This window comes from Peromyscus maniculatus, chromosome 9, assembly GCF_049852395.1.
Source record: "Peromyscus maniculatus bairdii isolate BWxNUB_F1_BW_parent chromosome 9, HU_Pman_BW_mat_3.1, whole genome shotgun sequence".
NCBI classification, from domain to species: domain Eukaryota; kingdom Metazoa; phylum Chordata; class Mammalia; order Rodentia; family Cricetidae; genus Peromyscus; species Peromyscus maniculatus.
In genome coordinates this window covers 68,599,074-68,667,835 of record NC_134860.1, presented here as the reverse complement: position 1 = coordinate 68,667,835, position 68,762 = coordinate 68,599,074, and the positions used below count along the sequence as shown (strand labels likewise).

General features: G+C 51.1%; 3 protein-coding genes across 12 annotated transcripts; all 3 read left to right on the top strand.

Annotated features, from left to right (window-relative positions):
• The first annotated feature begins 8,200 nt into the window (after positions 1-8,200).
• Positions 8,201-12,621, top strand: Npm2 (nucleophosmin/nucleoplasmin 2). Its single transcript, XM_006989125.4, has 5 exons — positions 8,201-8,377; positions 8,494-8,579; positions 8,673-8,795; positions 11,201-11,294; positions 12,271-12,621. The coding sequence occupies exons 1-5, from the start codon at positions 8,320-8,322 to the stop codon at positions 12,471-12,473; spliced, it is 564 nt and encodes a 187-aa protein (XP_006989187.2). The 5' UTR covers positions 8,201-8,319; the 3' UTR covers positions 12,474-12,621.
• An 11,799-nt stretch (positions 12,622-24,420) lies between these two features.
• On the top strand, positions 24,421-27,348 carry Fgf17 (fibroblast growth factor 17). Its single transcript, XM_006989113.3, has 3 exons — positions 24,421-24,735; positions 24,984-25,090; positions 26,515-27,348. The coding sequence occupies exons 1-3, from the start codon at positions 24,495-24,497 to the stop codon at positions 26,806-26,808; spliced, it is 642 nt and encodes a 213-aa protein (XP_006989175.2). The 5' UTR covers positions 24,421-24,494; the 3' UTR covers positions 26,809-27,348.
• Positions 27,349-27,724: 376 nt separating this feature from the next.
• On the top strand, positions 27,725-66,614 carry Dmtn (dematin actin binding protein). Of its 10 annotated transcripts, none has more exons than XM_076545333.1 (16): positions 33,195-33,359; positions 34,301-34,501; positions 36,598-36,728; positions 38,925-39,010; positions 46,699-46,868; positions 47,083-47,157; positions 47,706-47,861; positions 49,152-49,196; positions 49,566-49,665; positions 50,003-50,059; positions 50,331-50,483; positions 52,515-52,639; positions 53,130-53,235; positions 64,278-64,342; positions 64,506-64,554; positions 64,707-64,954. In XM_076545333.1, the coding sequence occupies exons 5-16, from the start codon at positions 46,851-46,853 to the stop codon at positions 64,814-64,816; spliced, it is 1,059 nt and encodes a 352-aa protein (XP_076401448.1). In that variant the 5' UTR covers positions 33,195-33,359; positions 34,301-34,501; positions 36,598-36,728; positions 38,925-39,010; positions 46,699-46,850; the 3' UTR covers positions 64,817-64,954. The 10 variants fall into 10 exon arrangements, 9 of the variants coding, with proteins under 9 accessions (XP_076401450.1, XP_076401448.1, XP_076401445.1 ...); XR_013042511.1 differs by lacking the exons at positions 33,195-33,359; positions 34,301-34,501; positions 38,925-39,010 and adding exons at positions 35,457-36,465; positions 65,213-65,293; positions 65,402-66,614 and having other exon boundaries at positions 64,506-64,561; positions 64,895-64,960; XM_016007486.3 differs by lacking the exons at positions 33,195-33,359; positions 34,301-34,501; positions 38,925-39,010 and adding exons at positions 65,213-65,293; positions 65,402-66,614 and having other exon boundaries at positions 36,592-36,728; positions 64,707-64,714; positions 64,895-64,960.
• Positions 66,615-68,762: the final 2,148 nt, after the last annotated feature.

The window sequence follows — 68,762 nt, the reverse complement described above, 5'->3', positions numbered from 1 at the left end:
GTCCTGGATCTCGCTCTGTAGACCAGGCTGGCCTCAAACTCACAGAGCTCCACCTGGCTCTGCCTCTGGAGTGCTGGGTTTAAGGGCGAGCACCACCACTGCCCAGCAATGTTTATTTTTTTAAAGTTTAATCAATTTAAGTTTTGTTTTGGTTTTTTTTTTTTTTATGTGAGTGCTCTATCTGCATGTACAACTGTATATCAGAAGAGGCATCAGACCCACTATAGATGGTCATGAGCCACCATGTGGTTGCTGGGAATCAGGACCTGTGGGAAAGCAGCCAGTTTTCTTAACTGTTGAGCTATCTCTCCAGCCCCCACATTATGCTTTCAATTAAAGACTTCATAAAGCACTCAGCACACGGAAGTACCTATTACCCTAACCCCTCTCATCACTGGGTTACAAAGGCGTGCAATCTGGGCATTGGAGAATCACCTAATTGCTGCTACCGAACCACAAGTTATACCGGTCAAACATTGGGATTCATGGAGAACAAGCTCACAGGAAAAACAGGAAAAAGCCAGACACGGTGGCTCATGCCTGTAATGGCAGCACTTGAGAGACTAGAGCAGGAGGGTTGCCATGAACGCCAAACCAGCCTGTCTTGGGGACACAAAGGGAGAGACTGCTGGAGACATGGTCAAGAGCGGCTGCTGCTTTTGCTGACGGTCTGAGTTAGCTCCAATCGTCTACATCCGGCAGTTCCAACTACCTGTAACTCCAGTTCCACAGGCTCCAACAGCTGCTCTGGCCCTGCACCCAAAGGCACATATGCGTAATTTTGGTAGTTAAAAAAGCTCAGATCTGCCTGCCTCTGCCTCCCAAGTTCTGGGCTTAAAGGCGTGCAACACCACGCTGGCTGTAGTTCAGTTTTCTTTAAATAAATGGATAGTAGACATAGCCTTATGAAAAGCTCAGAGGAGGTGCGCATGGTGCGCACCTGTAATAGCAGCAGGGGAACAGTGGAAGAATCAGATCAAGAACAGATAACATGACTGCCCTCTTCCCCACCCCCGAACCCCCACCAAAAAACCAAAAAGGCTCAGAAGAACCACTTACACAATAGTTACTCCCCACAACTAGTAAAGGGTGGAGAACATAGTCTTCAAGTCAGAAAATACATGCCTCTCCCCAGCTCTCAAGGGCACTTAGTAAAACATCTGAAGCCCAATTCAACTGGAAAGTGAAAATAACGAGAGCTGAAATGTAAACACTTAAAATGAGTACAGCCGGTCATTACTTCATATGATTCAACACCTCTTAAATCCAGTCTGGGGCGCGAGTCACAAAGAATATCGAGTTACAAACTTTATTGACAAGCTATAAACACTGCAGCAGAACCCTTCCGCTTAACTAGACAGGTGCAACAGCAGCTCCCGCAGCCACACCATCCACGTGCCATTTACATCTGCAAAACCCACTTTTGTCAAATGTATAAACTATGCTCTTTGCTTATCTGCAGGCCCAGAGACCCAAAGGTCTTCTTTCCCTTCTGTCTACATCCCTAAAGTTTTAGAACCTGCTTGTTTGTTTGAGATGATCCTAATCTTGTCCCTTATCTGTCCCAGCAACCAAAATGTGCTCCTTCCAAGCCAGGACCAAAGGATCAGGTCACGTCGTGATGGATGACAAGGATGTGGCTTATGTGCCGCAGATACGTTTGCTGAAGGCAGGAGGCTGAGGGTGGAAAGAGGTACTGAAGTGAGTGAAATCCCTGCGGAGATCCCAGCTTGACCAGCCGCACCTGACATCAAGCAGAGCAGCTGGAACCAAAACCTGCGAATGCGCGGCCCCCGGAAGTGATTCCGCGCGTTCCTTGCGGCGGAAGGGGACGCCGCGCCTAGGTTGCATCTGTGCTGTGCAGAATCCCCAGATCAGAGCCCGCCCCTGTTCTGCGCATGCGCAGTAAGGATTCGTGCGCCGGGTGCTTTCCGGCCGTAACTGCAGGGCTAATCTAAAGCGGGAAGACTTTTTCTCTGGGCCCTGTGCTTGCAGAAATTTGAGTTTATTTGCGTCGCGTTCTCACACTGGTATCCGCCGCGGTTGTCACAGAGTCCCTGTCCCAAAGTTGGAGTGATAAACCAGTGGGGGAAGTCGCAGACGCAAAGGGTGCTCTTCGTAGTACTGCTCCCAGCGAAGCCCTGCCCTGACCAAGAAGGCTCGCAGAGATAATATGGCCCGAGAGATAGTGTAGCCTTCTTTGTGCCTGAGTGAAGAATGGGCCTGCAAGAGGTTGGGGTTTGATCCAAAAAACGGCTTCTAAAATTCCAAAGGCCCCTTAGCAAAGCAGCCCAGTAACCAGTCTGCTTAATCGACCAGCCTAATGGAGCGGACACTGAACCAAGGCTAGGGCTGTGAGAAGGAAGTGGAGGAATATTGAGAGGCGGGTCAACGCAACTTTTTACCAGCTGAATTTGAATGGTCTCCTGCGATTCCCTAGTTCCAGAATGGAGTCAGTCACCTGACAGAGAAAGAGGACGCACTGGGCAAGACTAAGGGCGGGTTGTAAAGAAGACAGTGCACTGGGTGAACCTGAGTGAAGGCCCCGCTCCGCTCCTGGAGATGTCAAAAACATTTCTGTAAAATCAATACCAGTCACACAGAAACTCAGAAGAGGGGAAACACTTCATTTTACTAAGCAAATATACTTTGAATACAAAAACCAAAGACATTAAGGAATAAAAGAGTGTTTAGGGGGCTGGAGAGACGGTTCCACAATTTAAAAACACTGGGTGCTCTTCTAGAGGACCTAGGTTCAATCCTCAGCACCCATATGGCAGCTCACAATGGTCCATACCTTCAGTTTCAGGGACTAAACACCATCTGGCCTCCTCAAGCCAAGGCATGCACATGGTGCGGTCTTACATGCACAGACATACAGAACACCCATACACATAAAATATTTTTTAATTTAAAGCTTTTAGACGAATGTCTCATGAATTTAGAGACATTCTTACCAAAATGTAAACGTGTCAAAATCAATAATATATAAAAAGGAATAATATGCCGGGCAGTGGTGGCACACACCTTTAATCCCAGCACTCAGGAGACAAAGGCAGGCAGGTCTCTGTGAGTTCGAGGCCAGCCTGGACTACAGAATGAGTTCCAGGAAAGGCGCAAAGCTACACAGAGAAACCCTGTCTGGGGGGAGGGGGGGGGATAATACAACATGATTAAGTGTGGCTGAGTCTAGAATGCAAGGTTGATTTAACTTTCGAGAATACGAGACTGGAGTGGTGGTTCAGCAGTTAGGAGCACTTGCTGCTCTGCCAGAGAGCACTGGGTTCGATTCCCAGCACCCACAGGGTTGCTCACAACCGTCTGTAACTCCAGCTTCAGGGGCTCTAACTACCTCTCCTGGCCTCTACGGACACCAGGCACTCAAGTGCTCAGATATACCATACAGACAAAACACCCACACACATAAAAAAAATTTTAAATGTTCTACAAAAAACATAAATGTAACACCACGTAAACTAAGGAAAAATTAGAGATCATCTCAGTAGATATAGAAAATATGATGAAATTCTAAACTCATGATATTAAGTTTGAAACCCAAAAACAGTCTCCTGGGGGTGCAGCTCAGTTGGCAGAGTGATAGCCTAGCCTGCAGGAAGTCCTGGGTTCAGTCTACAGTACAACACAAAGCCCAACACCGTGATGAATGCTTTTCATCCCAGCACATTGGAAATGGAGGCAAAAAGATCAGAAGTTCCAGGTCATCCTCAGTTACTTAGTGAGTTCAAGGCCAACTTGGAATATATGAGGCCTTATCTCAAAAATAACAGCAAAGAAGGAATAGAAAGTAACTTTCATTTTTTTAAGATTTATTTATTGTGTATACAGTGTTCTGCTTGCATGTATGTCTGCAGGCCAGAAGAGGGCACCAGATCTCATTACAGATGGCTGTGAGCTACCATGTGGTTGCTGGGAATTGAACTCAGGACCTCTGGAAGAGTAGTCAGTGCTCTTAACTTTAGCTGAGCCATCTCTCCAGCCCAAGAAACTTTTTGTGAGTGATGGTATTAGGGAACAAACCTGGGGTCTTGTACGTGGTATTGAATGTAATCCCAACAGACATTCTTAACCTTATAATCTACAAAACTTGCCAACAGCATACTTGAAGGTGAAAATGGGATCTTTCCCCTTAAAGCAAAAGGTTATCTGTAGTAACACAGACCTGCAATCCTGGCACTTGGAAGGCTGAGACAGAAAGGCTCAAACTTCAAGGCCAGTCTGGGAATATATAAATGTATGTAGGTGTGTGTGTGTGTGTGTGTGTGTGTGTGTGTGTGTGTGTATGAAGACTGTGTCTTGGACAGAAAGGGGGAGAAGGGGAGGAAGGAGGCAGGCCAAGGGTAGCAGTACACAACTTTAATCCCAGCATTCAAGAAGCAAAGGGAGGTGGATCTCTGTGAGTTTGAGCCAGCCTGATCTACATAGCAAGTTCCAGGCTGGCCAGGACTACATAGTCAAACCCTCTTTCAAAAAGGGGGTGGATGTTTTACCAAAGGTCCTAACCAAATGAATGCAGCTCAAAGAGAAAAGGCACATAATCTCAAAGGAAGAAGTGAACCTTGTCTTATTCTCAGTGTCCTAATTTGGAGTACAAAAAGAGCCACTGGAACTGGGAAAACAGGGCCAATGTATGAAAGTCTATTGTTTGTTCATGGGTTTTCATTTTCAGGTTATCATACAATGGGTTTCACATTATGGCACTTCATACAAATGTGCAGTACTTTGTTGTCATTTGGTCTTCTTCCACATGTCCTCTCCATGTCACCTAGGTAACTAGAATCACTAGTTCTCTTTCTTCCCTACAAAAACCAGTCTTGTGACATGCTTGTTTAACCTGTCCAAGACCCTGGATTTGCCTAAATTTGTTCTCTACTACTGATGGGGGAAATAAAGGTTATTTGTATGTACTAAAAACAATTAGATTAAAATTTAAAATATACACCATTTTCCATGGTGTCCAAGACCATGAAATACATATGAATAATTTTAGATCTGTGCTAAAAGCTATAGGATAATGCCAAGGAAAAAATAGACTGTAATGTGTTCATAAATGGCTGGCTCCAAAAGCACTGTGATGTCCATTATCTTCGTAGTGGGTTTTTTTGGTGGTTTGTTGTTAAAGAGACAGAACACAGGGCTTCCCACATGCTAGGCAAGCACTTTACCAGGGAATTACATCGCCAGCCCCTAACATTGATCTCTGTGTTCAATAAAATCTGAAATTTTTTCAGTAAGTGCTTTACATTTTTATTGGTGTATATTCGTTGTATATAGTGATGGGTTGCATAAAGACTATTTTGGTTTTTTGGGTTTTTTTTTTTTTTTAAGATTTATTTATTTATTATGTATACAGTGTTCTGTCTGCACATATCCCTGCAGGCCAGAAGAGGGCACCAGATCTCATTACAGATGGTTGTGAGCCACCATGTGGTTGCTGGGAATTGAACTCAGGACCTTTGGAAGAGCAGCCAGTGCTCTTAACCTCTGAGCCATCTCTCCAGCCCCAAAGACTATTTTGTTTTGTTTCTGAATCAGACTCTTGCTGTATAGCTCTGGCTGCCCTGGACTTTCACTCGATAAACTTGGCTGGCCTCAAACTCACAGAGATCTGCCTGCCTCTGCCTCCCGAGTGCTGGGGTTAAAGTTGTGCTCCACTTCATCCAGCTACATAAAGTTATTTTCATGTAAGTACTTTGTTCAATAGAAATTTCAAAAGGCCTTTTTGTAGAAACTGGTGTGTTGATTAAGTATCTGTGAAAATGCAAAGAACCTGAAATAGTTAAAAGTCTTGCTTTTAGCTTCTTTAGATTTATTTTATGTGTGTGAGTGTTTTGCCTGTACATACATGTGTGCACAAAATACTTGCCTTGGAGGTCAGAGGAGGGCATCAGATTCCTGAAACTGGAGGTACAGACGGTTGTGAACCACCCTTTGGGTCTTCTGCAGCAGCAGCCAGTGCTCTTAACCACTGACTGAGCCATCTCTCCAGCCCCTAAAATCTTTTCTTTTGGTGCTCAGGATGGAGCCGAGGGCCTTTCCCATAATAGCCAAGTGCTCTACCACTAAACTATACCCTCAGGCTTAAAATATTTTTTTAAAATAAAAAGACTGGCTGGGTCACTCATGTGACCTGATCTCAAGATCTGCTATCAAGCCCGTGTGGCTCTAGCTTGAGGGCAGACAAGCAGACCAATGAAACAGAAGACAGTCCAGAAAGATCACTTGACAGCGAAGATGCCAAGGTCAGTGTACCAGGAAAGGATAGTCTTTTTCAGAATTGGTGTTAGAGGAACTGGATATGCATTTGAGGGAAAGGCAGGAGGTGAGGGACCAACATTGAACTTTTCCTACTACATAAATAAAAATGAACTCAAACTAATGTAATAGCACATGCCTGGAATCCCACGTCCTCAGGAAGCAGAGACAGATGCTCACAAGTTCAAGGCCCTCCTTTGCAACATGAGATACTGTTACGGAGTTCATGATACCTTGAGAAATCAATCTGGATTATAATTAGTTACATTTATTAAAGTAGCTAGCAGGACAACAGTCTCTGAGCCAACGCTGAGATTGCTTCATGAAAGAGGGGTGAGGGGAGGGTTTTTAAAGGTGAAAACCACAGAAGACTTTGAACATCTACACAAGCAAGGCAAGAGCTGTTCTGCTCTGTCAAGATCAGGTGACCTCAGATTAGTCCTTGAATGCCTACAGAAGCAGGTTACAGAAGCCAAAAAGCAGTTGTTTTGTTTTGTGGGAGACAGGGTTTCTCTGTGTTACCCTGGCCATCCTGGAACTGACTCTGTAGGCTGGCCTTGAACTCACAGAGATCCACCTGCCTCTGCCTCCCGAGTGCTGGCTGGGATCAAAGGCATGCACCACCAGGCCGGGCCAAGGTTGTATATTTTTGCATGGGGGTTGACTAAGTCAGGGTTCCTGGGAAGTTATCGTCCAGGAACTGGAGTCAGAGACAAACAGCTAGTGGGCACCAGGATGTATGCCTAGCATAAAAGGGAGTTTCTTTAGCAATCACAACACCATCTCAGAAAAGTGAACTCAAAATATATCATACACCTAAGAGTCAAAGCTAAAATCAGAGTCAGGTGTGGTGGTGCCCGCCTATAATCCCAACACTTGGGAGGGAAAGGCAAAAGAACCTTGGGTTCAAGAACAGCCTTGCTGCATAACAAGACCTTGTCTCAAAAAGGAAGGAAGGAGAGAGAGAGAGAGAAGGAGGTAGGTATGAAGGGAGGGAGGGAGGGAGGGAGGGAGGGAGAGAGAGAGAGAGAGAGAGAGAGAGAGAGAGAGAGAGAGAGAGAGAGAGAGAAGGGACAATACAAAATTTGGAGTGAAAAAAATCTTTGGAATACATATATTTGACGCAAGACAAATACCCAGTATATATAAAGAACCTCTATAACTTAATAAGGAAATAATCTCAAATAACTCAACTTTAATAACTGGACAGGCACTTTGAAAATGCCATAGTCATTACCGGTGCTTCCTGCCAGATGGCAAAGCATCTCTAAGTAGCAAAGACACCCTCTCTTGTGGTAAGTCCCCACTGCCTGGGCACAGTGGTTCTCCAGTAGGGCTTCTTTCTGGGCCAGCAGCAGCAGCTTCACCTGGAAACTGGTAGGAAATGCAAATTCTCTTGGCCCCACCTAGACCTGCTCAATGGGAAACAGTGGCGGTGATACTCAACAGTCAAGTGCCAGGTGATCCCAGGCAGGAGGGGAGGAAGGAAGGAAGAAGGGCTACTTCTTTAAGGCTAATTGGGTACCTCCCCTCCTCTTCCCCAGGCTTCTTAAGCCTGGTGTGGGAAGCTGGCCCTTGGGTGAAGTTCTGAAGCCAGATGAGAACCTGCAGGTGGTGGTAAGACTCATGGCTGGCAGCACAGTAAGCCTGAGCAGGGCTGTGAGTGGGATGTGGATCCAACCGCACACATCCAGGCGTCTCCTCCCTCTCCACACTGGGATTCTGGGAGGGGCCCCAAGGGCAGCCACATCATCTCAGCAAGCTTCCAAACTTGGGTTACACAAAATCACCATTCTCTCCACTGCTGTTTTGAGTGTTTCTGTCTCAGGCCTAGGGATGCTCTGATCTGTTGGGGGGGTGAGGGGAGGCAGGGAATGACTTGGCCTTGGCCTCCAGGAGTTTTCAATGGCTATTACTACAGCCACAATTCCCCAGGCCTCAAAGTAAGCTTTCCTTACATTACTCAGGAGACAGTGATAACAGCTGAGCTCCAAACCAGGGACCCAAGACCCTACCTCCCACCACAAAGCCACCCGGCAAAGCAGCATGAGTCGCCAGAGCACCAGCAGTGGGACAGAAAACACAGCAAAGCTCATACTCTGGGGTAAGGGCGAAGGCTGTCCCCAGCAAAAGTGGAATGGGCTTGCTGGGGTGCTGTGCCCCTAACGTGGGGGGAACCCATGAGCCTCCCAGCCCCACGCTGCCATCTTCTCGATGCAGGCGGTGAGCTCAATCACGAAAGGCTGACTTGCACCTTTAAACCCCAAGGGGAAAAGAAGGACAGCTGTAGACTGTTGCTCAACACGGTAGGTGCCTCCCAAAAAAAGGAGAAGGCGGCTGGGACAAGCGTGCTTCTCTGGCCTCAACAGGTAACAGCTTTCTCCCATCACCCTCCTCAGGTCTGCTTAGGGGAGAAAGCCAAAGAGGAGGTGAATCGTGTGGAAGTCCTGCCCTCAGCCAACCAGGAAGACAGAAAATTACCAGTCACCATTGCCTCACTGAGGGCCTCCGTCCTACCTATGGTGAGTCTCTTCCTTTAGGCCCAAGGAAGCGATCACTGCCTAGCTTCATCCTCCAATGGGCCTGGACGTAAATGTGGGTGCCTTCATGCCCTGGGCTTATAGCCATGCTAGAAAGGCAGTATGAACAGTGTCGTGTTCAAGCCATTCACTACTAGTCACCAAGACATGGTTGGTGGCTTATATTTGGGTTATGTGTCTAGAAATTCTCTTCCTTCTGGTATCTCATACTGTCCACAATTCATCGCTGTTTGTGAATAATAACAGGTTTGTAGTTCGGAGGTCTTTAAAAATGTGCTGGGGATGGGGAGTGTGTGTGTGTGTGTGTGTGTGTGTGTGTGTGTGTGTGTGTGTGTGTGTGTGTGTGTGTGTGTGTTTAGTCACATGTGCCATAGCATAAGTGGAGATCAGAGGACAATTTTCAAGAAGTTGTCTCTCCTGTTGTGGGTTCCAGGAATCGAACTCGGGACAGCAAATGCTTTTACCTGCTGGGCCATCTCTCCTGCCGTTCGTTGTCTGTTTGAGACAGGCTCTCATATTGTATCACAGGATAGCCTTAACCCTACAATTTCCCTGCCTCCCCCTCCTCGGGGCTGGGATGATAGGTGTGTGCCACCATCCTGGGCCCTTTTCCCTCTTCCCATAGCCTCACTGTGTTGCTCCATGGCCTAGGACTTTTGGTATAATACAAATTCTGCCTGACTTAAAACTGAGCTTGTGAGTTGAAAATGTTGTAACTGGGAAATGCTTTTACTATGCTTATCCCACGGAGCGCCATCCTAGTCCAGCGCCATGCCTTGGATGTAGAAGCATCATTCGTTTGCCTTTGAGAAAGCAGGGTGGGGAGAGCGTCATGGTGCTCGTTGCCATGGCCCTGGCTAGACAGGCCTAGGAAAAGATCAAAGTTCAGAATGCAGGTGTGTTTCCTACTAAACAAGCTTAACTTCTGCATCGCTGTCAAGTCAAAACTCCAGAGTAATTGGGAACTGTAATTAGATAAATGTGAACAGTTGATCTTTCCTCTTCCTTAATGTAAGATGGCTCTCCACGAAGTGACGGCAAACACCACTTCATCAAAGGAGTGAAGCCCCAATCTAGTCCTCCCATGCTTTAAGGTTTTTATTTTTATTCAAGAATAAGGAGTTAAATGTCGTCAGATGCTTTTTTTTTTTTAAGATTTATTTATTATGTATACAGTGTTCTGCCTGCATGCCAGAAGAGGGCGCCAGTTCTTATTACTGATGTTTGGGAGCCACCATGTGGTTGCTGGGAATTGAACTCAGGACCTCTGTAAGAAGAGCCAGTGCTCTTATCCACTGAGCCATCCCTCTAGCCCTCAAATGCTTCTTTAAAAAGATTTTGAATTAGTTTTATTTTACATGCACGAGTGTTCTTCCTGCATATGTCTGCACATTCATACCTGGTTCCCACAGAGGCCAGGGGAGGGCCTTGAAACTAGAGTTGCAGGTGACTGTGAAACACTGTCTAGCTGCTGAAACTTGAACTCTGCTCCTCTCGAAGAGCAGCCAGTGCTCTTAACAGCCAACCCTTCTTTCCAGCCCCTCAAATGTTTTGACTCCCCTGATCCCAGGTTCTTCCTCCATCCTTCCATTAACATACCATTATGTTGGTAGAAGAACATTTGAGCCCTTGGGGTTCCTTATTTGATCATGTGAACTCGCCATTCACTTTAATACGTTGGCATCACTTCTGGTTTTTGAGACAGGGCTTCACTGTGTGTGTGGCCCTGGCAGTCCTGGATCTCGATCTGTAGACCAGGCTGGCTTCAAAATCACAGAGACCCGCCTGCCTCTACCTCCCAAGCCCAGCCTGACATCTTTCTTTACTTAAGGATTCCTGGGGGTGGGGAGTGTGTGAACAGCTTGCCACAGCACTCATGTGGCAGTCAGAACAGCTTTGTGAAGTAGGTTCTCTCCTCAAGCCTTCTGTGAGTTCAGGGACTGACCTCTGGCTGCCAGGCCTGCTCAGCAAGTGCCTTCACTCACTGAACCATCCCACCAGTTGGCATGGTCTCCCTTTCTTTCATTTGCTTCTTGTTTTCTTGTTCTTGTTGTTCCTTGAGACCGAGTCTGTGTAGCCCAAACTGGCCTCAGACTCTCAGTAGTGCTCCTGACTTCCCAAGTGTTGGGATACAGGTGAGTACCACTCTGACTTCAGAAAAGAGATTTACTCCCAATGTGTGGTCATGGTGGGAAGAGGGTTATTTGTGTGTTTGGGGTTGTTTTGTTTTGAGAGGGTCTCACTCATGTCATCCAGACTGGCTGGAACTTACAATCCTCCTGCCTCCTCAACGCTGGGATGACAGCATTGTGTGACCAGCCCCTACCAGGGGCCAGGCTGAGTTACCTGTGTCTTCTACATTGCTCTGATGTCCCTCCCCACCACAGGCCACAATGACAGGTATGGAGCTTTGTCCTCCAGTGACTTTCCGGCTCCGGGCTGGCTCGGGACCTGTGTTCCTCTCTGGCCATGAATGTTATGGTAAGTTGATGTGTCCTAGGTAGCTGAGGCCTCTCCCCTTGCCTTTCCATGTCTTTTGTAGGCCTCAGGCCTCAGCTGTATCATGAGAGTGGTGTGGCCCGTGTTTCAGCTTCAGAGGATATTGTAGGGTAAACAGTGTCTTCCAAGACTCTTGCTGGGCATGGCGGCACAGCCTGTAATCTCAGCTCAAGGCCAGCCTGAGCTACATAGCAAGACCCTCTCTCCAAAAAGAGCAGCTCTTAACTATAACTAGTATTGGGAAGTGTTTCAGAGATGGGCTTACTAGTAAGTATGAAGCCAGAGTGATAACACGGGCCACAACTTGGGCGGCTTGCCGTGTCGACACCTTTAAGATCCACCTCACAGACTGATGGTGGTGGCCCACGCCTTTAATCCCAGCACTCGGGAGGCAGAGGCAGGTGGATCTCTTGAGTTTGAGGCCAGCCTGGGCTACAGAGTGAGTTCCAGGACAGCCAGGACTACATAGAGAGCTTGTCTTAAAAAAAAAAACAAAAACAAACAAACAAACAAAAAAAAACCCTACCTCACATCAGACCTCTGAAGAGGTTCCTCCACCTCAGCATGGCACACTGGGGACCAAGTTTCTAGCACATGAACCTTAGAGGGCCGAGCCATACTGTAACCCCACCATCTCCATCTCCCTCCCCTGCCGGTCCAGCTGCAGCTTTGTCCAGCCAGTTCTCAACACATATCCTCCTCCCGCCTGCCCTCCTTTCCCCAGCCTGCATGGAGATTTCCTGTCCCTTGCTCCACCCTGGCCCCTACTTTGGAGGAAGGGACAGAAAGGACATGGCTTGTTGCAGAACGTGAACCCTCTCCTCCCCAGTGCTTGTCTGGGGATAAACTTCGAACGGAAAGGGTTGGTGGGGAGGAGGTAGGCATTAACCCTGTGGCTCAGATGTTCTGGTTTTCCTCCACCCTGCCCTGTCCCTGCCTACTTCCCCTTCCATGACAGAGACTTCAGACATACCCTGGGAAGATGACGAGGAAGATGAGGGAGATGGCGAGGAGGAGGGAGAGGAGGAGGAGGAAGAAGAAGAAGATGAAGACGAAGATGAAGATGTGGATATATCACTAGAAGAGACGCCTATCAAACAAGTCAAAAGGGGGGCCCCCCAGAAGCCGATGAGCGCGGCTAAGGTTGGGGAAAAGGAATGATAGGAGGCACCAGGACCTGAGCTGGGCACGAGGCCATCACTACTAAAGTTCTGCATGTCACAGTTGGGACTGCTCAGTATTTAAGAATGTGTTCTGGTTCTGGGTCTTGGGGTTAACTCTCCAAATAACACTTGGTTTTTGTTCCCAGAAAAAAAAGGTAGAAAAAGAAGAGGAGGAGGCAGTAAGGTAATTCCCGCCCTTAATTCCCACTATGGCCACCACCAAGGATTGAAGTCCAGGCTTCTGGCATGTTAAGCAAACAGGGTACCACTGAGTTACAGCCCCCAAACTCTGTGTTTGGCTTGGTTTAGGTATTTTGTTTTGTTTGAGACAGGATATCATCAGTAAGTTGCCCAGGCTGGCCTTAAACTCGCTGTATAGCCCTGGCAGGCTGTGGACGTGTGATCCTCCTGCTTCAACCTCCCTAGGAACTGAAACAGTCCTGGGAAGCGGATACAGGCAATGTGTTTACATACATGTACACATGTAGATTCAACAGCTCTGGAGGTTGGCACAGTCCTTGAAAAGCGTGAACTATCCTTCTGACCTGACTACCTGAGGTAATTCCTCCCTTCTTCAAATTAAAAAAAAAAAAACAAAAACAAAAAAACAGCTCAAGATCTACACTCAAACTCACAGTGGCCTTACCCAACAGTCCTGGAAATAGTGGCACTCAAAATGTCTGCCAATAAGAGTTGACCAAACAGTGTCCCTTTTTTTTCCCCTTCTCCATGGTGCAAGGTAAATTGAACATATGTAGGCTTTGGAAGCATGTTAACAACCAAAAGGATAGAATTAAGAGAATAGGGCATGGACTCGTGTTCATTTCATGTCTTGCATTTTAGCAACAGCTTTTTTTTTTTTTTTTTTTTGCTAAAGTGATGCAAAAGATTAACACTGGAAAATAATGAAAAACATAAGTAATTCTCATGTGTTTGCTAAATTATGTGCAGTGAGGTTAACTTTGCTTTTATAGTGAAAAAATGTATTATGTCAGCTCTTGTTAAAATGTACTTAAGTACAGCTTATTCATCTGGACCAACTGAAATAAAACACCAGTCTCGGCACACAGAACAATGAGTACCAGAAAGAGAACCCCCAAGACTAGAGACCCTCCACGTGAGAATGCACCGAGGCAAACAAAGCCTTACGGTTCTCAAGGCTGTGGAAGCCTCTGCTAACCAGAAACTCGGACTTAATCCGGTCCAAACCTCCGCCAACTGGAGCGACTGCTGAGTCCCCTAAACAGCCGTCGCCACGGGGACGGACGGTCCAATGCACGTGGAGATCAGTGTACCTGGGGTTTGTCTAGACAAGATATTGGAGCAGTTTAAAGAGGTGAATGATAGATTGGTCGCAATGATGGCAAATTTTGAGAAAATGGAAAGGAAGGTGGGGACCCTTTCCCTCTCTGCCTGCGGAGGCTCGGAAGTCCCAAAGCAAGACCGGGCTTGTGCTCAGGATTAAAGCCAGCAATGGCAGAGCAGCAACAATCCACTCGTGTGTCAAACATCCCAAGCATGATTCAGATTCGCTGGGAGTTCTGGAGTCTCTCAGGTTTGTAATCCCGAGGACAAATCTCTTCTGCATCCCCCACCCCAAGAGATGAACACATCGACCGTGTCAATAAGCCCCTTAACGGTGCCAAGATCCTGTACAACACAGCCTAACAAAAAACACCCTCAACCTGCCTGTCCCACAACTGGAAGGAAGAAAAGAAAGAAAAAGAATAAATATTTTAAGGCTGATCATGGTAACACACGCCTTTAATCCCAGCACTCAGGAAGCAGAGGCAGGTGGCTCTCTGAGTTCTAAGCCAGCCTGGTCTTCTACATAGTGAGTTCCAGGACATCCAGGGCTACATGATAGACCCTGTCTCAAACAAAAAACAATGAAGAAACATTTAAGTATATATTGTCTATTGAACCTCTACCCCCATTGAGCCTGTACCCTCCATATCCCCACCCTTTTATCACTCTCTCCCTCCTACTATGAAAACAGGTTTTGTTTTTTATGACAGGGTTTCTCTCTGTGTGCAGCCCTGGCTGTCCTGAAACTTGCTCTGTAGACTAGGCCTGACTCTGCCTCCCCAGTCAGTGCTGGGATTAAAGGCCTGTATGTCTCAAAAAAAAAAAAAAAAAAAAAAAGGCATGCACCACCACCACCACTGCCAGGCAAAAAAGGCATTTTTTTTTTTTTTTGGACTTGAAAGAAAACCAATAGAAGTCTAAAGAAAACACACTCTTAAAGAGACAGAATAAGGCCGGTGGTGGTGGTGGTGGTGGTGGTGGTGGTGGTGGTGGTGGTGGTGGTGGCAGCGGCGGCGGCGGCAGCAGCAGCGCATGCCTTTAATCCCAGCACTTGGGAGGCAGAGCCAGGCAGATCTCTGTGAGTTTGAGGCCAGCCTAGTCTACAGAGTGAGATCCAGGACAAGCACCAAAACTACACAGACAAAAAAAAAAAAAAAAACCTGGAATAAAAAAGGAAATAAGCAAAGCTGAAGCTGAGCTCAGTGGCAAAGGACTTGCCTAGCATGCTAGAAACCAAGTCTGTTCCCTTCCCCAACACCACAAAAGATTAGACTCAGATGTGGGTTGGGGATATAGCTCAGTGGTGGAGTGTTTCCTTCGGCTGCATCGAGAGGGGCAGAACAGCAGGGGTGACCAGGTCGAAGGGCCAGCCCCTCTGTCTAGATGAACTGCCCAGCTCTGCTCCTGCACGCAGTTATTGGGAGGGCTCGGCTCTGGCATAAAGCTGCACTCTCTCGCCCACTCTGTCCCTATTCCTCTCCAGGCCCAGCCCTCAGAACAAGAGTCCCAGGAAGAGGGTGAGCAATGAAAAGCTGGGGCTGGCCCTGGGGAAGGCTGCCAGGGTGGGAGGGAGGGGAGGAAGAAGGGGAAACCTTCAGGGCCCCTTGTCTCCGCAGGCGAAAGCTACACTCAGACCTAAGAAGTCTGCACTCAAGAAATGAGGAGCTCACCTTGGTCTCTCCAGTGTCCACCAGGAGATGTCCTACCAGCTGTGCCCGGTGCAGCTGGCCAGCCCCTCCACCTGAATCTAAACGTAATAAAGTGTTGTGGGGGCCACACGGGAGCCCTACAGCCCGGCCCTTCAGTTTCAAGAGGCTCTTGGAGAAGAACCCCCACAAGCCAGCCTAAGCCACAATAAAATTTGCATGATCAGAACCTCCCTCAGCCTTTTCCCTGGGTGGGTCTCCTTGCAGCTGCGCTACCTCATGTGCCCAGCAGAGGGCAACCGCCAGCAAGAAACTGGCCCCATGTTTCTCTTCCTAGGTTTCCAGCCCAGGCTTGAGTGGAGGCCTAGGCATCTGGCCTCAGCCCTGGCATCAGTGAGCTGAGGCAGATGAGGTTTAAAAGGACAGGACTCTAGGACCCAACCAGCTTTTGCTACCAGGAAGGGCCTGACCCAGGCCCAAACTCTGTTCCGTTTCTCTGCGCTTCTCAGGCAATTGTCACCAATGGGACACCCACTGGGGGACATCCTAGGCTACTACAGTTGAGACTAAGGCTCATATGACACTTATCAGGACACAGGCCTCTAACAGGGTGAGGCTGCCGAGAGTTGGAGAACAGTGGATGACTCCTGCGTGGCTCTGACTCTCTGGCCTCATTAGCATGCTGAGGTAGCTTTGGAGCCTGCTCGCTGAGGGGTGGCTAAGACTTCATCCCTGATTTGAGTGGAACACAAGATGATCCCAGAGGGGGAACCTGTACTAGGCTCTTCCTGCCCGACCCCAGCATCCCTAGAGGCCAGGCCAGAAACAAGCCGGCAAGAGCTGCCCAGGACCCCCACGGATGAGTCCCAGGAGGTCGATTCATGTCCTGTTGAGCTCCTTGGCCCTTGGCGCAAATGATGCTCATCCAGCCTGGTTCACTTGGTGTCAGTCTCAGGTACGGGAGAGCCAAGCTAGGTGCCCACCTCACTCCCCTTCAAGTCACTGGCAGCCTGGTGGTGGCACAGAGCCAACCGCCATGATCTCGGTCCCTGGAAAATGCTTTGGAGGAAGGGAAACGGGGAACTGAGAGGTCTGAAGAGGATCCTGGGAACAGGCAGCTGACGTGAAGGGGATGGGGAGCTCGAGAGACCGTTCCTGTGAATGCAGCTGGTCTAAAGCAGGAGAAGGCTCCAGGCGTCCATCCTGAAGGAAGGCTGCCACGGCAGCAGTGGCTCGAAGCCCAAGCTATGCATGGTGTCCCCAGACTCGCCCCTTGAACCATCACAACAACCACTCCCGGAGGTGGGTGATGTCAGCTCCGCTTCTTAAATGAGAAAACCAAAGCAGAGCCTGCACCTAAGAGAGGGAGCGGCAGGGGGAGCTAGAGAGCCTGGCCGCAGAGCTCTAGCTTTTGACCTCTCTGACGGGAGGACTTCCTGCCAGCATGCAGGAAATCTTGTACGCTGAGCGCAGGGGCTAGGGTGCAGTCGTCTGTGTGAGGGAAACTTATCGATGGCTAGGTGCAGACAGAGCAGGGGCTTCTTCCCTCCTGCAGCCCCGGGCAAGTCCCTACATACAGGGGCACTTAAATACACCAGATAGGCACCCGGGACTGACCAACAGGCACAGCAGTGGACCACCTGACCGACGGGATTTGCAGGTCTGAAATAGGGTCAGATCTCAGTCCACATTGCTAGGGGTGCCTTTTGCCCTGACCCACCCCACCCCACCCCACCCCGTGTTCCTACAGGAAAAGGATGCCTAGCCTGAGGCCGGTGGCAGGTCTGCAGATAGGCTGTGCTTTCCTGCAGCTGGGCTGTAGGGCACGGGTGTGAGACAGCCCCAAATGGAGGTGTTGGACTTGGCACTAAGGGGTGGAGATTAACTAGAATGTTGGTAGCCACCTCTCACACTGCTTAGCACCTCTCAATGCCCCCCATAAATGTTCACAAACCCTCCCTCCCCCAACTCCACTCCATCAGGGGAGAAAGTCTGCCAGAGGTTAGGTAAACTGAGTCCCCCTTCCCCTCTTTGGCAGCATGAGTCCTTTGTCTCAACTGACGTAATAGCAGCCATTTCCTTTTTCTAAAAGAGAACCTGGAGCCAGAGAAATGAACTTTTTTTTGGGGGGGGGGGTGAGGGGGTTGGTTTTTGTGTAACAACCCCGACTGTCCTGGATCTTGTTCTGTGGACCAGGCTGGCCTCGAACTCACAGAGATCCGCCTGCCTCTGCCTCCCGAGTGCTGGGATTAAAGGCGTGCGCCACCACCATTTAGCAAGAAATGAACTTTTCGAGTCACACAGGCAGGGATGGAGGGCAGGTCCAGAACCCAGTCCCCATCCCCCACTCTCCAGGCTGCCTCCCACTTGTGGTTGGCCACTGCCTCCCCCAAGACAGAAAGAGCAGACCTGAAAGCCAGGCCTGAAAGTGCCAGGCAACAAGGGACAGGGAGTCAAGGGTTCCTCACATAAAGCAGGCTGCCCCATATCCCTCTGGTACCAGACTCTGGCCGAGCCTCAAGACCAAATTCCACTGCTGGTATCTGTTACCATGGAGACTTAGGCTGCACTAAGGGGGCCAGCCAGCGAGTGGCACCAGGCCCCGTCCCCAGTGACAGGGAACAGGTGCGCAGGCTCAGAAGCCTTGAGCAGTTCTGCCTCCGGGCGGGTGAATGAGCGCAAGGCAGGAGGTATTGATGGCCCGTGCCTGTCTTCTGTGTCCAGCCGACGCGATGATCACCATTGAATTCCAAGTCTCTAGCTGTCTCCTCCATGCACCTGAGCCCTCTTACCTGTGAGCAGACTGTCTCCTCCATGCACCTGAGCCCTCTTACCTGTGAGCCCACCCGATGCCTTGGATTGAATTCAGGTGGAGTGGCCTTTAAACACCCTGCCTGGAGCTTTAGTGAAACATTTCACTATTAGGATAAGAATGTGTACTGTATCAAGCTGATGAAAGAAAATGCTGGCCGTACTTTCAGGAGGGGAGGCTAAAATCTTTTTAGACTATGGATTAGCCTATAGAAAAATGTCTGCCGTAAATCAAACAGTGAAGGGGAAGATGAATAGAAATCTTACATATACAACTTAAGTAAAACGTAACTCTCTGAACAGATTAAGATAGACCTCTTCTGTGTTCCAGAATCTAATCAATGTAGAATTCAGCTATCATTTGGCTTAAAAGGGCTTATTGGGAAATGTTATCATTTATACTATTTTCTACAGAGAAAATATTTTACTGTTTAAAATATATATAATATATATACATATATACATACATACATATAAACACCCTGCCTGGGAGCTAGTGAGGTCATATGAGTCTAATGGAGAGGGGGGGGTCAAGTTTCCCTGAAGCAGGCAGAGACTGGAGTGAGTCTCCAAAGATCACAAGAATGTGGAAGGTGGAAACGCTGCAGGGTGGGAGGTAGAGGTGTGTCCAGCAGGCCTGAGAGGTGAACAGGCTGGAGCTGCTTCCAAGAACATCAAACTGTGTTGCTGCACTGTACCGTGCTGGGCACCGGGTCCTTGGCCCCTTGGCCCAGCCACGAGGTAACTTGCTAGACATGGAGTATCATTTACCTTCTAGTTTTAACAGGATTTCTCTGTGTAGTCCTGGCGGTCCTGGAATTTGCTCTGATCTCAAACTCAGAGCTCTGCCTGCCTCTGCCTCAAGAGTACTGGGATTAAAGGCGTGCACAGCCACTGCCCAGCTCTGCCTTTTTTTTTTTTAAACAATTTATTTATGTGCAAATTTATTTATCTTTATTTTATGTGCATTGGTGTATGCATGTATGTGTGAGGGTGTCAGATCTTAGAGTTACAGACGGTTGTTAGCTGCCATGTGGGTGCTGGGAATTGAACCTGGGTCCTCTGGTAGAGCAGTTGGTGCTCTTAACCACTGAGCCATCACTCCAGTCCCCCCCCCCCCGACTTTTTTTTTTTTTAAAGATATGGTTTCATATCCCAGGCTGGCCTCAGGCTTGCTTTGTAGCCAAGGTTGATGATGACCTTGAACTGATCCCCCAACTGCTTCCAGCCTCTGGAGTACTGGGATTACAGGCTTCAGCGACACCTGCTTTAAGTAGTGCTCAGGATGGGACCCAAAACTTCATAAATGTTAGGCCAGCCTTCCACCAGCTGAGCTACATCCCAGCCAGTCCCCAATTCTAACTTTCTTTAAATTTGATTCCAAATCCCTCAACTCCCCCTGGTAATTCCCACCTTCTCAAACACCTCTTCCAGTTCACTCCCAGGCCCCCTGCAGAGGCATTTTGAGTCTGCAGAAGAGAAGGTGGAGCTCTAAAGGCCCCCCTGCTTTAGAGCTGAGCTGAGCCTGTGGTTGGGGAGCAGGGGAAGGTATACTGCTGGCTTGCTTGGGGGGGGGTGCAGAATGGCAGACCACTTTGTGGATTGCTGGAACTCGGAGAGGTGAGAAGGAAGCTGGAGAGTGTCACCTTCCCAGTCAGCTCTTTAAACGGCAAATAAATCCGCCTCCATGCTGCTCTGAGAACTCCAGGGAGCCAGAGCTCATTCAGACCCGTAGTTCGCCCCAAATCGCTCCTCCTTCCGGTTCACCACCCGCTAACCTTTCTGTAAAGAGAGAACTAGTCACCAACTCTCAGAACCTCGGCTGTCTGTCACATTCCAATCCAGTTAAACCCGTCCAGTTCCATGGCGCACACCTTTAATCACAACGCTAGGGAGATGGAGGCAGGTGGGTGTCTGAATTGGAGGCAAGCCTCGTCTACAGTGAATTTCAGGCCAGTTGATGCTGCATAATAAAACCCTGTCTCAGAAAAGAAAGAAAGGAAGGAAGGAAGGAAGGAAGGAAGGAAGGAAGAAAAGAAAGAAAGAAAGAAAGAAAGAAAGAAAGAAAGAAAGAAAGAAAGAAAGAAAGAAAGAAAGAAAGAAAGGAAGAAAGAAGAAAGAAAAAGAGAACTCAGTATGGTCTCTGAGCCCTATAGTAATAATAAAGCCAGTGGCAGGCTAGACCTTGGGGAATGAGGTCCCAACTCCAGGGAACATAAAGAGCTAGATTCTGGAAATGTGGCTCCTTCAATCACCAGCTGGCTTATTCTGAGCAAATTACTTCCCCGTGTGCCTGTTTCCTATCAGCACACCGCAGTTAATAGCTGGCTTGGGTACCCAGCTACGCGGGACTAGGGGTCATGTGCCATACTGCTGGGCACCTCATCCCAACTGCTAGGGGACGCTGGTGGAAGGGGCCTGGGAGGCTAAGGCTGGGTCTCAAGCCCAAAATAAGGCTCGGACGCCTTAGGGATTTCCACGCTGGCTCACTATCCTCTCATTTGGTCCTCCACTACTCCAATGGCTGTCCCATTTTTCCATAAACTGCGCATGGAGGTCCAGGCAAAAGGGACTCCCGCTCTTCTTGGGGTCTCCGTCTCAGACCAGTTTTTGTGACCATTGAGATCCTTCCAAAACGCCTAGCTACATCTGACTCCCCACCTCTGGCGCCAACCTGTTGCACCCACTGTTCGTCGCCTTACCCCTCCTTCCTGGTGGCAAGGGGTGACAGCAGAGAAGCCGAGCCAGCAGCCTCTCAAGCCAAGCCCACCCCTGCTCCCTGGAGGGAGGCTCCTCCTTTTAAGGCTGCTTCTGGGAATTCCCACCCCGAGCCAGAACTCGAGACCCCAGCCCCAGCTCGGTACCTGCAGCTCATTCTTAAGGAGATGAGGTTGGGGCATCAAACCTGAGGGCGGGAGCGGCTGACCCTGAGAGGGGGAGGGCAAGGCGCCTCCCTCCCTGTGCTTGCCCCGCGCCCTGCACTTCACCGAGGCCGGCAGGTCCGTGCGGGTCAGGAATAAATCAGAAGAGATCGCAGGGACCAGCCTCCTGATAGAGGACACTCCCGTAGCTCCATCCTTTGCGCCCGGGGACCCCCGCCCGAGGTTGGCAGCCCAAAGGTGCGAGTACGCCAATCGGACCAGCTCCGGCTTCGCAGCCTCACTGGCCCGGAAGGTGGACACCTCGCACCTCAGTCTCCCAATTACGTCCCCCTCCCGCATCCCCCCTCGGCTAGCTTCCTCTTTCCCTCCGTCTCCTTTCATCCCCGAAAACCTGTGGCTCCGAGAGACCTTGGCTTCTCTGGGACTCTGCCCCAGGGGTCTGCCCACATCCGCTCCTGAGTTTGGGGGGCAGAGGGGCAACCGCCTCAAGAAGTCTCTCCGGCGATGGGAGCCGCCCGCCTGCTGCCCAACCTTACTCTGTAAGTGTGCTGCCTGCGACTGGAGTTCTTTTGCCATTTCCAGCCCCAGGAATATTATACCTCCCTGGGACTACCGTCGGGCAGGTGGGGCAAGACAAAGGTGGGGGACGGGCGTGCCCGGGGGTGCCCACACCTGGAACTGCCTTGTCTCCCCAAACAGGTGCCTGCAGCTATTGATTCTCTGCTGTCAAACGCAGGTAGGCACCCCTACCTAGCCCCCCTTCCACACACACGCACACGCGCGCGCGCACACACACACACACACACACACACACACGCACACACGCACGCACGCACGCACACACGCACCCTTCCACTCCCTACCCAACAAGTGTGAGGTTTGGAGGATCAGTTTAGAAGATGGGTTGGAGAACAGGCTGAAGCAGGACGGCAGACAGACTGAGGTTTGCCTCTTGGGCCCTACTAACTACCCTGCTGGCTTTCGGTTGGCCTCTCCTCTCTCCGGAGACCCCTTTGTGATGGGCTTCTGGATGGCTAAGGGCATTGTGTTTATACTTGAGGGATAGAGCCCCGGAGCGGTTAGAAGCTAGAAGCCAGCGGAGGCAGCTGCCCAGGTGAGGTTTGTGCCTGCAGGTGCCTGAAGGGTTTGGATTCGAAACCACTTATTCGGTCCATTCACCCACCATCTGCCCTTCCCAACATGCTTGGACCCTAGGTGGCCAGGGACTCGGGCACAGTTGGAGTATCCAACTGGATAGGGAGACCCATTACCTATAGAGTTCCTAGGTCAAGCCTTAAAGGTTTGTGTGGGACGGAACTCGGGGTTTACCTCTCCACATTCCCCTCACACACACCTCCCACCCACCCCCCCAGCCCCCAGCTAGAGGCGAGGCGCAGACCCTTTTTTGTGATCCCCCATAAAAATGCAGCTATTAAAATGCACTGGTCCAGAACCGCTCTGGGGAGAGATGGCCTGGCTTTCCCAGGCCAGAGGCCTGTTTCTCTTCCCATCCACTGGGGACTTTTTTTTTTTTTAAGGTAAATGCCTTTTCTCTGGAGTGGGAAGGGACTGCCTTTGAAGCAGTGGGGGGGTGGGAGAGAGACAACACCCTCCTTTTTCCTCCCCCCCCCCTTTTTTTGCTCTGGCCGGTTCCAGGCCTTTTGCTTCACACATCTAGGGAGGGTAAGAAGAAAGCCCCCAGCCTGGCAGGGAGGGGTCTGGGGGTGGGTCCAACCTGTTCTGGAAAGGGAATTAGCACAATGGTGCCGCTGGCCTGGGCGTTTATGGCCTGGCTGAGGCCCCATTCAGGACCGAGGGAAGGTGGCAAGGCTGTCTTTCCCCTTGAAGTGCCCCCTCACCCCCCTGGGAGGGGGGGGGCAACAGGCTGAACCACAGCCATGCTTGAGGGGTTGCCTGACAAGCAGCTGTCTGCCGGGGTGGAAGGGGAGGTCCCCCCACAGCGGGAACATGAAAGGAACAGGCAAGGTCCTGTGGGAGAGGGACTTGTGGGCTGTGGGCTGTGGGGGGTGGGGGAGGGCGTGGGCTACTTTTGTGAAAGGCTTGAAGGGGGACAAGGAGAGGAGGGGGCTTGGGGGTGGGGAGCCGCTATCTGCCCCTGACCTGGAAGAGACTGCCAGGAGAAGGCTGCCCGCCAAGTGGGGCGGACATCCTGAACCTGGGCCAGGAGGCTAAGGCTGAGATAGACAGGAACCCACCACCCCTGGCAGGGAGGCCTGTGAGGGCGAAGCCGCACATTCCCCACCACAGAGGCTAGCCTCAAGTTTCTCTAGGGTGGGATGCATGGTAGGTCCCTGAGATGTTCTTAATCTCCCAGAGTCCCGGCAACCCTTGACCTTTAGGAACTGGTGCTGGGAATGGAAAGAATTGGAAGGGGTCAACTCTGAGCAGGTTAGACCTTGGCCTTGACAGGAAGGTTTCAGCACCACCACCCTGGTATGTTCCACCCCTCTATCTAAGAGAGAGTGGCCTCTAATACATGCTGAGCTGGGCCTAGCTCTGTCGTGGATCAGGCCTGAAATAATTACAGGTGGAATTGAGCATTAGGAACAGGGAAGGGCTGTCCCCACACGAGCCTTTCATGCTAAGATGAGGCTATCACCAGCAGCTGGCAACTGTCACCCTAGAGGGCACCTTGGAGGAGACAGGACAGTGAGTAATGTTTCTGTCCTACTCAGGTAAGGCTGGGTAAGGTGAGCCCCAATGTGGAGATATGGTACTGGACAGGCTTTGGTATACAGTGGAAATGGTTCCTTTCGCCACCCAAGGAGGCAGGCCACTAAACACCTAGGTAACTGCCCCAGGCCAGCAGGGGACCACAAAAGCAGCCACTGGTACCACCTTCTATGGCTGTGTCTACCCCATACACTAGGGAAGTATCTCTCTCTCTCACTCTTCTCTCTCTCTGATCTCCAGGACACTATGGATAAGGACCTAAGAGACCCCCAAATACCCTCCAGTGGTTAAGTCAGTAACACATCTGCTCTGTGCAGGTGTTCTGGGACCTTTCAAGGCTAATGGGGTGGGGTGGGAGCATCTAGGGGTCCTGGTTAATGGAACCAAGACCCCTGAGAAAGAGCAAGGAGTCCTGGCTATGAGTTGTGTGTCCCACGCAACAGAACACAGAGACAGGACACACAACCTTGAAGGTTTCTTCTAGCAACCTGTTGCTGCAGATGTACGCTGTCTCACTGTGCTTCCCAAAGACTGACAGCCACAAGTCCCCCCAAAGCCACAACTGGTTCATGCAGCATCCTGGGAAGATCATGGACACAGGCAGTCTTCACCTTGCACCCTACACTGCAGGGTACCCAGCCAGCCCCACTTCGCTCACCTCCTTACCCCTCTCCCCAGATGGACCAATGGTGGTGTCACCCAAAGCAAATTGACACTATTTTTCCCTTGGTAACCGCAAAGGGGGAGAATCACCCGTCTCCTAATTTTAACCAGTACGTGAGGGACCAGGGCGCCATGACTGACCAGCTGAGCAGACGGCAAATCCGTGAGTACCAGCTGTACAGCCGGACGAGCGGCAAGCACGTGCAAGTCACCGGGCGTCGCATCTCCGCCACCGCTGAGGATGGCAACAAGTTCGGTAAGACCTGGCCCTTGCCCCAGACCACTTGGATCCTGCCCAGCCTGGCCTCCAGGTTTCTTCCCAGCTCCTGGGTTAGGGGATTTGAGGTATATGGTGGGTAGAGGAAGCCCCTTGGTCCTGCAAGCCTGATAGTACACCATCCCTTTGGCCTGACTTTGAGAGACAGACTGCTTGGGGGGACCCCTTGCACATCCCTGAGCCAGCAGCTGATAGACAAAGGTCTTTCTTCTTTTCCCTCATCATAGCCAAGCTCATCGTGGAGACGGATACGTTTGGCAGCCGGGTCCGCATCAAGGGGGCGGAGAGCGAGAAGTACATCTGCATGAACAAGAAGGGCAAACTGATTGGAAAGGTGAGACCTGGGACACAGGGCAGCAGACGGATGTGTCTTCTCTACTAAAATAAGGGTGGGCATGGTTAAAGCAGGGGTGGGGGGTGGGGGCTCCTGGTTGACAGGGGGAGGTCTTTGCTTGACAAATCACCCCACCTCCCAATATTCATTTAATTCTTTTCCTTTTCTAAAGATTTGTTTTTACTTTATGTGTATGAGTGTTTAATCTGCATGGATGTCTGTGTACCACATGTGCGCCTGATGCCTATGGAGGTAAGAAGGGATCAGAGCCCCTGGAAACGGAGTTACAGATGATTGTGAGCTGCCGTGTGGGTGCTGGGATCTGAACCCAGGTCCTCTGCTAGAGCAGCCAGTGCTCGTAACCACTGAACCATTGCTCCGGATCTCTATCAATTTTTTTAATTTTTTTTTTTCTTGTATGTGTGTGGATGTTTTGCCTGCAAGTATGTCTGTACCACCACAGGCTTGTAGAACCCAGAAGAGAGTGTCTGATCCCTGAGAACTGGGGTTACACCTTTTAGCCTCCATGGGGGTACTGAGAATCAAAACATTGGTCCTCTGGCAAAGCAACCAGTGATCTTAACCACTAAGCCATCTCTCTAGCCCCCCCTCTACCCCTCCCTCCCAGTCGCTATTTAAAGGAGTCCTTGTGGCTCCTGGCCTGCTGAAGGGACAGAGGGTCCACAGGAATCTGGTGCTGATGCAAGGACTATTTCTCCAGCAGCGGTCAGGAAGAATCTATCCACTACAGGATATTGCATGTGATGTGTTGGTGTGGCAGCCCATGTGGAGGGCTAAAAAACGTGATCAGGGCCATTTCGTGTATGGTAAAAGTTCTCCTGAGTTCAGTGGGGTTCATGGACAGTGACCAGCAAGATGCATGCTAAGCACTAACTGGTGAAGCCTCAAAGCACTGTGGGTACTCCCTTTAGAATTGCCCGGTCTTGACTTCTAGCTCTGACTGGTGCTCACCGAGTACCCTTCTCACTTTTGTAAGAAAGCAAGGCATGCGGGGTCAAGTGTCCGGCTGGCTCTTTCTGATCCCTCTCTCCACCCTGCGACAGCTTTCACCCAGAGAGCATAGAATTCTCGGGAGCCATGTCCACAGCCCCCACCCCCAAGCAATGAATTTTGTTCTAGCCTGATCTTGACCCTACATTTGGGGAAACTGAGATTCAGTGCTTTCTGGAGGCTTCCTCAAGGGACACCAATGCTGAATGATTTAAGTCCACCTCTGACTCCAGGCACAGCCGGTGTGCACCGCTCACTGCTGCCTCCCTAACCAAGGTGCCCATCTCACTAGGACAGTTCCTTGGGCACAATGACTCCTTGCTCCCACTTGGGTCCTGCAGGAAGGCCCAAAGGCAGACAACTCAGCCGGGGTGAGTGGACAAATTCCCCTCCTCTGCTCCTTTCTTCCATAGCCGAGTGGGAAGAGCAAAGACTGCGTGTTCACCGAGATCGTACTGGAGAATAACTACACAGCCTTCCAGAACGCCCGGCATGAGGGCTGGTTCATGGCTTTCACTCGGCAGGGCCGGCCGCGCCAGGCCTCCCGAAGCCGCCAGAACCAGCGAGAGGCCCACTTCATCAAGCGCCTCTACCAGGGCCAGCTGCCTTTCCCCAACCATGCCGAGAGGCAGAAGCAGTTCGAGTTTGTGGGCTCGGCCCCCACCCGCAGGACCAAGCGTACCCGGAGGCCCCAGCCCCAGACGTAGTCAGGGAGGCCATAGTGAGCAAGGCCGGGTAGACGCCCCTCAGCAGCCTCCTCTCTCTCTCTTCTCTAACTCATCCAAAGATGGGGGCTGGGGTGGAAGGTGGGGAGCCAGACCCCAAAAGGACCCAAAGGGCATGAAGCATCTAATCCCCAGCTGGGAAAAAAAAACCAAACAAACAGTACTTGTGTACCCCAGGGTGGGCACCACACTCTGGAACAGGCTCTTTTGAGGCCAGGGGCAGATCCTGGGGAAAGAAGTAGGGTCTCCCTGACCTAAAACGCCTGTCTCCCAGCGTCGGCCTGAAACAAGTGGACAGGCAGGTCAGCAGATTTCAGGCCTTGCAGAACTGTTCTCAAATTTCGCTCCCGGCATCTCTCTCAGTTTGAACCAAATAGCCAAAACTCCTGACCAGACAGTAGTAGGAAGGGACTTTTGGTTTAGTTTCCAGAGACACCGAGAGAAACAAAAAACCAGCCACTCTTCCTATTTCTCGCCCCAGGCCTGCCTCCCCCATCCCAAGCCCCAGAATAAAAACCATTTTCCTGCAACCGGGTCCGCTGAAGAAAAGTGGGCAATCAGAGCACAGAACTCAGCTGCAAAGTGTCTGGGGCTGGCGGCACCGAGAGGTCAGACGCTAGCTGGGGAAGCTGGGCGCCGGGGGACGCAGGTGCAGCAGCCAGCGCGTCCCGCTGTGCCGTGCGGGGAGGCCGAGGCTCGCCCAGGCCCGGGGGACCGGCGGCCCCTCCCTCCGCGGGCTCCGATGTCCAGGCTCACGCGACGCGTCCCTGCTACCTGTAGGAGAGAAGAAAACCCAACCCCTAGGCGCGGCCCGGAGCGGCCGCTGGCGGGGGACAGGCATCCTGTGGGGCCCAGGCCCGGGGGAGGGGGGGGTGGTGGCAGGAGCGCGGCCCGGGGGACGTCAGAAGTCACCTCGCGGGGAGCAAGATTGCTTTTTTCCGGTGAGCAGGGCTGGGAGCGGGAGGGGGGGGGGGGAGGTCTGGGACGAGCGGAAGCGGGTGGGTCGAGAATGTGTCCCCTTGTTCTCCCCGGTCCCCACTGGGGGCGGAGGCGGGGGCCACACCTGAGGGCAAGCTTCAATTAGAGGCGGCCGCAGGCTGGGAATGGAGGGGGAGGGCGCCCAGCCCCCACCGAGCTTCTGGGGTGGGCTTTCCCAGAGCTTCCAGGTGTGCCTGGGGGTGGGAGCCGTAAAACCGCCTTTCCTACGGTGCGTCGGCTTTTAATCTTGTCAAGGGGGAGGTTATTGTGTCTGGGACCCTCCTCCCGGTCCTCCTCCTTTCTGCTCCTGGAAACTTCGGCCTCAGTTTCCCCCTCTTAGGAAAACGTTGGGGCGGAGGATTTATGAAGAGAGATGAAAAAGAATGAAAGCTAACCTTCTTCCCACTTCTCCCAAGAATTATTTTCAAAAAGTCCAGAACAGAAGAAGTTGTAGGGCCGGGGCGCTGGTTTAGCCTGAACCAGAGGTGGGCTGCGGCAGACAGAACCAGCTCAGAGCTGGAACAGGGCCTGACCCCCCAACCCTGGGCCATTTAGAAGGTGGAGCCGACAACAGCCAAGAGGGAGGTCCCGCGGGCCTAGGATTGACATTCTCCTTCCAGCTCGCCATAATTGCTTTTCACCAGGTTGCTTTTTTTCTGTCCCCCTATCACAAAGAGCCTTAATCCCAGTGAAGACCGCCGGACGCGCTGGGGGTAGTTTTCTGGGGTGTGTGTAGGGCGGGTGGTCTGGGGCTGCAGCTGATAACTGGTGAGTTCAATGGGACTTTAAAACTGGGGCAACACCCAGCAATTACTTGAGGACAAAGAGTTGGGGCCCCCAAGGTGTGGAGTATTGGGACTTTGGGGGGCTGGGAGGACTTTGAGAAGGAGGAGGCTCTGATCCCTCTGATTATCGCAGGAATTCGAGACATTCTTTAAGACTCTAGACTGCCTCTCCAGCCGGGCCTTGGCCCACCCCCCACCCTTCCTCTTGGGTTAGAGGCAGCTTCAAAGGTGGACTGGGCCCTTTGTCTGGCCTCGGCTTTCTTCTCGGGCCTTTCGCGGCCCCTCCCTCCCCCTTTGACCTCCCCAGCACAGACAAGCCTCTCTCGGGGCCAGCTCCAGAAAGCTCTCACTGTTTCCTTTCTTGCTTTTTGAGGTGAGGCCTGGCAGGCAAGGACAGAGCATGCCAAAGAGTACAGGACAGACAGCTTTGGAGGGCAGGACTAAACCGGAAGCCAGGGGCATCTCAGAGAACCCTCAGTCCATCTGATTCCCCGGTTGGGCTCAAAACCACCCACTCCTCACCACACCTCTTAGTGCCTCTGCCAGCCTGCAGGCTCCCTGCCCTAGGTAGCTTCTCACATCCCAGAGTCTTCTGGACAAGTTTAATAGGAAAATGTTACGGCGAAGAAGCCAGAACCAAGCATGGCGGCATTCCCCTGTCGTCCTAGCCCTCGGGAAGCTAAAACGAGAAGATTAAGAGTTCTTGCCTGGACTACAAGAGACCCTGTCAAAAATAAATAAATGAATAAAAGGTGTGGGTTAAGAGGAATTGGTCTCTCTGGTAATGACACTTTAGAGGGGTTATAAGGGGTTTTGTAGTAGGAAAGGGACTTCTCAGTGGATTTGAGATCTGGTATCTGAAGGATCTAAGCAGACTCTTGACAATGGCTTCTTGTGATAGGGGACAAGATGAACCCATCCAAGGGGAGAAGGTGCAGGGGAGCCGCAGGGACCGGACTCAAATCCTGTGTGATGTGGTATTACCACACTCTAAGAATAACCTCCACATCAATCTTTTGCTCTGTCTTTTCCCTTCACCATTCTGTCCTCTAAACTCCAAAGGAGCTGGTGCAAGGAAGTCGGGAACGATGTCCATTCACTTCAGATACCACACGGCTGGTTCGATCTTAAGTCACATTGTCCAACGACGTCCCTTGGATGCCAGTGGCCAGTGGCCTCCCAGTTACCAAGCCAGAGTCTTGGCTCCAGTCCTCAGCTTTGCTCGTAGTGGGCTATCCTCCTGGCTTCACTGCCTTTGTTTCCTTTTGATGGCTCAGCGGTTAAGAGCACTGACTGCTCTTCCAGAGGACCCAGGTTCAGTTCCCAGCACCCACATGGATGGCAGCTCACACCTGTCCGTAACTCCAAGATCTGACACTCTCACACAGACACACATGCAGGTAAAACAGCAGTGCCCATAAGATAAAAATAAATAAATTGGAAAATAAAAAACCCTCTAAGTCTTTCTATGGGTTCCCCGCTGAGTATCGTCACCTTGGAAGCCAGGGGCACCCCTTGCATACAACTGCTTTGGCAGGGCTCTCTAGGTTCTGTACAAATGAAGTCTCTGCCTGTCCACTTCTGTACATCCGCTTACTTGCCAAACACACAGGTCTGCGAGGGCCATCACTAACGTGGTTTTCAAACCTCCTGTCCAGCCTCCATGTGGAGCCTTTACAGACACTAGCAAAACAAGAACACTTGCCTTATGCATTTACCTAATTATTCTTTATCAATAAAAAAAAAATGGGAGTCAGATACTCCTCTCCGTCCTCGGTCCTCCAAAACCTCTATGGTTAATTTTGGTCAGCTAGTGGCTAGCTCCACCCTCTGACTCAAAGCAAGCTTTATTGTTAGAATGCGATCAAAATATGGCACAACACTTGCCCCCCACTCACCAAGCACATCCCCTTCTGTTTCGCTTGTTTTGTTTATTACTCTGTGTGTGTGTGCATGGTACGGTATGTGTGTGAACACACTTGCCACAGCATTCCTGGAGTAGGTTCTCTCCTTCTGCCTTTATGTGGGTTCCAGCCATCACATCACCAGGCTTGCACAGCAAGTGTCTTTACCTGCTGAGCCATCTCTGGTCCTGGTTTTGCTTTTTTGTTGTTGTTGTTTGGTTTGGTTTTTGTTTGGTTTGGTTTGGGTTTTTTGGTTTTTCGAGACAGGTTTCTCTGTGTAGTTTTGGTGCCTGTCCTGGATCTCGCTCTGTAGACCAGGCTGGCCTCGAATTCACAGAGATCCACCTGCCTCTGCCTCCCTAGTGCTGAGACTAAAGGCATGCACCACCACTGCCCGGCTGTTTTTTGTTTGGTTTTGTTTTTTAAATAAAAATCTGTTTTTATTTTATGTGTATGGGTGTTTTGTCTGCATGTATGTCTGTGTACCACATATGTGCCTAGTGCCTTCAGAGAATTGAAGTGGGAGATATCTGAAGCTAGAGTCATGGGCAGTTGTAGGTCACTTGAGATGGGTGCTGGGAACTGAACTTGGGTCCTCCAAAAGAACAGAAAGTGCTCTGAAATGCTCAGCCATCTTTCCAGCCCCTTCTCTTTAATAATTTGTGTGTGGACCAGGCGGTGGTGGCGCACGCCTTTAATCCCAGCACTCAGGAGGCAGAGGCAGGCGGATCTTTGTGAGTTCCAAGGCCAGCCTGGTCTACAGAGCGACATCCAGAAAAGACGCAAAGATACACAGAGAAACCCTGTCTCGAAAAACCAAAAAAAATTAATAATAATATGGGTGTGTGTGAGTTTGTATGTGTGTGTGATATGTGTGTGGTGAGTAAGTATAAGAGACCAGAGGTTGCCATTGATCTACTGTCTTCCTCTGTCACTCTCCATACAAATGCACACACACACACACACACACACACACACAGAGTCTCATAAGACAGAGTTACTCTACAGCGCACATCAGCCTAGAACTTACTATGTAGCCCAGGCTGACTTAAAACTTGGAGCAGCTGTCCTGACTCACCCTCTCAGGTGCTGGGATTCCAGGTGTGAGGCACCACAATCCTGTCCCCACCTCTCAGTTCCGAAAGGTTTGCCACCGGTGTGCCCACATCTGGCTGCTCCCTAGCACTGCGCTGTCTGTTCCTCGTGACACAGGCAGGATGGGAAGCCAGAACCCTCAGGTGTCCTGGGGAAGGAGGGGGTCCTGAGCAGTCGCTTTGAATTAAGTAACTATTCATTTCCTCCCTTTGGTACCGAAGCACTGTGCAGGATCCTCCGGTTAATTAAAATGTTGGAGAAGATGGAGCTTTCGGGGCACTTGAATCTTAATTGGAGGGATTAACCCATGAAAGCACAGTTCTTTCATTGGAATCTTTTCGGAATTCTCTCTCCTTCTCAAAATGAAGATAAAAAGGCATCCAGGTGTGGTAGCACAAGCCTGTCATCCTATCACGTGGGAACCAGGGAGTTGAGGAATGAAGAGTTCAAGTTTAAGGCCAGCCTGGGCTACTTATATAATGAGAGTCTTTCTTTTTTCTTTCTTTCTTTCTTTTTTTTTTTTTTTTTTTAAGAAAACGAAAAATATCCCAAAAGAGTAGATAAAAAAGTTTTGGGAATAAATCTGAGACCATCCTCACGTCTGTAACACTAACACGGAAGCTTCAGAAGAACTGCTGTACCCATGAGGCTGGGCTACAGAGTCTCCAAAGGACAAAAGTTTTGGAAATAAGGAACTAAAATGTACTAAGCTCCAGAGACATGCCAGGCAGCGGCAGGCAGGCTGTGGAAACATTCTCACCTGTCATCCAGTTGAGTCCTACAGCCTGGATCCTTGCTGTCTGCAGGCCTCAGCCCCAGGCCCCCTCCCTTGCCCAGGTCCAGTGTGGCTGGAGCCCAGAGCTTACATGGAAAATTAGCTAGAATGTTCGGTCCAAGTGTGAAGGCTGGTTTTGGTGCCGTGGCAGGAAAGAGGCTGTGAAGGCCTTTGAGGAGGGAGTGACAGGTTAGGTGATCCTGGTGGCAGCATCCGTGGTGCTGAGGCGCTGAGGTCTCAGACGCTGAGAGTCCGGACTCCAGCAGGAAGGCTTCCAGTCTCTGCTGAGAAAGAGTCACTTTTGTTGTTGTTGTTTTGTTGGAGACAGGGTTTCTCTGTGTAGCCCTGGCTGTCCTGGAACTCACTCTATAGATCCGGCTGGCCTTGAACTCAGAGATCCACCTGCCTCTGCCTCTGGAGTGTCAGTATGAAAGGCATTGCCCAGCTAAAGAGTCACTTTATAATTATTTCTTTCTTGCATATATATGTATAAAATATAAAAAAAATACATACGTAGCCTGTGTTGGCCTCAAATTCACAGCATCCTTCTATCTCAGCCTCCCAAGTATCGGGATGGTAGACATATGACACCACACCCATCCTAAAATGGCTGCTTTGGGCCTTCCTCCTCCTCGTCTTCCTCTGCCTGGATCTTTGTCCTCTCTCCTTCCTCCCCATGTGTCCAAGTGTCCAGGTGGCCTGGCTCAACCTTTCCAGGAGTTAATATTTAGACAGCGTAGGGGCACCCCTGGTGTTACCCCTCCCCAACAGGTCAGTGCATGGGGTGGGGCCTGGGCACTGGAGTGAGACGTGGACAGAGAGGCCTGTTGCTTGGGCCACAGTCCTCTCAGGAAGTCTGGCACCAGTGACCTTTCTGGAGAAAGTAGCCCAGAAGTAGGTGTCTGGGCCTGGAGCCCTCTTCCTGAGAGAAACAAGCGCCTCCACCCTCTGCTGGGATTGCAAATGCCTACTCCCAAGACCTGAGAGCTTCAGAAGGTACACTGGTCCTGTCTGAGGGAGGCCTCCTTGCCTGTTGGGTTGGTTGAGGGTATGGAAGAAGCCCACTTGGGGCAGAGTCAACTGGCACAGGGGGTCAGTGTTGCCAGCTCCCCGGGAAGAACATTTACATGACCGAGAGGGGAGAGGAACCTCAGATCAACTGGTTTTCCAAAGGAAAATGGGCCTTCCCAGGACTGGGCTGGAGGGGACCCTGTTCTCCACAGATGGGGCTGGACAGCAGGACAGAGATGAGCAGAGAATGGCAAAGGAGAGGAGGGTCTCCAGGCCTGGCTAACCTCCACCTCCAACCTGCACTCATCCCCATCCCCCCCTCCGCCACACACACACACACACACACACACACACACACACACACAGGATCCCTTCTAGCAAGGGATGACCTTGACAACGTGAGGTCGACAGAGGGAGCCCTAACTCTGTGGACCCTTTAGCTCCAGGGCTGACTGGACCCTGTCTAAGGTGTCTGGCTGGTGTGTGTGGGGGGAACATTCCAAACAACATGTGACTGATATGTTGGGGGAATGGATTTGGGCCTTAAGGGACCGGAAGAAGCTCTGACTTTCGTCTAGGTCAAGGAGAGAGACAGAGGGAGGTTTTGAGAAAGAGGTACCCAGGTAAATGGTAGAGGTAGGAGCCCACGGCTATGTGTCCCGCCCAGCCAGTGACCTTCTGGGATGTGGTTCCTCAACACCAGGGCTGTGAATCCCTGGTCCTTTTCACCTTCTCCACCCACTCACTCCATCGGCTGCCTGGAGCAGGGCAGTTATCCTTCCAACCAGCCTGTTGTCTGGCCCTGAATTATGGTTCCCTCCAGGCCACTCCTGGAGCCAATCCTGGCTTATGAGGAAGAGGGGGGGGGCACACTTGGTAGGGTATGGCTGGGGGGCACAGCCCCAGCATTATCGACTCCTCGGCAGGCCCCCTCCCTCTGTCCCCGAGGAAGAAGCAATAGGAGTCAGTTCTTCTCCTCCCCCTCCCATCGCTGCTGAGCTGGGCCTGGGCTGCCAGGAGGTTGTCTTGGCAACGGGAGGCGGAGAGGAGATGCGCTGAGGGATGGAGGTGTATGTCACCGCAGAGGCCGCCGCCGTGTTCCTGCCCCACGCCCCAGGCCCTTGAAGGTACTGAGAACCCCTGCCCTCATGTTTCCCTCCTCCTGGCCTTTCCCCGGACTCTTCCCCCACTTCCCTCTGCCTCATAGGCTGGCTTCCATCAGGAAGGGATTCCTCTCTTCCTGAATCGTTGACTCCCTACCCAGGGCTCCTAACCCACCTCAGTCTAGGCTCCTGTCTACATACAACATACCTCGGGAGACCCTTCCTTGTACTGGAAGACATGTCTCCCGGGGTGGGGTCTGAAAAGGGGGGGTGGTAATCCAAGGAGGAGGAAGCCAGGCAGGAGCGAAGTCAGGAATCTGAAGGGCTGAGTGTCAGAGCCCTGGGTACCTGGTCTCTCAAAAGGATGGAGCAACGCTGAGGAGGAGGGCCTCCCTCCCTCCCTCCCGCGCTCTCAGACCCAGACTCGGGGCTACAAGGGTGGGGTTGAAGGGGCAAGCCGTGAGAGGCTAGGCAGAAGCCAGGACTTCGCTGGAAAAAAGCCGGGTAGCTCCTCCTCCAAGCTTGTGCCCCTCTTCCCGCACATTAAAGGTATACCCCATGCAGCTCCCCGGCCTTTTCTCCCTGCTTCTGTGGATTGGACGTCCCTCCCCCACCCCAGGTTTTTGTTTTTTTGTTTTTGTTTTTGTTTTTTCTTCTCTCCCTCTCTACCTTCCACAGGACCCGCCCTGCCTGCACCCAGGCAGCTAAGTCTGGGTTCCCTGCCCTCCTTCCCCCTTCTCAGGCACTCAGCTACCTGCCTTCGTCATCTCTCCTTGTGTCCAAGCCACCTTCAGGTTCCAGTCTCCCCTGTCTTCTGCTAATCGAGATATACCTTCCCTTCCCGTCCCCTCCCGTCCTCCTCCCTTTGAAAAAGGACGCTGGGGCCATATTTTTTACCTGTCTTCTTCAAGCCCCTCCCCCTGAGATTTTTTTTTTTTCCATTCAGAAACCCCAGAGCCCCCTCTCCAGATCCTAGCTCTGCCCCAGGAGCTGCTGATACCATCAGCTGACCGGCTGTGGGCAGCAGTTACCAGGGCAACGCCAGGCTGCCTAGGTAGGCAAGTCTGCAGCCGACATGGAGGTAGGAAGAGGCCAGTCAATGCTGGTAGGGGTCAGTGTCTAGGCTTTCGATGTACCCCAAAGCCGGGAATGGTGCAAGTTTTGCCAGGGAGGGAAGGCATGCCTCTGTGCTGGAATGAGTGCCATCTGGTAGGAAGCTTCCTTGTCAAAAACATCTTCCCTGGGGAGAAGCCAGGTCCTTCATTCCATCCACTGGCCCCTACTGCAGTTCCCAGGGGATCAAGGTTACTGAAAATTCACTCTGGATCTTACGTATTCATCACCTGGTTCCTTATATCCTTCCATTCACGCCCCCTAGGAGAGGGTTAATCCTTGAATGATCAATTCTGGTACCCGAGTTGTTCCCTCATCCCAGAGGTGGGGACCCTCACAGCGCCTCAACCGCTTCTGGAAGATGGTGGAGCCCTATGAATGGGGTTTGAGTTGCAGGTGCCTGGAGAGCTAGGCACAGCTCCCCTCCATTATCAGCAGCGGCCACTCACCCCCAGCCACTTGAACTCTGCTGGAAGGGCTATGAGTGTGGATAGAGCAGAGCCGGGCTGTGGGAAAGGGGAAAAAGGCAGCGCGGCCAATTCTGCTTCGTCATGATGCCGGGCGTCATGATGCCGGCTAATGCGCCCCTTGTTTCAAATGGATCAGCTGTAGCAGCAGCTGAGGTGGACTGGACCAGCAACACACCCAAACACACACACACACACACACACACACACACACACACACACACACACACACACACACACACACACACACACACACACACACACACACCCTGGGGCCGGCCACTATCAGTTGGTGGTGGGGAGGGGCCCGCCCGCCCAGCGACCGCCCGTCCTGCCCGCCCACCAGACACCAGGCGCGGACTCCCCAGCATCGGGTACCCAAGCTGGTTGGCTTGCAAGAGCAGCAGGGTATGGGTGAAATGGGTGGGGGTTCAGAAGGGAGATCAGACCGCTGAGCTAAGACCAGCTCCCCTCCTTCGCCAGCTCCCACCCCACCCACCCTAAGCCGGCTTTCTTCCTGTTATTTGTGCTTCGCTAAAGCGCGGCTGGGTTCCTGGAAGAGCCGCCTCCTACCTAGATTCCTGAGAAAACGCGGCAACCCGTGGACCAGGGCCTAGGCCTTTTGCCTCTCGGGGCTTTTGGAGAGCCCGGGCCCCACTGTCTGGGAGGAGGTAGGTGCCAGGGTCCACTGCCTCTCTTTCTTTCCGTAGGTACTTTGGGCTGCACCTCTGGCTTTGGGGCATGGCTTTGGGTAGTGGCGAGGATGCTAGGAGAAGGTCAGCTTTGGACCCTTGGTCAGTAGAAGAATGGGTCTAGGTGGCTAGACCAGAGCTTAGCTGGGTTTGATCTGATCAAACCCCCTCCTTATTTGGGGAGAAGGATCTAGGGTATTGTCATGCAAAAAGTCCATATGACTCCCTCCCCCACCCCACCCCACCCCCGCGCGCCCCCCAGCACCTGTTCCCTGAGTCCTCCACCCTGCCTACCTAGCTTCTCTGGTCGGAATTCAAGGGGTGGGGTCGTGGGGGCACAGTCGGTGGAGGGAGCTGTTATCTTTTTGCTCAGTGATGCAAGGAATCTTTGCCAGCCTCCCTCCCACCGGGTCAGGCGCCCTCCGGAGTGGCAAGGGTTCAGTGAGGGGGCCCAATGCTGTTGGTTTACAGCCCGCTCTGGAGCCCCTCCTAGCCGAGGCTGGCCAGGCTGGGGTGGGAACTCAGTGAAGAATGAGGCTGTGTAGCAGGGTGTGACCGCAGTCCTAGTCGGCAGCTAGTGGGGGGGGGGGGGGCGGCGGCCGGGGGAGATGATGAAGGGGACTGGGTGATGAACAGACCCAGAGGTCCTCTGGGTCCTAAGGGCTCTTCCTTTCCCAGCACCAGACACACAAAGCTCCCTTTGCTGGGCAGGCACACCTGTGTGTCTCCTCCCAGGGGGGCTGGTTGCCAGGTTGTTGTGGGTCTAAGAGAAGAAAGGTAGTGTTGCCGTGGAAGATGTAGGGAAGCCACCAGGGGATGGGTCAGGTGAGGGCACTGGGAGTATTGGGGTCCACGTGCTCAGCACAGGGATGGGTCCAGCAGAGCATGCCGGGGGCTGTGAGCATAGGAACTGGTGCCGAGGAGGAGGGAGGCATCAGTGGGCGGGTGTAAGTAGGTGTCCTCGGCAGCGCTATGTGTCATCGTGAGGGGGTGGAGGGGGTCCTGGCAGGGAAAGTGGGCGAGTGCTCTGGCAAGGAGGGCTGCAGAGTCCCTGTGTGCACCCGTGTGCAGGAGTTCTCTCAGCAACCGTGTGTTGGGCACGGAGCTCTTCTTCCTGGAATGCTCCTGTGAGTCTTGTCTCAATACAGCTGGCCTTTCTGAGGTTGGGACGACATCTATCCACTGATGGGAAATGTCTGTACGGTTCTTTCAGAGCTCATGTGTGAGGAGAGTGGAATAAGGACCTCTCCTGAATTCTGAAATTCTGGATTTAGGGTGGATGTTTCCCCTCTCCCCAGATGTGTCAAATCAGCTGTACCCCAGGTACTCAGGATATAAGGCCAGAACAGAAACATGTTGGGACGAAGCAAGCTTGAGGGACTGAGGGACCTAGAAAGGAGGGACCTACCTCATCTGAGGGAAGCGTGCAGAAATGGCCTGCCAACCTGGTCAAGAGAGAAACCTAAGCAAACTCCAGTGAATCCAGACGTATTCGTGGGGTCAACGGGAAAAGGGCACCGGGGCTCAGGGCTGTTGTGATTGAGAGTGGGTGGGCAGGGCCCTGGGACAGATGCCTGATCTTGTTCAGTGTGGCAAGTCTCGGACAGTGTTGGTGACAGCAGCACCTAGTCCAAAGCAATAGGAAAAGGTTAAGAAAAAAAAAATTGCATGCGAGAAGAGAGTTTGCTGGCCTGAGAAAAGGGCAGGGGTAAGCTTGGCTTAAGTAAGGCCTTCCTTCGGTGAGCCACTGTTCTATGCAGGCCCAAACCCTTCTTCTGTCCTGCATCCAGTCCCACCCTACAATCCACACATTCATTGTAGTATGCCTGGTCCCTGCCCTGTTGGTTGCCTGAGCCGCCACCACCCTCCTCCCGCCCTAGGATGCTGTTTTGGGAACTGGTGACCTAGCTGGAGCCTGCCTTTATTTCTGGCTTTGGGTTTGTTGCCACAGCAACTATGCAAGTGGGCCTGGGAGGGGAAGAGGGAGAGGGTGAAAGGCAGGGGCGGCGGCGGCGGCGGGGGGGGGGGGGGGTGAAGAAGGAAAAGGGAAGACAGGAAGAGAGAGACAGAGATGCTGAATGAAACCGAGACAGAGGACAGACCTCCCACCTGCCTGACCCAGCCCAAGTGGCCAGCTTGCCTTACTTGTTCCTTACTGTCTGTGGCCTTCTCCAGCATGGCTTGACGATGCCAGGTGCTCCAGAGCCAGATCCTACAATCTCATCCAATCCTAGACTCCCAGCTCCCGCTCTACAGGCAAGGTGAGAGGCAGAGAGGCCCCAAGTTCGTATTAAAACAGGATCTTTGGGGGATGCACTGGGAAGAACAGGAACTTCCTTTGGCTTAAATACAGCCCCGGGGTTGAATTCCAGCTTGGCTTCCTTTGGGTGGCCTTGGGTGAGTTCATCTCTCAGCCCTTTTTGTCCTTATCTCAAAGTGAGTTAGAACGCCAATGTGTCAAGTCCAGCCAGGCTATAGAAATACCCCCAGGCTATACGGATACCCACACAGAGAAGGCGGTAACTGGTTTAGGATGGACAGAATGGAAGCGAAGGCTGGACCAGAGCCCACCTGCGATGGTGGATCTGCCTGCCGGCTGAACCTTCATTCTACAAGTCCAGGGGCCTCAATCTCGATTCATCCCTGCCTGAAACAAAAGCCACCCTGGGATGTGTGGCTGCAAATTTGGAGATCCCTTTTGGGCGAGTCTTATCACCCCCATCCTGGGGAGCTGCAAAGCTCCGGTTGCCCTGGAGATGAGAGGGTGGGTGGTTTGAGGTGGGGCCTGGCTGGCGTCTCCGATAAGGCTGGGGCGCCCAGCTGAAGGTGGGTGCGGCTGCGATGGGAGGATGGGGAGCCTGCTGGCTATTGACCTGAGCCTGGGAGGTTGAAGGGTGTCTTCCGACACCTGGACTAGCTTCCTCCATGGTGCGCTACCTCCCTCCCCTTCCCTCCTCCCTCCCTTCCTGCTGCAGCCTGCCCTTTCAGTCTGTGCCCACAGAGGTTACAGGAGTCTCCAGGAGAGAGCAGGGCTGTGCCCGAGGGTGGGAAAGGGATCAGGCCTGGAAGCAAAATGAGACATTAGCTTGGGTGAGGGGACGCCACGTGGGTGCCGTAGGCAGATGCCTGTGCAGTGCGACTTGGCAGAAGCTGAAAAATCACACACACACACACACACACACACACACACACACACACACACACACACACCTCCTCACCTCCCACTCCCATTTTCTTTCTTTTCTCATCTTCCACCCTAAAACATCTTCCCCCTGCTGGCCTTCTGACAGCCGCAAATGTCCCCGGGAAGAACCTTATTTGTAGCCTGGGATTGTATGTAGCTTCGCTGAAGGGCTGGCAGGCATGAAGTCCTGGGGTCGATCTCCAGCATCACATTAAGTCAGGCCAGGTGGTGCCAATGGGCCCAGCGTTCTTGAGGTGTAGAAGTTCAGTGTCATCCCTGATAAGGTTTTATATATATATATATATGTATATATATGTATATATATATACACACATATATATATACATATACATACACACATACACACACACACACACACACACACACACACACATATATAGTTGGAGGCCAGCCTGGCCTACCGAGAGAGCTCTTTGCCTAAAACAAACCAACAAAACACCCACCAGGAAACCTTCCATTCAAATGCAAATGTCCCCACAGAGGTAAGGCTTCTGCCCTTAGCACTTTCCCCAAAGCTGCTGAACTCTGTGCTCTGGCACCAAGGGACGCCGGACCCCGATGAAGCTGGGAAGGCACCCCAGTGCTTCGGAGGGTCTGGGAGGGGGAAGGGACGGAGGAGCACAGTAACTCAAGCTGAAGTTTTGCATGCCGTGGTATCGTGGTCGGTGGGCTTAGTGTGTCCTTGACCCAGTGCTTGCTGAAGTCTCCATTTCTTCTTCTACAGACCTGAGGTGACTGACAGTCAGTTCACAGGATTAGGATGTCAGGGTGAGGGTGAAACGCCAGGCCATGAAGTGCCGAGGCCAAAGCCACTCATGACACATTCTGCAGACACTAACTATTGATATAACTCTGCTCATCGGAGTTCAAAATCACGTTCCTGAGTGGCAGGGGGTGGGGTGGGGGTGGAGTGGGGGGGCAGTGCTGGTGTTTGTACATGTGGCCACATCCCCTGGGACCCCTCGCTTTCCTGCTCTCAACACTCCGATGGGCAGCCATTGCTCCGTAATGCACCCCACACCTGATGTTCAGGGTGGGGCACTAGAACATCGTTCTTCCGGCCAATCCGTGCTTAGTTGTATGCGCCCTCCAGAGTGTCCCTTCCCAGCTCCCCTGCGCTCTGCTCTAGGCCACCTTATGGTCTGCATAAACTTTCACTTGGTTGGTAAAATAGGAGCCCTCTGACTGGCTGCCTCCAAATGCCCTGCTCTCTTATTACCCAACTTCTTGCCCTTTCCCCTTCTTTCTGAGAAGCATGTGCTTTCTCCAGAGCCTGTCCACCGCCTGGGTACTGACAATCCTCCCTCCCCCACCCCTCACCCCACACCTCCCTAGGGCAACCACAAGCCAGGGCTTCCCTTCTTTAAAGCCCCTTTGTGGTGGCGCACACCTTTAATCCTAGCACTCGGGAGGCAGAGCCAGGCAGATCTCTGTGAGTTCGAGGCCAACCTAGGCTACCAAGTGAGTTCCAGGAAAAAGGCGCAAAGCTACACAGAGAAACCCTGTCTCGAAAACAAACAAACAAGTAAACAAGTCCCTTTGCTAGAGCCCTGCACAGACTCCACTCCTCGGGTGCGTACAGCCTTCTGTCACTTCTCTGGGAGCTGGCTCCTCACTTCCTCCTCAGTGATGGCTTCAGCTTCCCTGGCATTCTCATCTCTTTGTTCTCCTTCGGCTCCCCTCAACGTTTATTGCATACTTCCTGTGGAGTACCAGATCCCCTTTGCTTTCACTCCCCAAAGTGGGTCCTGGGTCTCCTACAGGCATCAGAAAACACAGACACTTACCTTACGATCCATAACAGTAGCAAAATCACGGTTGCGAAGTAGCAATAGTTTGGGGTCACCACAGCATGAGGAACTGTATTAAAGGGTCACAGCATTAGCAAGGCTGAGAACCAGTGTCTAGGCCAACAGTCCCCAGGCCACTCTTTCCAGCCTGGTGCCTCCGGAAGATCCTTTCCTCTGCACATACCCACCTGTCCACCAGCTGCCCTGTTAGAAATGGATGCTTCTCCCCCCTCCCCCCCACCCCCGTTCCCCCCTCATCCCCCCCCCCCCCCGCCCCCTACTCCCCGCTCCCCCTGAGTCAGGCAGTACCTGATCTGCCTGCACCTGCTGCTCTTAGCATTTCTCCACATTGCTTACTTCTGTTCTGAGTCCCGTGTCGAAGTCTGGCCCTTGAACCCTGCTTCTGTCTGTCGCCTGGTTCACTGGCCTCAAGCACTGCCGAGATCATGTCACTTCTTGGCTCAAAAGTTCTTAACCCTCCTGTGATGGATGTCATTCACCAAATACTCTCTAATTCTAGCCTGGGACCCAGACTCCTGTCTCAAATGGCTCTCAGTCCCCAAGTGCTGTAATCCAGCCCTATTTGGTGGTCCCAGACAGACCCAGTGTGTCCCCATATCCCCACCTCTGTTCACGCCTTTTTCTTTTAAGAATCCTTTTTTGCTGAGGTGGTGGCGCACACCTTTAGTCTCAGTGCTTGAGAGGCAAAGGCAGGTGGATCTCTTTGGAAGTCAGCTGGTTTGCACAATTTGTCTCAAAACACCTGTCTTTTTAAAGCTGGGATTGGTGGCAACAGCCCATTCTTGTAACCTCAACACTTAGGAGACTAAAGCAGGAAGGTTATAAAGTTAGGAGCCCTCTAGACTATATCCCAACCTGGGCTACAGAGTAAAACCCTGTCTGTAAACAAACAAACAAACAAACAAAAAACCCCAATAAACAAACAACTCCTCTTCTCAATTTTTGTATGACCTCAAAGAGGGCACCCTTTATAAGGAGGCGGTTCCAACCTGTGTGGGCTGCAACTCCTTTGGGGGTCAAATGACCCTTTCACAGGGGTCGCCTAAGACCATCCTGCGTATCAGATATTGACATCATGATTCGCAACAGTAGCAGATTACAGTTATGAAGTAGCAATGAAAATAATGTTATGGTTGGGGATCAGCACACTCTGAGGACCTGTATTAAAGGGTCACAGCGTTAGGAAGGCTGAGAACCACTGCTCTTAGGCCTCCAACAAGTACCTCCTCTGAGAAACTTCTCCATTCCCCCACAGACACCTCTCCCTTGACTCCCTACAGCCCACTGCCTTATCTGGGATGTGCGCCTCTCCACTTTGCATAGAAGTTATCTATGGCAGGCAAGCTCTCTTCCTGGAGGGGCCTGTAATCGGTCCTTTCGTTCATCTTTCTGTTCTTCATGAGGCTCAGCACCGAGCTTGGGACCCTGTTCAGTGGGGAAGAGATGATCCAGAGTGAGGGGGTGGATAAGTCAGTAGCAGATCTCCTACTAGATGGCAGATGGGTGGATGGATGGACAAGCACTCACCTCTAGGGTTAAGCCATAGGTATAGAGCTTATGACAATGGCTATTGATAAAGTAAAAACCAGAGCCTAGCGAGAGAGAGCTGACAGCTCTTTTTTTGTTTGTTTGTTTAGTTTTTCTGAGACAGGGTTTCACTGTGTAACAGCCCTGGCTGCCTGGAACTTGCTTTGTAGACCAGGTTGGCCTCAAACTCAAAGAGATCTGCCCGTTTTTGCCTCCCGAGTGCTGGGATTACAGGCATGTGCCACCACTGTCCAGCCCAAGCTGACAGACCTTAAGCGTGTACCAAAATGCATTTTGCTCATCAGATACCTGGTTTAAGCTTTTCAAAATCAGCTCTGAGAAGGTTGGAGGACAGTGATGCTCTAGAAAGAGAATCCTGTTACCACAAACACCAGATTCCTCCTGTGCCTGATGGAGATGCCCAGGTTCTAGAATTATTTATTTGTTTGATTTGCTTTTCAAGACAGGGTTTTTCTGTGTAGCCCTGACTATCTTGGAACTCATTTTGTTGAACAGGATGGTCTCAAACTCAGAGATCTTCTTGTCTCTGTGTCTTGAGTGCTGGGCCACCACACCCAGCCGCTGGTTCTAGAATTCTCTCTCTCTCTCTCTCTCTCTCTCTCTCTCTCTCTCTCTCTCTCTCTCTAAAAGATTTATTTAACGTACATGGGGTTTTGCCTGCATATATGTCTATATGAGAATGTCAGATTCCCCTGGACCTGGAGTTACAAACAGTTGTGAGCTGCCATGTGGGTGCTGGGAATTGAACCCGGGTCCTTTGAAAGAGCAGCCAATGCTCTTAACCACTGAGACATCTCTCCAGCCCCCTGGTTCTAGAATTCTAAAAAACTTGCAGGACACATCCCTGGGTGGGCATCCTGAATCATGCCATCATGCCAAAGGCACTTAACGTGAGCTACTTGACCCTCGACATGTCCTTAACCTCCCCAAGCCTTGGTCTCCTGGTCTGTGAAATGGGTCTACCCTGAAGGGTTGCAGTAAGATAAATTAGAAAAATATTTATGTGGTGTTTACCAGCATCTAGCATATGGTACTTAGCACAGCTACTTGAGAGCTGAAGCAGGAAAAGGTCACAAGGTAAAAGGCTTTCCTGGACTATGGAGTAGTTCAAAGCTAACCTGAGTAACTGATTGAGGCCCTGTCTCAGAGCAAATAATGAAACAGAGACGGCAAAGTCTGTGGCTCGGTAGGAGAAGGCACTAAGCTCAGTCCCTGGCATCCCATGCACACCGGAGTAGCTAGCACAGGACATGCATGCATTCAGCAGTGACAGCAGGTACAGAAGCCACCCTCTGGAAGTCGGCAGCCCATTCACTGGAGCGCAGCAGCCAGCACTTAGACAGCACCCTTCCCTGTGAAGTCCCTGTTCAGAAAAGGGTCAGCAGGCGAACAGGATCGCAGGGCCTTCCCCGTGGATCCTGGAGGATGCGTAGCCTGAGGGGGGTGGAGAGGTGGACAGAGGTGAGCAGAGGTGGGCCGAGGTTGGCGGGTGAGGACAAGGGCTGCTGACTAGTGCAGTGGCACGTGGGCAGCAGGGTGGTTGAGATGCAGTGCAGGTGAAACGGCCTGGGAGAGCCAGGCGTGGTGGTCCAGGCCTTGAATCCCGGCATCTGGGAGCCTGGGCCTAAGAGAGGATCGAGAGTTTGAAGGTAGCCAGGCCATGTAGTGAAGGAGAGAGGGCCATGCAGTGAAGCTCTGTGAGGGGAGAGAGAGAGAGACAGAGAGAGACAGACAGAGAGAGAGAGAGAGAGAGAGAGAGAGAGAGAGAGAGAGAGAGAGAGAGAGAGGGAGAGAGGGAGAGAGAGAGGGAGAGAGGGAGAGAGCGCACTAACTTAAGAGGACTCGGCTTCACCCCCAAAGAGAGAGAGAGAGAACAAACCAGTGATCTCATTCTTTCATGACTGGCTATAGAAAAGCCCCCTAAATTCACTAATCCCTGGGGAGATAGAAATAATACTCGTAGCTGACCCTCTACATGGAGTAGATCGTGTTCTGTGCACTATGTGTGCCCTAACGTACCTGCTCTGATGCGGGAGAGATGGCTCAGTGGTTAAGGGCATTGGCCGCTCTTTCAGAGGACCCAGGTTTGGCCCCTAACACTCACATGACCCCTCCTCTGTAACTCCAGTTCCAGGAGAGCTGATGCCTCTTCTGGCCTCCGTGGACACCAGGTACGCATGTGGTGCACAGACAGACAGACATGCCGGCCAAAACCCTATACACATAAAAATAAATAAATAAGTGCTGTGGACTTCCCAGAGAGGTCTATGACAAGAAACTATGATTACTTTTCCTAGCTTTGCTGTTATTGTTTTAGACAGGGTCCCACACAATAATTCAAGCTGATTGGAACTCACTGTGTAACCTAGGCCAGCCTGTAAATTCAAAGCAATCCTCCTGCCTCAGCCTCCCAAGATGTAAGCTAGGATGTAAGCATGTGCAGAGTGCAAAAGACTCGCCCAAGACCACACGGCATCCGAGGAGCAGTTCACTTCTTAAGCTCCAGGCCTCCTGGCTTGGAAGGCCCTGCTTGAAACCGCCCCCTTATTCTCTACCTTCCCCTTCCATTCACAGCTCTCCTCACGCTGTGGCTTTCCAGGGCCAGTGTTGGGAGAAGAAGAAGGGAGGGTAGCTGAGGGAGTGACCCAAGAGGAGAGTGCGTGGGCTATGGTCTCCACCTAGTACACAGACTGACCTAAGTTCCTAGGAACAGAGTGTGAAAGGAGGTCCAACCAGGCATTCATGGAGCAGCATGGCAGCCCCTTGAGAATGTTCTGGGCACTCTGTGGCCACAAAGATGTGGTTCAGGCCCCAGAGGTATTTTTCAGTGTCTGCGGGGCGGGGGCGGGGGGGGGGGCGGGGGGTGCTGTCTGACTGCAGGGAGTAGAGAAAGGTCCAAGTGAGCCAGCTTCGGAGGCCCGGCACCCGCTCTAGCTCATGGCCACGGCTTCACCACTCTACCCGACCCCCATGGGTTTTCTTCCTCCAGCCTCTGGCTCCCTATGCTTCCGCTCTTAACTAATGACTCTGTCTCCCTTGATAACCTTCTGGGGAAAATGAAGAGGTAGGTGGCTGAGCAAACTGCAGGGAGTGGCACCCGTGGCTGGAGTAGGAGGGGCCAGCACCGCCTGGGAGAGGGCCCAGGCGAGAGCAGGGCAGGGCAGGGGTGACAGGCTTGGGGATAGAGAAGCCTGTCCATGCTGGGATGCCAGCTGACCCCTGCCGTCATTTCCTCTGGAGCCAGAGAACAATGGCTTAAAAAACAAGTGCGGCGGATCCGCGTAGCCGCTGGCTGGCCACACGCACATCTCTGGTGCTGAGCCCAGCTCTTACGGAACCTGACATCCTACCGCCCTGACGGCCCCGCGCCTCCCTGTCCTTCCAGCCACCCGCGGTCAGCAGCCTGGAGAAGCCCAAGGGATGAGTACACCACAGTGCGCTGCGACGCCCTCACTGCAGGAGCCAGGCCGAGCCTGACGTCCGTCCTCTCCGCGTGCGCACCGGCCTCCGAGGGAGTGGCCGGCCAGTGGCTGCCGCATGGAACGCCTGCAGAAGGTGAGCGGGCTGCACCCCGGACCCGGGTGGGGACCGCGGGCCCTCCCGGGCCGGCTCGGGAGTCGCCGGCGCCACCTGGTGGCCACCTGCGCACAGCATGCCGGGTCCCCCTAACTCCTCCCCCCCCCAACATCCTGAGGTCTAGGGCAAGACCCACGCCCACACCCTCGCACCCACGCACATGCCCACTCCGCCACCTTCTCGCTCTCTCCAGCAACCTCTTACCTCCCCGGGGAGCGTCAGCTCCTCCAGAGACTCCAGTGTGCCGGGCTCTCCCTCCAGCATCGTGGTGAGTACTTGTGTTGGCCACCTGCACCTCCGCTGGGAGGAGGGAGGGGCGGGACCCACTTAACCCCTGTTTCCCCTGACACCCCACCCCCCAACCCCCGCATGGAGAGAGGTCCTGTGAACTCTTGCAGGTGGAAAGACCCCAGAGATCCCAGCGAAAGCTTCCTACTGCCCTGGAAAGGGCTGGTCTAGTTGCAAAGAGCCTCAGAGGCAGAGAGCTTTTTTTTTTTTTTTAAAGGGACGGTCTAGAGCGGAATGGTGAGGCAAGGCTCTAGTCCCAGAATTTGGGAAGTGGGAACAGGAGGATAAGAAAGCTCAAGGCCAGCGGCAGCTACCGAGAGGATTTGAGGAGAACCTTCACTAGATGAGATATTATCTCAAAATTAAGGGCTCATTCTAGATCCTTAAAAGTAACATAATGGAGTTGTCAACCATGAAAATTGACATCGAAAATGTTTTCTTGATAATCAAATCCAGCCAGTGAGGCCAGTGGCCGTCCTTAGGTGATACTATGGGAAACTCTGTTCCATTTGGACCATTTCCCTTCAGGCCAAGATGGACAACCAGGTGTTGGGCTACAAAGACCTGGCTGCCATCCCCAAGGACAAGGCCATCCTGGACATTGAGCGACCTGACCTCATGATCTACGAGCCTCACTTTACCTATTCCCTCCTGGAACACGTGGAACTGCCCAGAAGCCGGGAGGTAAGAAGGGGTCATTTGTGCAGGCCTGAGGGGAGCCAGGTAAGTGATGAGTGGGGAATCCCCCTGGCAGACCTTGGAGGCAGAGACAGGCTATGCACAGGAATGAGCCCATATTTTGGGCAAACTGAGCACCAGGCTCAAGACTGGGGTGTGCCCTGGAAACAGGCAGGAGCAGCCATAGCTGAACAGTGGAAACATGGAGAGAGGTCTTGTAGGGGAAGCGTGGAAGATGGTAGGGGAAAACACACACACACACACACACACACACACACACACACACACACACACACACACACAGCAGGAGCTCCAGAAATCCTAGCTGAGGGAGCGGTGTGACATTGTAGCCTCTTTTTACCCTCTGTCACATAGAAATGGTAGTTCCTTGTGTGCACCCCAGAAGGTAGTGCACGGGGCAATACTTGGTTAGGTACTTTGTCACTTGTATTCAAGAAAGGGTCATGGCGGTGGTGGCGCACGCCTTCAATCCCAGCAGTCGGGAGGCAGAGGCGGGCGGGCGGATCTCTAAGAGACGGAAGCCAGCCTGGTCTGGTTAATGAGCTCCAGGCCAGCCCAAAGGCTACATGGTGCGACTCTGTCTCAAAAAACAACAACAAAAGGAAGGAAGGAAGGAAGGAAGGAAGGAAGGAAGGAAGGAAGGAAGGAAGGAAGGAAGGAAGGAAGGGGGTCAGGAGCTGGTGGGGTGGCTCAGCAGGTAAAAGCCCTCGCATGCATGCAAGCCTGATGGTCTAGGTGGGTCCCCAGAACCAATGGGAGAAGGAAAGAACTGACTCCCGAAAGTTGTCCTCTGACCTCCACACACGCACTGTGGCGTGTATATGCCCACACTCACACAGAGTAACAATTAAAACAGTAAAATCTGAATTTTAGGGAGAGAAAGAGGTCACGTTGGAGTGGACAGGCTGTCAGACTGGAAAACTTAAGTACCAAGGAGCCGAGGAGAACCGACTCCGTGGTGGCTGCTTGCTGGTTGGGTTTCACCAGGCCTTGCCTGCCAGGCTCTGAAGTCAGGGTCCTATTTACTTCTTGGCTGACCCTCAGGGCGTGAAGCATGCCGCTCCCAGATCCGAGCTTCCTATGAAAAGACTCGGGACGGGGAGAATCCCAGGCAAAGGAAGGATGAAGGCCAGGTCAGAGATTGGCAGGGACCCTAGAGGGGAGCGAGGTAGCTAGGAAAGTAGGTGGAGCTGGGTGAGCGGGGGTGAGATGGCCCCCTCTGAGGTTCTAGGGTTTGTTCCTCCCTGTGACTCTGATAATCCTCTCCATTCACAGTGCTCCCTGTCACCCAAATCCACGTCCCCCCCACCATCCCCAGAGGTAAGTCGGCTCTAGTCCTGCGCTGCTGGGGCCCCCCAGCTCCCCTCCCCCCTGCCATGCCCAGTCTCAGCTCAGCAAAGTCCAGGGGATGATAGAATCAGCAAATCCCTGGCTGGTTGGTCCCTGGCCAACTCATCTGTGACACAGCCAGACCCAGGGCCTCATTTAACCCTTTCTCTCCGGGTAGGCACCCTGAGCTGGTGGATGGAGCCCGTGAATGTTCTTCCTCTACCATGACATTGCCCTGGGGTTGGGGTGTGGGCTGCTGGTGGGGGAGGGCATAAAAGGTGGTCTGAGGTAATACGCCACATACCTGGGAGCGGGAAGGGGTATGGCGGGAGGACCTGGACGCTGCATGCTTCTCCACAGGTATGGGCGGAGAGCCGGACCCTGGGACTCATTTCTCAGGCTTCCACACCAAGGACCACAGGGACCCCTAGGACCAGCCTGCCCCATTTCCACCACCCCGGTAGGTTTTATCGTCAGCCCAGCTATGTTCTTTCTCTGGCCGTTCATTTTTCCTTCAGCATCCCCGAACCCCTTCCTCTCAGCCTCTGCTCTTTGGGTTTAGACCTAGCTGGACTCTATGGTACCAGGATGCTAGGCAGAACTAACAGCAACAGCTGATTCGTTATGTCTTCCCTCTCATGCACCCAGAAAAGTACAGGACGTTCTACTTCATGGGGCATGATGCCGGCCGGCTGTCTGGCTCATCGCCCCATCCTGTTTGTCCCTATTCTGTTCCCGGACCCACCATCCCCTGCCATCACGTCCCCCTTCTCATCTGCTCTTGTTCCTTCTCTCAGAGACCACCCGCCCGGATTCCAATATCTACAAGAAGCCACCCATCTACAGGCAGAGAGGTGAGGGTTCCTCTCCCGCTTCCTGGGTGCTTCTCCTGCTGCCACCTACTGGTGGGGTGGTGCTGGGCCGAGTCTGAGAGCTGGGAAGGGATGGAGGGATAGATAGACTTCATAAGGCCTGCAGGGCTCATATGTGTATCATGGTTACACCTGAGATCTCATGGGTGGGGAGGGAGAGGGGAGGGAGCTGGGCCTGAGGGTGGGCCAAGTTGGCTGGCTGCAGGGTTAGCTGGGGTGGGGTGTGGACTGACCCTGGATCCATCATCTGCAGAATCCACGGGAGGCAGCCCTCAGAGCAAGCACCTCATCGAGGACCTCATCATTGAGTCGTCCAAGTTCCCTGCGGCACAGCCCCCTGACCCCAACCAGCCAGCCAAGATAGAGACTGACTACTGGCCATGTCCCCCGTCACTGGCCGTTGTGGGTAGGAAGAGCTGGGGAAAGGAGAGAAGAAAGATTGGGAGCCCTGTTCACTGCTCCTTCTTGGTCCCCTGAACCCAGTTCCAGCCCCCCTGTTACTTCTCAGCCTTTGCGTTCTCCTCAGTCCGTGATCCATTGCTTATCTCTCCCCTGCATCTCTTTGTGTTGCTATGCAGGGCCTGCTTGCTAATCATTTCTTCCCTTCTTGCTCATTATTAATTTTTATGGTTTTATTTTATTTGAACTGTGTGTGTGTGGTGGGGAGGGAATGGGGGGGGCGGTACGGATAATGTGACAGTGCAGTACCCAGGAGGCCTGAGGCAAAGGATCGCTCCCAGCTGAAGTTATAGGAAGTTGTAAAGCACCCATGTAGGGGCTACCAATGGAACTCGGGTCCTCTAGGAGAGCACTGAGCAGCCTTAACCACTGAGCCATCTCTCCAGGTCCTGTTCAGTTCTTCAGTCACTTAACAGACATTTCTCAAGATTCTGCTACAGCCCAGGCCCTGTGGTAGGAGATTTCAAAAAGAGAAAAACAGATGAGAGGAGGTCTTGGTCCCCAGATAATTTGCATGTGTTTCTTAATCTAATTTGTTCATTTTTATTGATTTCATGAGTATCATTATTTTTGTCCTGGGTCTTCTGCACACTAAGCACATATAGTTCCGTGCACTCTCAGCTCTGTACATATTTTTTTTAATTAAAAAAAAATACTTATTTCCAATTTATGTGTAAGAGTGGTTTCCTCCGGTATGTACATAGGTACACAGGTAGATATGTAAAAGTAACTATGTACATAGGCACCTGGTGCTGACGGAGGCCAAAAGAGGGTGTCAGCTCTCCTGGAACTGGAGTTAGAGACAGTTGTGAGCTGCCGTGTGGGTGCTGGGAACTGAACCCAGGTCCTCTGCAAGAGCAGCCAGTGTTCTTAAATGATGAGCCATCTCTCCAGCCCCTGTATCCTGTACTTTTTGTTTGCATGTTTTTAAAAGACTTTGTAGTGCCAGGCATGGTGACACATAACTGTACCCCAGCTACCTGGGAGCCTGAGGCAGAAAGGTTACTCGAGCCCAGGAGTTCAAGGCCAGGATGGGCAACATTGCAAGACCCCATCTCATTTTTGTTTTGTTTTGTTTTGTTTTGTTTTGTTTGTTTTTTCGAGACAGGGTTTCTCTGTGTAGTTTTGGTGCCTGTCCTGGATCTCTCTCTGTAGCCCAGGCTGGCCTCGAACTCACAGAGGTCCACCTGGCTCTGCCTCCCAAGTGCTGGGATTAAAGGCGTGCGCTACCACCTGGATTTTAATGTTTTTTTTTTTTTTTTTGAGACAGGGTTTCTTTGTGTAGCCCAGGCTCTGAGGACCAACACCTTCTCTCATTTACTGTTCTATTTTCCAAATCTTCTACCACAGGGCCTGAACTGTAGCAGAAGCTTGAGAAATGTCTGTTAAGTGACTAAACGATAAACAGGAGGAGCTGGAGAGATGGCTCAGTGGTTAAGGCCTTGCATAGTTCTCCTTCTCCTCCTCCTTCTTTATAACGCGGCTCTTTTTTTTTTTTTAAGATTTATTTATTTATTTATTATGTATACAGTGTTCTGCCTGCATGTCTGCAGGCCAGAAGAGGGCACCAGATCTCACTACAGATGGTTGTGAGCCACCATGTGGTTGCTGGGAATTGAACTCAGGACCTCTGGAAGAGCAGTTAGTGCTCTTAACCTCTGAGCCATCTCTCCAGCCCCCGCGGCTCTTATTTTTTAATTAAATAAAAATAAAAAAGAATTTATCCAGGTGGTAGTGACACCCCCCTTTAATCCCAGCACTTGGGAAGCAGAGCCAGGTGGATCTTGGAGTTCAAGGCCAGCCTGGTCTACAGATCAAGTTCCAGGACAGCCAGGGCTCTGCAGAGAAACCCCATCTCTAAAAACAAAAATAAATAAATAAAAAAGAATCTGTAGTGTTCTTTTTGGGTCCCTGTTCCACAAGCTGGAGGAGTGAGTGACCGAGTGCCCACACTGATTCTTGGACCTGTGTCTCCTAGAGACAGAATGGAGGAAACGGAAGGCGTCTCGGAAGGGGGCAGAGGAAGAGGAGGAGGAGGAAGACGATGACTCTGAAGAGGAGATTAAGGCCATCAGGGAGCGGCAGAAAGAGGAACTCAGTAAGGTAGCATCTTACCCCCAACCCCCAACCCACCGTGTCATGTAGGTGACAATGTTCTGGCCCCAAAGCCAGTCTAAAAGGCTTGTGCCGCAGAAGCATCCTCGTTGGAACAGGTGGGAGGTGCCTCTCCTCTCCCAGGATTCCAGGCACACCTGGGCTTTAGGCGGTTTTTGGAGGGGTGATGCTGGACCGTCAGATCCAAAGCACAAGAACGGGAGGGTCCACCAGCACCAGGTTCCAGGAGGCTGAGCTAGGGGAGGAGAGAGAATTAGGAATCGTGGAAAGGCCGTTGGTTGTGCTCTTGGCGACCTGGGACAGAGAAGCCGCTGTGGAAGGGTACCACTGAGCATCTCCAACTAACCTAACGTGGTTGAATGTTCAGGAAGACTAAGTTAAAAACACACCATTTCGGGTCCTCTTGGATTGCACCCCAACTTTGCACTTTTCAGAGATGTCTCAGGCTTGACGCCATTCTCCTTCCTCCCCAAAACAGGTCACTTCCAACTTGGGAAAGATGATCTTGAAAGAGGAGATGGAAAAGTCTTTGCCCATTCGGAGGAAAACACGCTCTCTGCCTGACCGGACACCCTTCCATACCTGTGAGTGCTATGGAGTGGCCAGAGGTGGCAGTGGGGTTGGAGGGGTGTGTGTGTGTGACCCTTGAAACCGCTGTACTTAAAAGATTCAGTCCTGGTGTGGGGCCCACGTGTGTGCTCGCCTAGGGCAAGAATATGAGCCGGTAGCCGGAACAGAGAGAGAACAGCAGGGCAAGCAGGAGTTTGTTGTGTGAGACCACCTACTGTGGGTCGGGACATGCTGAACACTGGGATTGTCATGGGGGAAAACATACAGCTATTTCCTCCAGTGAGGGGGAAAGTGACATGAAAAGCTTCCTTGCCTTTGGAGCGGTGTGGCAAGTGAGGGAGACAGAGTATTAGTGGGTACTTGGAGAGGCCAGTGAGAAGGTCTGGTCGGCTCCCCTGAGTCTAAGAGAGAGACAAATAAACAGCACAGAAAGTCCTTCCAAATGTCAAGAAGAGCATGGGAGCGAAGGCGGGGAGTTGAACCAGTGTGGCAGCTCAGAGAGCCTGGGCGCCGAGGACCCTGAAGTGAGGCAGAGAAATGGGTGAAGAGGGCTTTGAGTGCTGGGCCCCTGGGCACCGCTGTCTAGCCTGGACTTCTTGAGAGCCTGGAAGCTGGAAAGGGGAGGGACAGAGCTAACTGCCCCACAAGAGAGCTATGAGATCTCTTAAAACTTGACCTTGAGCCAGGCAGTGGTGGCGCACGCCTTTAATTGCAGCACTCGGGAGGCAGAGGCAGGCAGATCTCTGTGAGTTCGAGGCTAGCCTGGTCTACCAAGTGAGTTCCAGGAAAGGCGCAAAGCTACACAAAGAAACCATGTCTGAAAAACAAAAACAAAACAATAACAACAACAACAACAAAAAACTTGACCTTGGGAGCCATGCCCCATCACTTTCTTGCGTTCTATTGGTCAAATCAAGACACCAAAGCTGGCATTGTGGCGCAGGTCTAATCCCTGAATCCCTGAATTAGGAATCTAGCCTGGGCTGGGGAAAAAAAAAAGACCCCCATTGTAGTCACTGTTCTACTGCTGTGAAGAGACACCATGACCAAGGCGACTCTTACAAAAGAAAGCATTTGTTTGGAGGCTTGCTTACTATGTCAGAGGCTTAGTCTATTATCATCATGGCGGGGAGCATGGCGGCATGCATGGCTGAGAGCTACATCCTGATTCATAGGCAGAGGAAGAGAGAGCCTAGGCCTGGCATGGGCTTTTGAAACCTCAAAGCCCACCCCCAGTGACACACTTCCTCCAAGAAGGACACACCTCCAGTCCTTCTAATCCTTTCCAACAGTGTCACTCCCTGGTGACTGAACAATCAAATATGTGAGCCTCTGGAGGTGGGGTGGAAGGCATTCTTATTCAAACTACCACAGACCCTATCTCCTAAAAAAAAGTCGGTTTTCTAGAAACTAGACTCAATATGGAAATAGGTTCTGCCTCTGATTCAAGGAACTACAAGGCCTCATTTCAAAAAACAAGCAAGATGGATGGAGCAGAGTTACAGGGCATTTTTTGGAAACAATCTGCCATACTTGCTCGTAGCTGAACATATTCGTCAATTTTCTGTCACCACATGGGTGTACCTGGCCAGGCCTTGTGGAGCAGGCCTGTAATCCGCCCTGCTCAGGAAGCTGAGGCAAGAGAATTGGGCAGTTAAGTCATCTGGGCATTGTGGTGCATGCCTTTAATCCCAGCACTTTGGTAGGCTGAGTGTGTGTGTGTGGGGTCTCTGTGAGTTCAAAGCCAACCTGGGCTACATAGAGAGTTCAGGACAGTCAGGGCTATATAGACCCTGTCTCAAAACAAAACAAAAAGAAAGAAAGTTAGTTTAAGGCCTACTTTATTAGTTAGGGTTTCTATTGCTGTGAAAAGACATCATTACCATCATAACTCTTACAAGGAAAACATTTAATTGTGGCTTGCAGTTTCAGAGGTTTAGTCCATTATCATCATGGCAGGACATGGCAGCGTGCAGGCAGATATGGTGCTGGAGAAGGAGCTAAGAGTTCTGCATCTTGATCTGCAGGCAACAGAAGCAACTGTCACTGGGTGTAGTTTGAACATAGGAGACCTCAAAGGGCGGGGCACAGTGACACACTTCCTCCAACAAGGCCACACCTACTCCAATAAGGCCTCACCTCCTAATAGTGCCACTCCCTATGGGGGCCATTTTCTTTCAACTCAACACACCTACCAAGGCTCCAGATTGAGTCCAAGGTCAGCCTTAGTAGACAACTTAGTAGACCCTGTTTCAAAATAAAAACCTAGTAGAGTGGTTTGGTAACTCACACCTTTAATCTCAGTGCTCAGAAGCAAAGACAGGTGGATCTCTGTGAGTTGAAGCCACCGTGATCTAGGTTTTGAGTTCCAAGCCAGCCAGAGTGACACAGTGAGACCCTGTTAAAAATGTATTTACTGCTGGGAGGTGGTGGCGCACACCTTTAATCCCAGCACTCGGGAGGCAGAGGCAGGGGGATCTCTGTGAGTTCGAGGCCAGCCTGGTCTACAGAGCGAGTTGCAGGACAGCCAAGGCTACACAGAGAAACCCTGTCTCGGGGAAGAAAAAAAAAAAAAACGAAAAAAGAAAAAATGTGGTCAGAAAAGGGGTATCAGATTCCCCTAGGACTGAATGGTTATGAGCGGCCATGTGGGTGCTGGAAACTGAACTTAGGTAGTCTAGAAGAACAGCCACTGCTCTTAATCACAGAACCATCTCTCTAGCCCTAAGTTACTACCTTTTCAAAAAGGTTTTATGGAGCTGGAGAAACGGTTCAGCAGTTAAGAGCACTGGTTGCTCTTCCAGGGGGCCCACATGGCAGCTTACAACTGTGTGTAATTCCAGTCCCAGAGGATCTGACACCCTCACACAGACATACATGCAGGTAGAACACCAATACACATGAAATAAAAATAAATTTAAAAATTAAAAATAAAGCCGGGCGGTGGTGGCGCACGCCTTTAATCCCAGCACTCGGGAGGCAGAGCCAGGCGGATCTCTGTGTGTTCGAGGCCAGCCTGGTGTAGCTTGAGTTTTTCTGCCTTGCCCACAGTCAGGACAAATCTCTGTCACCCGCCAGTCCCACTGCCGCTCAGATCCAACCAAGTAAACACAGAGACTTATATTGCTTACAAACTGTATGGCCGTGGCAGGCTTCTTGCTAACTGTTCTTATATCTTAAATTAACCCATTTTTATAAATCTATACCTTGCCACGTGGCTGGTGGCTTACCGGCATCTTCACATGCTGCTTCTCCTGGCGGTGGCTGCAGTGTCTCTCCCCTCAGCCTTCCGCTTCCCAGAATTCTCCTCTCTCCTTGTCCCACCTACTTCCTGCCTGGTCACTGGCCATCAGTGTTTTATTTATATAGAACAATATCCACAGCACTTCCCCTTTTTTCTTTTTTTTAAAAAAGGAAGGTTTTAACTTGAACATGGTAAAATTATATATAACAAAACAATTATCGAGCAAGAATTACAGTTACAATATTAAAGAAGATGTCCTATCTATCTTATATTTGTGAGTTTAAGGTTTTATATCTAACTTATCTTTTGTCATAACTGAGGAAATTGCAACTACCTAGTTTTCAACCACATCAAAGACCTGAGAAGGAACATAATGGTACCTGAGAAATGGTAGATGGATGCAAGCAACTTTCGGGAATCTTGCAAAAGTAGACCAAGACAGCTGGCAGCCTGGACAGTCACCTAATGTTTCTCAGCATTGTTGGTGCATTCAAATTGGCTACAGGCCTAGAGTATCTGACAGACCATTTTTAGAAGCAGGAATTCTGAGAGACCATCTTACCCTGTCTTGGCAGAGCACAGTGGTCGCTTTCCTTGTGTCCCGCTTGTCCAGAAAGGACAGCATTATATTTGTACTGTCAGCCATCAAGGCAAGGGCAATTCTTTGTCCAGTAGGCCATTTTGTGCCAAAAAGACAAACTTCCAAATGGAAATGTCTTAGAAGCCCAACATTCTCTCAGGATCAAATTGGTGCAGCCAGGAGCAATTGTGTCTCATGTCAACAGAATTCTAAGTTATTTAAATGCCATATTCTCTAGGTCTATGAAGTGTTTGAAGATTACCTATCTATGTGAAATATATCTATGTATACCTAGAAGACTTAACTAACATGGCTACAAATATGATTATCATAGATGACTAATTATTAATCTATTTTTAATTATCCATTACAATTTTAAATGAGTTACATAAACATAATACCTCAAACAAGAATAGAAATATATATATATACAGTATAACAAAATTAACTTCAAGTTTGTATCAACTAAAATTTATACCAATGTAAAACATTTTAAACATAAACTAAAATCTATACCAATGTAAAACATTTTAAACAAATTGTTCTTTAAAAGTAGGTTCATTAATCTACCCTTTTATCTTATCATCTCTATATCCTCCTATATATCTATATTATATCCCCTTTTCTTTTTTAGAAAGAGATCACATTTATAATCAACCTGTTTTAAATAAAAATATTGTTTGTTTTTTTTTTTTTTTTCTGTCCCACATCAGAGGGCTCTTCTGATTTGGGACACAAGAATCTCTTAACCCTTTTTTTTTTTTTAAAGCAATATGTCTGGGTTTAGAGGGGGAGTGAGCCAATTCCACCTCTAAAGCCAGCTTGGTATATTTGGGAATTTGGGCGTAGCATCTCTTACTACTTCCTGCTGGAGGGGGGCGCTGTATCTTATGGGGACGCAAAGAAAATTTTAGGCCTATGGGGTAGTCCGTGAGGCTGTATTGTGTGAATCAGTTGCCTTGAAACGGCTCTGGATGTTGGATCATCTGGGCCATGGTGTCATCGGAGACCTTTCAGGGGGTCTTGGCTGGTGAAACCTGATGTATCTTAATCTGGAACAAATCCACAGCTTCTGGCTTTCTGTGGAAACAAAAGCAGAACCTCTTTTCCAAAGTAACATATCCTTATATCCAAATTTTGAAGTCAAGGTACCTTTAAAATATACATTTTGGCATAACTCAACAGCTTTTGTAATCAAATGTTTTTCTTTAGTTACGAATATCAAAGAGAACATAATCCAGATTCTCTGTGTGGTAGCCATCTTTACGTGGCTTACTTTTTATATTAACTTGAGCCTATTGCTTTAAACTGTACCATTGTAAGCCTGAAACAGCGCTGTGGCTGCTGGCTCCGCCCACTTCAGCTTCCCAACATGGCAGTGGTACGTTTTCCGCCAGCTCTGGGAGTCATCAAGTCTCAGAAATAGTGGGTCTAAGCTTTTATCAAAGCAGCGTGTAGCCCAGAAACCTTTTTTTTTTTTTTAAATACTAGTAAAGACTAAATCTACTACACAGCGTAATGTGCCGCTGGCAGACGCCTCATTCCCACCATACTGCTGGTCAAACGCACACGCCAGGAACCCGCCAGTGTTCAAACCTGCATTTTGTGGCGTCTAGCCGTCGTATGAGACAAGAAGCAGGAACAACCTGGTTTTGGCTCTGTTTAGAATTGGTTATTAAATATTCTCAGGTTTAAGGTGGAAACTCGAGCCGTTGGGCGCCATTTGTAGCTGGAGTTTTCCTGCCTTGCCCACAGTCAGGACAAATCTCTGTCACCCGCCAGTCCCACAGCCGCTCAGACCCAACCAAATAAACACAGAGACTTACATTGCTTACAAACTGTATGGCCGTGGCAGGCTTCTTGCTAACTGTTCTTATATCTTAAATTAACCCATTTTTATAAATCTATACCTTGCCACGTGGCTGGTGGCTTACCGGCATCTTCACATGCTGCTTTCCTGGCGGTGGCTGCAGTGTCTCTCCCCTCAGCCTTCTGCTTCCCAGAATTCTCCTCTCTCCTTGTCCCACCTACTTCCTGCCTGGTCACTGGCCATCAGTGTTTTATTTATATAGAACAATATCCACAGCAGCCTGGGCTACCAAGTGAGCTCCGGGAAAGGCGCAAAGCTACGCAGAGAAACCCTGTCTCGAAAAACCAAAAAAAAAAAAAAAAAAATTAAAAATAAATAAAAGTTTTATTTTATTTGTAAGTACGTAAGTGTGTATGTGTGTGTATGTGTGTGCACATTAGTGTAGGGCCTGTGGAAGCCAGAGACATTGGTCCTCTGGAGCTGGAGTTACAGGCTGCTGTGAGCCACTGTATAGGGATGCTGAGAACCAGACTGAAGTAATCTACAAGAGCAGAGCAGTATGTGCTTTTTTTTTTTCTTTTTTTTCTTTTTTCTTTTTTTTTTTCTTTTTCAAGACAGGATAGCTCTGTGAATCCCTGGCTATCCTGGAACTTACTCTGTAGACCAGGCTGGCCTCAGAGAGGTCCTCCTGCCTCTGCCTCTGGAGTGATGGGATTAACACCACCACCACCCAGTGCAGTGTTCTTAACCACTGGGCCGCCTCTCCATCCTTCCTTTAAAAAGTTGGTTTAGTTGTTTCTACTGTGCATGTATGCAGGATGTGTATGTGTTGGGGGCAGACATCAGAGAACAACTCTGTGGAGTCAGTTCTCTCTACGTCTCTGTGGGTTCAAGGGATCAGATTTACGTTGTCAGAGTTGCAAGGCCGTCTCACCAGCCCTGTTCCTGCCTTCCTAACACCTCGTGTTTTGAAGCCCCGGCGATGTGCTCAAACCATATCCTAAGGATAATACATCTTTGGAGGTTCAGAGAAGAAGGAATAGATCTGAGAAATGTGCAGATCAAAGCCACTGAAGTGAATCCCATGACCCATTAGAAGGGGGCGGATAAGGGAGAGAGAAAGCCCTAAGGGCTTTATCCTGGGTGCTAGTGAATGACAGTTTGCAATTAGATAACTAAGAGGCGAGTTTGGGAGGAGAGGGAAGAGACTGGTTTCCGAAATGTAGAGCATATGAGTGAGAACTGAGTTTGACAAGCCAGAAGCTGGAGGGTCTGCAGCTAATATGTGCAGGAAATATTGGGGAAACAGGAAGAAGGAGGGAGAGACACTGCAGCCACCGCCATGACCAGCAGCATGTAAAGATGCCGGTAAGTCACCAGCCACGTGGCAAGGTATAAATTTATAAAAATGGGTTAATTTAAGATATAAGAACAGTTAGCAAGAAGCCTGCCACAGCCATACAGTTTATAAGTAATATATGTGTCTGAGTGATTATTTTATACGTTGATTGTGGGACTGCGGGGCTTGGTGAAACCTGGAGAGAAGCCCTCCAGCAACAGGAAATGGGAAGAGAAAGTGAGATTATTCATGGAGAGCCAGGCGGTGGTGGCGCACGCCTTTAATCCCAGCACTTGAGAGGCAGAGCCAGGAGGATCTCTGTGAGTTCAAGGCCAGCCTGGGCTACCAAGTGAGTCCCAGGAAAGGCACAAAGCTACACAGAGAAACCCTGTCTCGAAAAACCAAAAAAAAAAAAAAAAAAAAAATATTATTCATGGAGAAAGGAAAGGAAAGTCGGGTGCCCAGGCCTGTAGAACATGAATGCCCTAGATATCATGCTCAGTAGTGATCAATGTGTTCTAAGGGCTACACAGCGAGACCCTGCTTAAAAAAAGAAAGATCTAGTGTGAGGGATGGTGGAGAGGAGCATGGGGAGGAAATGGAACCCTGTGTTTTAGGAGACAGTCCTGAAAGACCTCCTCTGTTGAAGAAAGCACTGGGGCTACTGAGCCAGAGGATGGCAAGACTCACTGGCTTGTTGGGAAATACTGCAAGATCTTACTTTCGTGGTGATGTTGATCCATGGCGGTGGGTGCAGCAGAGGAGATGTGGGCTGATCCAGTGCTAGTGTTTGGTAAGGAAGGGCTGAGGGACTGGAGTGCCAGGCAATGGGCTGCAGGGCATGGTTCTTTGGAAGGGTAAAGAAGATGTGGAACAGAGACACAATGGGACTGGGCATTTATTTATTTGCTCTGGGTGGTTTTTTTTTTTTTTTTTTTTTTTTGTGTGTGTGTGTGTGTGTGTGTGTGTGTGTGTGTGTGTGTGTGTGTGTGTGTGTGTTTTGTTTTTTGAGACAGGGTTTCTCTGTGTAGCTCTGGCTATCCTGGTACATGCTCTGTAGACCAGGCTGGCCTAGAGCTCACAGAGATCCCCCTGCCTCTGCCTTCCAAGTGCTAGAATGAGAGGCATGTGCCACCACCACCTGACTGCTTTGAGGACTTTTGTTGGTGGTGATGGTGGTTGGGGGAGTTGTTTGATTGCTTGGAGGAAGTCTTAGGTAACTGACAGGTCATGACCCCCTTGGCAAACCTCTGTCTCCAAAAATATTTACATTACAATTCCTAACAGTGGCAAAATTAGTTATGAAGTAGCAATGAAAATAATTTTATGGTTGGAGGTCACCACAACATGAGGAACTATAATAAAGGGTTGCAGCATTAGGAAGGTTAAGAACCACTGATAAAAAGTCTGTGGTCAAGGCCTGGAGAATGAGATTGATGGAAGATTGTCTCAAGGGGTAGATTCAGTCCCCATGTTCCAGATTCTTCTTTAAAAAATACTTAATTACGCCGGGCGGTGGTGGTGCACGCCTTTAATCCCAGCACTCGGGAGGCAGAGCCAGGCGGATCTCTGTGAGTTCGAGGCCAGCCTGGGCTACCAAGTGAGCTCCAGGAAAGGCGCAAAGCTACACAGAGAAACCCTGTCTCGAAAAACCAAAAAAAAAAAAAAAAAAAAAAAAAAAAAACTTAATTACATATTTTTAATATATGGATTCTCTGTCCTCACATAAGCATGCATGATAGAAAGGCATCAGATGCCATTATAGATGGTTGTAGGCCACCATGTGGGTGCTGGGAATTGAACTCAGGACCTCTGGAAGATCAGCCAATGCTCTTAACTTCTGAGCCATCTCTTTAGCTCCCCAGATTCTTCTCTTTGCCCCCCAAAAAATGAGCACTATGACTTCCATCTTGGCTTTGTAAAGCTAGTCAAGGGCCTCCTTCACCATCACCTTGAAACAAGTCCCTGGATATATGCATCATGTGGTCATGTAGGTTCTCGACAGATCTATCCAGGCTTAACAGTTCAGAGTCACAAACAGGCATTACCTTGGGATTGTCACTTTCAAACACAGATATTCTTAGTTAAAGTTTCTATTGCTGTGATGAAACACCATGGTCAGAAGCAACTTGGCAGGGAAAGGGTTTATTATTTTGTTTTTTAATTTTATGTGCATTGGTGTTTTGCCATGGGTTTCAGGTCCCCTGGACCTGGAGTTATAGACAGTTGTGAGCTGCCATGTACCTGGGTCCTCTGGGAGAGCAGTCAGTGTTCTTAACCACTGAGCCATCTCTACACCCAGGTTTATTTTATTTTACGGCTTGTAGCTCATCATCCAGGGAAGACAGGGCAGAACTCAGGCAGAGCAGGAACCTGGGGGGAGTAACTGATGCAGAGGCCACAGAAGAATGCTGCTTACTGCTTGCTCTTCATGGCTTGCTTGGTTTCTGTTCTTACACTATCCAGGACCACCTGCCCAGAGGTAGCACCACCCTCAGTGGGCTGGGCTCCCCACATCAATCGTCAATCAAGAAAATGCCTCCACAGGCTTACCCACAGAACAATCTGGTGGGGCATTTTCCCAGTTGATTCTAAACAGTGTCAAGTTGACATAGAAACAGCCGGCAGGCAGAAAGTGATTTGGAGTGAAAAATTTTTGGATCAAAAATTTGGAGTGATTCAAAATTTTATGTGTACTTGATATCGGAATTCTGTCAACCAAAATGGTGACTGATAACCCATGACTTTCTTTTTTGCCTCCCCCCACATCCCTTTACTGGGTTCTGGGAATCCAAACTCAGATCCTCATCTTTTTTTTTTCCCCAAGACATGGTTTCTCTGTGTAGCTTTGAAGACATTTAACAAGATGCCTGTCAAAGGAACTGCAATAGAATGGCAACCACTTTTAATGACTGGAGACAAGGGAGCTTTGAGGCTGGTCACACTAAGAACGGCAGTTTCTATCCAGGCATGGTGGTGCACGCCTTTAATCCCAGCACTCGGGAGGCAGAGACAGGAGGATCTCTACGAGTTCGAGGCCAACCTGGTCTACAGATCAAGTTCCAGGGCAGGCTCCAAAGCTACACAGAGAAACCCTGTCTCAAAAAACAAGGTCTTCCTGGACCACAGAGCAAGTTCCAGGATAGCCAGGGCTACACAGAGAAACTCTGTCTCAGAAAAACAACAAACAAACAAAAACCCAAAAAGAACGGGTTTCTAGATATGGTGACATATGCCTATAATCCCAGCACTTGGGAGGCTAGACAGGTAGTTTTTTTTTTTTTTTTTTTGAGACAGGATTTCTCTGTGTAGCCCTGGCTGTCCTTGAGCTCACTCTGTAGACCAGGCTGGCCTCGAACTCACAGAGATCCACCTGCCTCTGCCTCCCAAGTGCTGGATTAAAGGTGTGCGTCACCACTCCCAGGCATGTGTGTAGTTTAAACAGGTATGGGCATGTGTGGAGGCCAGAAGAGGTCACTGGGCATCCTGCACTGTTTCTCTCTGCCTTACTTGAACTAGAAGCTAGACTGGCATTGATCCCCCTGTCTCCACTGCATCCAGTGCTGGGCTTCCAGGGGCACACTGTCGTGCTCTGATTTTTATGTGGGTGCTAGTTTCCAAACTCAGGCCCTCATGCCTGCAGAACAAGCCTTCCCGCTGCTGAGCCAGCTCCATAGCGTCAAAAGGGAACTATCTTGACTGCATTCACTGTGCCGAGGCAATAACTGTGTCTGAACGGTAATGTCAAATGTCCAGAACCTGACTGCTGTTAATACCACTGTTATAACTGGGTGATTTCATTTGGAGCTTGCATTTATTTGCAGATCTGGTGTTTACTGCATGGCAGCTCTTAGGACTCCTTTCGTGACGCCTCAGCTTTGCCTGGGATTCATACTAGGCTTTTGGGCTCATTTCTAGTTAGAGAGGAGGGAAGACGTAGACTCGGTAAAAGCCACAGCACACTCGCTGGAAGTCCATAGACGCCTACTGGCTTCTGGCCAGGGAAGGCCAGGGAGGCAACCCTCTCAGGAAGGACTGTCACCATCAAGGGACTGAACTGGGCCCTCTTGCTCTCTCTTTCAGCCTTGCATTCCGGGACGTCTAAGTCCTCCTCTCTTCCTTCCTATGGCAGGACCGCCCTGAGCCGGGTAAGGCCCTTGGACCAAGCGGGGTCTGCATGGGAGGGGTGTGTGCACAGTGCTTCTGAGTGGACAAGCACCGGAGGCCCTGGGTGGTGTGGAGGCCTCAGGGTAAAGGAGACTGTTGAGGGTTGGCCTCCGCGCTCTCTGATGTCTTTGTGTCATTTCCTAGCTACAGTCCACAGAATTCAGCCCATCGGGGAGTGAGGCTGGGAGCCCAGGTGAGCAGTGGGGCCGTATATTGCTGGGAAGGGGGTCTCCACAGACGTCCTAGGCAGCCTGTGTCCAGTGTGGGTCGCGGTTTATTTGTTTAAGATCAGGTATGGGTGCAGCTTCTGGAGCTGACTCTAAACTATGGCTCTTGTCTCCTTAGGCGTGCAGGTGAGTGCCCCCTGGAGGGGAGCAGGAAAAACCCCCGGAAGCCAGGGCCAGGCGTGGGCACTGGTGGGGGAGGGGGGTACGGGCCAAGAAGTTGCCTGGTGAAGACTGAAGACGCCTAGGGGTAAGGCTGGGAAGGTCCCCCTGACCCACTCTGGCTCACTGCGGCTTTGGTCTCCCCAGAACGGAGAGGGCCAGAGGGGGAGGATGGATCGGGGGACCTCCCTGCCCTGTGTGCTGGAGCAGAAGGTGAGGGCAGGGGACCTGACCGCCACAGTGGGGTGGGCTTCAGGGGTGGTTGGTGAAGCCCCGCCAAGCTGAATGCGCTCAGGGTGCTCCTGGAGATGACAAGGGGGAGGCAGCAGGGTGGCTGAGGGACATGAATGGCAAGATGGCATGAATCCCGGTGGCCTCTGCAGGTTCAAAAGGGGACCTGGGGAGTCAGGAGGGTTGTGAGGACTGGAGACTACAAACCTAAGGAGGCCCTCTCTGCCCCTCCAGATCTATCCCTATGAAATGCTCGTGGTGACCAACAAGGGCCGAACTAAGCTGCCTCCTGGTGTGGATCGCATGAGGCTCGAGGTAAGCAAGAAAGATGCACAGGACGGGGACGGTAGAGGGGCCGCCCAGTGGGGTGGCCTTTGATTTTGATGCTGTAGAGGTCACTCAGATGCCCGTGTGTCCCCACAGAGGCATTTGTCCGCAGAGGACTTCTCGAGGGTCTTTGCCATGTCTCCCGAGGAGTTTGGCAAGCTGGCCCTGTGGAAGAGGAATGAACTCAAGAAGAAGGCGTCCCTCTTCTGACATCCCTGCCCGCCCGCTCGCCGCCATGTGTGACAGCGCCTTCCCTCTGCTGCTTCAAGGCCCTGAAGCTGGGGCTGTGAGACCCCCCCACAGCATCCTCTTCCTCTGCAGGCTGGGAGCAGCAGGAGGCAGGGCAGAAGCGCTGGGCTCCATTCCTCAGGGAGAGAGAGAGCCAAGATGTGCACAGTCCCGGAGTCATGAGGCGTGGACTTCCTTACCCACCTGGGCCAGGGGGCTGCATCTTTTCCCTGGGCGCCACTGCCTGGCCAAACCCAGCCTGGACTCCGGCACACAGTCCACGTTTGCACCCTTTTTCCTGTCTGTCTTCCCACACGAAGGTCCCCAGAAGAGGGTGAAGAGAAGTGAAGGGGCACTTAGTGGTGAGGTCTGTCTGCTGCCCTGCACAGGGGGTAGACTTGGCCAGGGAGCGGCGGCTGTGGGACCCTGTGCCTGTCCACCCAAAGCCTCCAGCCCACTGCACTCCTGACGGCACCCTGCGCCTGGGCCTGATGCTTCTCTGACAGGCAGCGGAAGCAGGCTCTGCCTGGGCCTCCAGCTGGGAGGCCTCCCTCCGGCCAGCTTGTCTGTCCTGTACTTTGCAATCCCCTAAGCTTCAAGCCTCTTGCTCAAGCCTCAGGGCCTATGTAAAGCTGTGGCTAAGAGCAGAGACTCTGTTCACATACCGCCTCACCACCAGCCTCCAGGCAAAACCAGCTAGGATGCATCCTTCTAGCACCTGTCCAGGGACCACGGAGCCCAGGCCTCGGCCTTCCTTAGATGGGATTGGGAGGCCAGGCTCCCCGGTCGTCCCCCCTCCCCCGCCCCCCCATTGCCATGCATCCCCTGTTGTGCTCTCTACAGAATGTAATTTATTGGGGCTCCCTCTGCTGCTTTTCTTTCCCTGACTCCCTGCCCCATCCAATTGCACTCCCAGTCCGTCTCCACATATGTACGTGTATATAATTATATATATATATATATTTTGCCCAGGTCTGGGTCTTGTTTTTGCCCAGATCCTGGCACTCCCTGTCCACTGTGTGTGTGATCATGCTGGGAGGGGTAAGTGCTTGGAATTAAAAGGTTGCGTTGGGTCCCTAAATCTATTTGTTTCCATCCCCCCCCCCCCCCCCCCCCCGCCTTTGGAGTCAAATCCATGCCCTTGCATATGCTAGACATACACCACAATGGATGTTCTTTTTTTGTTTTGTTATTATCCCTCCCCCCCACCCCAGACAGGGTTTCTCTGTGTAGCATTGGCTGTTCTGGAACTCTCTCTGTGGACCAGGCTGGCCTCCAACTCACAGAGATCCGCCTGCCTCTGCCTCCTAAGTGCTGGGATTAAAGGCATGTGTCACCACTGCCCGGCTCACAATGAATATTCTTACCTCCTTAAGAAATTTTTAAGTTTGAGACGGACTCTCATTGAGTAGCCCAGGCTGACCCGTCACTCCATAGCCCAGGAAGGTTTGAGCTTGCTTCCGTATCAAGTAGCTGGGAGGATAGGCTTGGACCACCAGCCCAAACTATTCATTTATTCTGTTTTGTTGTTTTGTTTGAGATAAAATGTCCTATAGCAAAGCCTGGCCTTGAACTTGCCTCATAACCAAGGTTGGCCTTGAACTGATCCAGCTTTTTGCCTTCTAAGCACTGGGATCATAAGCATATACCACATATGTGTGGGCTTTATTTATTTGCTTGTTTGAGACAGGGCCTTATGTAGCTCAAGCCGGCCTCAAACTTACCTCGTGTCCGAGGCTGAACTTGTGGCCACTTCTTGCCTCTGCCTCACAAGTTCTAGAATTGCAGGCATGCACCAACAGGTATGGTTTATTTAGTGCTGGGGATCAAACCCAGGGCTTCCTGCTTGCTGGGTGTGTACTTTACCCACACCACCTCTAATCCACATTTGTTTCTTTATAAGCCACTAGTCCTGAGTCAGAGGGACAGACGGGTGACATCGGGTTGAGAAAGCCATGGGAAAGAGGTTCCACATGAGCTAGAGGGGGTGGAGAGACATCGCCCACCTAACTTCCTCTCTCTAGGACACGAAAGTCAGGGCTAGCCTAGGCGGGGTGCTATTGGCCACTTCTCCAGGGGCTCTATGGGACAGAAACCTGTGTCTCATGGTTGGAGGGCACTTGAAAGGGCACTGCAGAGGTTTGCCTCAAACACACTGCTCTCCCCAGGACCCGGGGTGCTTGTACAGCAGGGCCAGCTGAACAGAAAAAGGTTGGTACGCGGTGAGCTGACTGCCAGGCATCAGGCCGAGGAGACGGGAATGGAGAATGAGTGACTGAGGGACAGGAGTGAGGGTCAGGGGGAGCCAGGGAGGGAGGTGGTGACCCTCTGCCTGCCTCCGTGAGGTCTTCCACCTGCAACCACCATGGAGCTGATGCCTCAGGGGAGCCGGGTGTGCAGTTTGAGATGGAGATCAAGAAGAGGACGGGGTGTGGGGGCATGGAGGAAGAGGGCTGGCTTGGCCAAGGAAGCAAGTAGATCAGAATCACACAAAGCGAAACAGTGATTTGATTACTATTTGAACGGTATAGCTGAAGACTGCCTTGAATCTCTCCTTCTCCTTCTCCTTCCTAAGCACTGAGATGGCAGGTGCATGCCCCCACATTGGTATATTCAGCGCTGGGGTGCCAACCCGGGCTCTGTGTATGCCAGCTAGACAGGCATTCCGCCTCATGAGCCACATTCCCATCCCCTGAACAATGATTTTTAAGTCAAGTTGTCTTACGTCTACAGCATTGTTTTATCCTTGAAACAAACCCGTAAGACCAATAGACAGATAGTTTGACTCCTTCTAACAATGAGAGAACATTGTATCTGAAACCCAAAGCTAAGTAAAACCAATCAGTAGACAATGTATGTGTTTGGGGTGGGGGGCAGTTTCCTGCCTCCTTGGGAGGGGCATTCAAGTCACTGCTGGGGATCAAATGCAGGGTCTCGGATATGCTAGGCAAGTACACTACTGCCTGGCTACACCCCCCAGCTGCCCAGCACTGGCAATGTTTAGCTGTTTCTCCAGGGGAAGCAGGACTGGGCTCCCTACATGTTATCAGCCATCCATTGACTGTGTGGAGATAGATGTTCCTTGTGCTGGGGCCTGGGCAGACCCTGTCCATTTGGAACTCACAGGCCGCTGTGGAACCAGTCAAGTTCACTGGTTACCAAGGGATGCTGGAAACATGATCAGATTGACTGGAAATGTTGTGATGGGACTCATTTTGATACTAAGCCC

What these genes read in the sequence shown, in the direction of transcription:
- Fgf17 (XM_006989113.3), top strand. Translation starts at nt 24,495, where the DNA reads ATGGACCAATGGTGGTGTCACCCAAAGCAAATTGACACTATTTTTCCC. An exon ending in TGAGGATGGCAACAAGTTCG is followed by an intron (nt 24,736 to 24,983) that starts GTAAGACCTGGC and finishes CCCTCATCATAG; the next exon opens with CCAAGCTCATCGTGGAGACG. An exon ending in AGGGCAAACTGATTGGAAAG is followed by an intron (nt 25,091 to 26,514) that starts GTGAGACCTGGG and finishes TTTCTTCCATAG; the next exon opens with CCGAGTGGGAAGAGCAAAGA.
- Npm2 (XM_006989125.4), top strand. Translation starts at nt 8,320, where the DNA reads ATGAGTCGCCAGAGCACCAGCAGTGGGACAGAAAACACAGCAAAGCTC. An exon ending in GGGCCTCCGTCCTACCTATG is followed by an intron (nt 8,796 to 11,200) that starts GTGAGTCTCTTC and finishes TCCCCACCACAG; the next exon opens with GCCACAATGACAGGTATGGA. An exon ending in CTCTGGCCATGAATGTTATG is followed by an intron (nt 11,295 to 12,270) that starts GTAAGTTGATGT and finishes CTTCCATGACAG; the next exon opens with AGACTTCAGACATACCCTGG.
- Dmtn (XM_016007486.3), top strand. An exon ending in GCCCCATTTCCACCACCCCG is followed by an intron (nt 49,666 to 50,002) that starts GTAGGTTTTATC and finishes TCCTTCTCTCAG; the next exon opens with AGACCACCCGCCCGGATTCC. An exon ending in CCCGTCACTGGCCGTTGTGG is followed by an intron (nt 50,484 to 52,514) that starts GTAGGAAGAGCT and finishes TGTGTCTCCTAG; the next exon opens with AGACAGAATGGAGGAAACGG.